Raw genomic sequence first — 60,948 nt, 5'->3', positions numbered from 1 at the left:
GAAATCACTTAGAAAATATGATGTAGAATAAATATCCAGAGATGCAGGCGTACCGCCTACAGTATGAAGCCGGTTGTATATTCAAAGTGTGTATTTGTCACTATGTAACATCCTCCATGTCTGTAGGCTTTAAGCTACTCTGTGGTGTTATCTCTACATCTGTAGTGTGTACTTGTGAAAGTGCCTTTGAAAAAATGTTTTAGAGGAACTTCAGACATGTTATTATAAGAAATGATGCCATTTTCCAAACCGCGAGGTGGCAGAATTAATAATAGAAACAGCTTACTCATTGTGACATTGCACTTTTCTGTACATAACTGTATATAAAGCATGTAACATCATAACGTTTAGAGTTCTTTCCTTCAAAGATTTCTTTTTAATAAAGGAGATAGTTTATCCAGTCAGAGGTGGATTTTTTTTCCATTGCATTGTTTTTTCACTTTGCTGGATTTTTTTCATGACTTTTTCTAATTCCACAAAAAAACAAACAAAAAAAAAAACTAATTTTCATTGTTTGACTGTGTGAACCGACGAGAGCTATTTTGTTTTTGAGTAAATTTCCAGTGTATCTGGTGAGGTTGTTTCATGTTTTATTCCATGTGGGGGTTTCCTGGAATGTGGCCTTGGTCGGACCGAGCTCCAGCCTCGGCGCTGCTCACAGGAGTCACAATGGCCGCCTGTTTGCTCCGGGCTGCTCCGTCCATCTTCAAGGCTAACTGGGGGGAAAAAGGAAAAAAAAAACCCAAACAGATAAAATAACAGTGATACCATTGTTTTACATTCCTTATCCCAGCAGTCCATGGGGCAACAGAGAATCCTGCAGATCAAACGCTCACCTCAGCAACGCCAACCTTTCTCTCCCACATGTGAACGCTCCTCTGCAGTCTCTTGTGTTTCTCCTTCACATGGAAATGCTCCATAACGTCAGGACCCTGTCCGTAGTCTGAGAGATGCCGCTGGAGGTGTCTGTTCAGGGATTCTGCTTTCAAACACTCCTGGGGAGGGAAAAACGGGAAAGTTTAACACAGTATTTGTTTGGTCATCTTGGGCATCTTCCACTCCGAACCTCCTCAGCGTGTCGGATCTCCTCCTCAATTTTGGCAGCCATCTGTCTTTTTCTGGTGATGGCCGTGTTCAGTCCTTCGCACTCAGAAGTCACACGCTGCAGTCGTTCCTGCTCACATGAAGCACAGATCGAGCCGAATCGGAACAGTGATCTGATTATGGTCTGTCTCCTGTACGCTGCGTTACCATGTGTGAGCTGAGGAGACGTTGAGCTTTCACACTTTTGACCCGAAGTTCATCCCAGTTGATGTGAAGCATTGGTTTACTGTAGTCCAGGAATATTTCCTGTATTTAACAGCATGTTTATATGATGCAGTTACTCACTGGCGATGAGGTTAAAATTCACAAATGTGCAACTAGTTCAGAAAGAATAGATCCAGAAAACAGAGGACAGAGGATTCCGGAGGCCCTCACTCTCACCATTTACCTCATCAACCTTTTCTGCCTCTTTCTTCTGTTGGAGCTGCTTCCGGAGCTTCTTCTCTTGGCCCTTCAGGGCCTGGTTTTTCAGGGCCGACATCCGCAGCTGCGCAACCTGTTTGTGAGACGAGCGGGAAACGATGACAGTGGTTCCAAATGGCATCGGGTCGACATGAGTCAATGTTGTATTCATGTGGTCCATTCACGTGTCTGGGTAATTGCGCTACAGTTCAGCTGACTCTGGTTCTGCATGTTTCTTCACGGTTAAAGGGAGTTTGTCCTTTTCCTGTGTTGCATCAGAACTACGTAAATAAAATTCAAAAGACCCAAGTTGATGTTGAGCAACTAGATCAGTGTTTAAGCCTGTATCTTGTCTTCACTTAACTGGAGAATCTCAGTCTTTTCCCGTCTGTGGTCCTTCTCAGGTCTGGGCGCGCTGCGGTCAAACTTGCTCTTCATCTCCCTGATCTCAGTCAGACACAGCTCTGCTTCCTCCAAAGAGGCCTGAACAGAAAACACACACTGTGTCAGAGAACGCAGCGTTTCAGAGAGATGTTCTTCTTACCTTGTGGCTGTCCTGAATGCTTCTATATCTCAGTCTGAGTTTCTCCTGCTCCTCCTGTGATTCTGTGACTTCCCTCTGAGCCACGAAGAGTTTCTGCTCCGGCGTCAGCAGCTGGAGCTGATCGGATACGTTGAACCGGGACCGGCGCCTCTTACCTGCTCCCTAAACACACCCAGAAAATACCAGGACAGTGACAAGAGTGTTTCTTTAGCTCTGCATGTGGCAAAGTTTTGAGTTACAGGCAGAAAAAGGAGCCATACAGTTCATTCGAAGGACTCAAGAAATTTCTGGAATCCAACAAAAGCACTTATGTCCAAAGGATTCCTATGGGCTCCATGAAGATTTGGCCAGAGGATAACCATGAGACAGATTGAGCTCGATGCACATAATGCAGTTCTGAACTTATAAAACAGTCCTATTGACATTTATGACCAAATTTTCACATTACACAAATAACAATTTCCCTCTTCAGTGTTTTTTTCTCTCAAAAAATGACAAAACTAAATTACTGCTAATTGCACCCATAGAAATGAGACGTCTCTCTTCAGCGGTGGTTCGAAACGGAATGCTTTGAGTCTGTGATCTTGAATCTGCAGTTCCATGAAAGGTACAGTATCAGACAGAACTTGCAGTATTTATTATTGGCGGGAGACTTAAGCAAAGTTATGTATACCAAGGAGAGTCGGTATGCAAACACTGACCCCGGCCTCCAGCTGGGAGCTCCCGGTTGTTCTCTGACCTTCTCCGCCAGTCTGAGCCAGCAGGTCCTGGGGATCCAGGTGGCTGATAAACCGCTCAAACAGGACATTTTCTGCCAGGAGGGCTTCATTAGAGAGTCTTGGGTGAAAAAAAAGAAAAAAAAGAATGAGATTAGCATGGAAAATCAGCCAAGACTCTCAGGGTGAGTGGGAGGAAGATGCTCTATAATCTGGATATTATATGAACTTCATATTCTGAAGTGGCATCAGATCACGCTGCACAGAAACACTGGAATGTTCCACTTACATGTTGTCCAAGAAGGAGAAGTTAACAGAGTTAACAAAAGCAGAGAAGCGCGTTAAAAGAAGAAGCAGAAAGAACATTTTTTTTTAAAATGTAGATTTACTTGAGTTCCTCGACCCGTTTGTGAAGGAGTCCTATTTGTTCCTGTGTGACCTCCTTTCCGTCTTCCAGCACCAGAGGCTCGTCCTCCATGGTTGCTAAGGTAAACAAAACACGGTTGCTATGGTGCGGTGGCGGGTGTTGCCTTCAGGTGCTTCATGTAAAACGCACAATCCGTAAACATCGCGAAATAAATAATGTGAAAAGTGAGTCAAGTATAATTTAAATAAATATTTACAGTCACCCCGGTTACAGCAACGACTTATCACTCAGTGTACCGGATCATTAATCCATGATAAACTCCATTACGACGAGGTTACTCACTCTCTGGTGATAATGTCACTCTTCTAAGAAGCACATGTGAGCCATACCAAAAGCTAAAACGAGGTTAAGAAATGATCTCAGCCTGGACACATATGACAACCTCTTAAAATGACTTTAAAGCTCAGGTTGAACAGTTAGTCTGACCCGTATCAAGGTCTAATCTGTTTTGATTTCACCTGTTGTGTTATTCTTATTAAAACACTAAAGAAAAAAATAATATATTTGGATGAATGTTATTCTACTCTTCATTTCTTTTACACGTTTGAAATGATTTTTTTTTTTTTAATTACAATTAATAAATGGGGTGTACTGGAAAGTATTTATACAAATCACATTTCCCTATTAATTTAAATTAGCTCTTTTGCTGTTTCATCTTTATGTTCTTCATGAAACTTCCATTTAATTAAATAGTTTTTGTATAAAATTAGCACCAGTTGTTTATATTTCATTATCCATTCAGAGTATAGTTTTTAGCACTGTTACTTAGTTGGCCTATATAACCCTGAACTTCTGTTTTATTATTTTACAGTAGAGGAAATAAAATCAACCTCCTTTTTAGAGATATTGAAAAAAATGGACATATACTGGATTCTTTTTAAACTCTGCAGAGCTTTGAATGTGATTAAGTCATTCTCATGCTGAGCAGTTCGCCTCTAGCCGAGCACATTTACTCTGAATTCCATATTTCTTTTATGGCCCATTTATGCTTCATTTCATTCAAATCATCGCCAGCATGACAATAATTTTTACTCTGCTTTTGCATCAAGACTATATTTGTATTTTGAGATCCTTTCAAAGACTTTCTCTTTCATGTCTTTCACTTTTCATATGATCACTTTCACATTTGTGGAAAAAAGAATAGTTGGGAAACAGGTTTATCAAACATGTGGCTCGCGGGCCACCGGAAGGATCAAGCTGTCCTGAAATGATTTTGCAAAATTTAACAGTTTAGAAGAAATCTTCTATATATTTTTTTTCAGTTTGTAGTTGTATTTTATCCAGACGCCTTTACCGATGATTGACTGTAGCCAGAAGACTGAGAAAAAGACCAGTTTGATGTAGTTTTCAGTCTGTGTGGCCTGTCATGTGTTTCTCTCTCTGCTTGCTGGATCTTTTTTTTTTCTTTTGTTTTTTTTTTAACTAAAATTGCAATCGTTTTTACAGTTTCTATAAAATCTCACTCAAAGAAATATTTCACTTTTTATTCATTACAAAGAAAAAAAAAAACCCCAGAAAGGAATACAAAACAGTGCCACACAATTTAAAAATAAATAATGTATTATATTCATCATTTTCAGACAGATAGTAAGAAACAAATCAACTGTCTGAATGGTGCTGCTATATAAATAAAAGTGTGTTTTTGTCCAGACTGCCACCTCCCCTGCCCTGCCCTGCCCTCCAGGCTGTGGGGGTGTTTTTCTGTTTTCAGCCAAGTTTCACTTTCATTTCTCTGTAAACGATCCTCGGGAACAGCTGCGGCAGTGCAGCTCTGATCTCTGCAGCTTCCTCCTCCAGGATGACTTCTGTCGTCTCGAAATTCATCACCAAGACCCTCTGCGACCACGAGGGCAGTTTGGACTTCCGGCGGCTGGAGGAGAAGGTCGCGAGGAGCTACACGGTGGCGGAGTCCGTCCTGCGCGCGGTTCTCTTCGACCAGAGTAAAATAGCCATCCGGCAAGGAGAGGAGAAACCCACCGGGGGTCACATCATCCCACCCGACAGCCTGGTCGTGGCGAAAAGCAGCGCGCGTCTCTGCCAGAAGAAGACCGGAGCGTGCGCGCGCTGCGATGGCTTACACCTGTGCAGGTACTATGTGTGCGGAGAGTGCACGTTCGGGTGAGTAAAGCAGATTTATTTCTTCCCCTTTAAACAAAATCCGTTCAGCGTCCTCAGAATTCACTGACTTTTATCCATCAACAAACTATAACCCAGATTAATAGAACCAACTGAAGAAATGTAAACATGAACTTCTACCAGATTAGTGTCTTGGTCAGGTTTCTGGGTTTCTTTAGTTTGGATTACATGCGCCCACCGTTACTGTCAATAAAATATTTAAAAAGACTGAAGATCGAGATAAAGGAAATGACTGTAGAAAAAAAACTTTAAACTTTAAATCCTCCTGTGTTGCCTTCTTGGGTTCAAGCCAGGTAATAACCCTTATTCCCATGAGAGCTGGATGAGGCTCAGGAAATATTTATTTGCGATTTTTCTGGCAGATATTTTGATTGGATTTGTAATATTTCTTCGAATCGAGCTTCAGTGCAGTATTCACCAAGCACAGTAACAGATTGAAAACATGATCTTACCATCAAATGCTCTTCATTCTTATGGACGCATGAAAACTGAAAAGTAAGACCTGCTCCCAACATGTATTATCCATAAGCATTCTTTAAAGGGATTGACCAATGGGAGTTATCACAGTCAAAGAACTAATAGAGTCATATCTTTTTTGAAAGCAGTTCAAAAAAAGTTTTAAAAGTTGAAGTTCAAAATGACTCCAAAAACCCCAATGGTAAATAAGTAAAAATAAAAACAAAACTGAACAATTCAAATGAAGGAAAACAGGATGTTGACTTGAGCTTATGTGAATAATCTTCCACTCCAGTAGGTCAACATCAGAAGAGTCAGCTGATCCGACCTCTGACCTTCTGAGAAATATGTCAGATTTAAAATAGGTGGATGTTCATTTATGGCTCAGCAAAAACCCAGCTATTGCACATCTATTCTGTAAACAACAGAACATTGATTGTGAAAGCCAGGAAATACCCTGCAGGAGGAAGTGGTGTGGATGGGTGGATGGGTGGAGGTTTGACCAGGAGAGGGCAGTCATTTGCATCTTTTCAAAACATATTTTAATGTGGCTTAACCTAGATATTGTGATCTGGTGGCGCTGCAGATCTCAACAGGTATAAGAACCTCAACTGTTGAGCTTAACAGGACCACACCGATGTCATTAATGTCCTGTACATCCTGGCTGTCAGCCACATGATTTTAAAATGTATCAGGTCTTGATAGAAATTTCTTGTGTCTTCCAGCCTCAGGTGTAAAAATCCCCACAGTTTGACTACTCCGAACAACGTGGAGGTTCTCAGGAGACACGATCTGCAAGACTTGACAGAGAAACAGCTGTTCCAGCTGCTGCTCCAGAATGATCCCTACCTGCTCCCCGAGGTGAGTTCAGGTCCCTGCAGCTGCATGCGGAAGTGGAATTTAGACTTGAAAATATGTTCTTCATCCGCCTCACTAGATATGCTCGCATTACAACAAGGGCAGCGGTCTGCAAGGCTCCTGTCGGTTCGCCGCCTCCTGCAGCAAGCTGCACATATGCCAGCACTACTACCAGGGCGACTGTCGGTTCGGTGATGGGTGCAAGAGAGCGCATCGCCTCGACGCTCAGGCCATGAAGCTTTTCCAGGGATATAGTCAGGAGAACATCAACAACCTCCACAAGATCTACAGAAATACGCTCATCATCTCAGGTGACCTGAAGAGGCCAGCTGCTGCTGTTCCTGGTAAATATGGAGCTTTGTTTTTTTATGTCATTTGAGTTGTTTTCTGTGTTTCCCTTCTCTGCTAAACGTCTGTTTTCTGCAGCCTTGCCAGAGGTGAGCATCCCAGCCCCGCCGCCGTCCCGCCAGCCTCCCCACACTAACCCGGTGACCCCCAGCAGAGCTGCTATTCCAGCCAACCCCCCGAGTGACGCTGAGAGAAATGAAATCTGCCTCTTCTTCATCCGGAGAAAGTGCTTGTACAAAGGTCTTGTTAGGAAAAAAAATCAATCCATTCAGCATCAAAGTCCAGAATATGTCCTCATCCTTCCATTTATTTATTTATTTATTTATTTATTTATTTATTTATTTATTTAGACAAGTGTGCTCGGGTCCACTGGCACCTGCCTTACAGGTGGCAGGTTTTAGATGTGGATGGCGTGACCTATAAGGACCTGGTGGACATGGAAAACATTGAGAGGGCATATTGTGACCCGGCTCGGGACACGAGCTGCATGGATCAACCCCCCACCAGCCTGGGACTCCTGAGATTTATGGGATTTCAAAGGTGCAAAAAAACAGAAAAGACATACGAGAGGAATCTCCCTCCTGTTGTACTGAAATGTGATTCAGTCTGAGAAATAATTTTAATCGCTCTTCACTTTCCTCTCAGCTCTGAACAGGCCGTTGACTTCATGACCATGACGTATAAAGGGATTCCAGTCCGTCGATTGTCCACCGCCTCCTCCGTCTCGAAGCCTCCTCACTTCATTCTCACCACGCAGTGGGTCTGGTACTGGAAGGACGACGGGGGGGCGTGGCTGGAGTTTGGGCAGGTGAGGCGTCATGATTGCGTCCTTGTTCCCAATGGTTCAGTTTTTCTTTTTCTTTTTGCACAATTTCTCAGCAAATACATATTTATATGAAAACTGTCAAAATCATTTGACTTTCTGACTGTTTAATCTTTTTTTTCTCTGCCTGCTGTGTTCAGGACGATGGCAGTGGAGCGGCGGCCGTCGCCTCTCAGACCCTGGAGAACGTGTACCTGGCGGACAGAGACACAGAGATCCCGTTCAGCGCCGGCAAACACCAGTACGTTCTGTACTTCAAAGACGCGGCGGGCAGCGGGCGGATGTATCAGCAGAACGTCAAACACAAAACCAAGAGAGAAGTCAGGAGGAGACCTCGCTTTCTGTCGACCCGTGACGTGGAAGCACAGCTGAAGAGGTTGGTTTTTTTGTTGTTACGGTTATAAATGTTGAATCCTTGCTTGTGACTCGTGTGGATTTACTGAGCTTCTTCTTTGCAGCACTTCATCACAGAGCTCGAGCTCCTCCATAGCCGAAATCGTACCGTCCACCTGGGATAAGACCGCCCTGCCAGAGCTGGGATACAGGGTATCGTCACTGCAGATATACACTTCTTCACTATAAACGCGTTTCATTGATGATTCGTGAATCGTTCTTGTCTTGAAGCTTGTGCAGCTCACCTCGTCGGCGAAGGAGTACTCCATGATTGAGATGCTGTTCAAGCGCACCATGCCTCAGAGTAAAATCAACAGCATGCACCGGATCCAGAATCCGTCTCTGTGGAAAGTGTTTCAGTGGTGAGTCACTGGCTGCAGCAGCCACAAAGCATGGACTCGAACCGGCTTTTCCTGAAGCCTGGTTTTGTTCTGCGTTTTCAGGCAGAAAGAGCAGATGAAGAAGAGAAACGGAGGACAGCTTGTAAACGAGAAGTACTTGTTCCACGGGACGGACGAGTCCCTGATTGAGCCCATCTGCGAGCAGAACTTCGACTGGAGGATGTGTGGCGTTCACGGCACGGCTTATGGCAAAGGTGAGCTGAGGCAGAAAACGCCAGCAGCAGTTTGTAAAACACATAGATGAAACGTATCTCCTCACACCTGGCTTGGTGAACGGCAGGTAGGCAGGTTTGCCAACTTTTCCCATGCTTTTTTTTTTTTTTTTGCCTAAAAACGCTGTTCATATTCCACTAATGGCTTCACATCACATTTTATGAGCGTTAAATTTGCCCTTGTAATTCTTATCAAATTAGTTATTTAAAGCAGCTCCCAAACTTTATATAAACTTTATTTTATTTTTTATTAAAAATAAATATCAGTTGTGATCATGGGGCTGCATGGTGGAGCAGTGGTCAGCACTCTCTCCTCAGATACTGGCCAGAGCCTTTCTGTATGGAGTTTGCATGTTCTCCCTTTGTGTGTGGGTCTTCTCTGGGTTCTCTGGTTAAAAACATGCATGTAAGGGATAATCAGTGCCCATAAATGGCCCCAAGGTGTGAATATGAGTGTGTGTGGTTGTTTGCAACATCAATACTTCCAAACCAGAGTTGGCGGCCCTGAGAAGTCGATTTTTTTTTTTTTTTATTAAATCGATTTAAATCAAGATGATGAATTGGTAGCACAGTAAATAAAGAAAAAACACCTGATTTTTCAGGGAGCTACTTTGCCAGAGACTCATCCTACTCGAACAGATTCGCCAAGGCGTCGGGCCTGAACAGGACCATGTTTGTCGCCTTGGTGCTGGTGGGGGCCTACACCAAGGGGAGCAGCAGCTACGTCCGGCCGCCGCCTAAAGGGGGCAGCAGAGATCTCTACGACAGCTGCGTGGACTCCGTCAGCGACCCCAGCATTTATGTCATCTTCGAAAAACAGCAGATTTATCCAGAATATCTCATCAAGTACTCCTAAAAGAATAAAACGTTCTCCTCAGTTCTCTTGTGAGTAGCTAGTGGACTAGTTGGTAGTTTGAGGAGTAATCAATGAAGAAAAATCCTTTCAGATTGCTCTTCATTTTGAATCAGAGCAGGGAGACCAGCATTGTTACAGCATTGAATCATCACTACAGATATATTCACATCTTAGAAGTTGACAGGTAGAGATCATTTTAATAAAATGTGTATTTTGATTCGGTGTTCAAATATTTTTCTAGAGATTTAGAGTGTGACAAACTGAACGACCCAGTGAGATGGAATCAGAATAAACTGTTGAATGTGAGGCATGAGAAGAGATCACATGTTCAGATATGGAACAAATGTGTCACAAAATAAAGCTATATCGACAAATATTCCAAATTGCAACTGAGTTACTGTATTTTATCCTTGATTGTGGTTTTTCCCGATTAGATGACGAGAGATTAGATCAGATGAATTAGATGAATATGAGCTTTTTTGAGTTTTTTTAACCCAAAAGTTAAAGTAGTGGAGGGAACGTCTCCAAAAAGGGAAACTGGCATTTTCTACTCTCATCTCAGAATTAGTCTTTCAATTTTGATACTGTGTTACAGGAAAAGGAGAATTTCATGTGAGAAACTATATTTGTCACAGATAAATGAACAGCAGACAGACTGCAGACCCAGAACAAAAAACTCCATATAAAGCTCCTTTCATTTTACCAGCTTTATTTCTCTCATGGAAATAATACAGAAGAATTTCAGTTGACGATTAATCCAACTCTTTGTTCAAAAATAGAATTAGTTTATATTTCATACAGAAATAAGAATTATTAATCAGTGAAGATACATTCAAGTCAGAGTTCCATTTTCTCAATCACTCAAAAGCAAAAACTGATTCAAATATGCAAAAATGGCCCTTTAAAAACCCTGGAGTTCTTTCATTGGGGTTATTCAATGTTTTTTAGACTCCAAAAGGTAACCACAAAAAAAAAAAAAAAAAAAGTCAGTGTCCAGAAAATGTACAAATTTCTCCAAAAACAAAAAAAATATAATCCCTTTGAGGACTTCATCTCTTCCTCTTAAGATAACAGTGTTAAAATTAAAGATAAAGATATCTAGTAACATTTCTCAGTCGATCCACCACGGAGATATAGGATCTGGTTAAACTGTAAATGAGAACAGATTCTGCTCCAGGTCTGCACTGGAAACCTGGAATGACTGTTAAACGTGTTTCCAGGGAATCATGTGATGCTGAAGGTGTGGAACACGATCGCGTTAAGTTGAATAGCCGCACTGAGTGACGGTGAAGGAATAACCTGCAGACAACTGGAATGCACTGCCTGCTGTTAGTTTTGGCCCACGGACCTTATGTTTGACACCCTGGTGGATAAAGCACCCTTGTTACATTTTCATTAAAATCTGAAGAGCACACTCCCCCACTGCCCTCAGATGCTCCTCCCTGATCAAAGCAGCAACTTTTTCCTCCGTGAAGGGAGTTAACTTGTGTCGAGGGTGTTAATAACCAAGGGAATATCTTATTTTCAATGAAGAAAAAAAAAATTAGAACACACTCTTCAAAGTCAACCACAGGCTCCGTTACAGGCTGCTGGATGGGTCAACATGTTTCCTGTCACCGTCTATCATGGTGAGCTTCCAGGTGGGGAGGTCAGTTGGTCCTCCGACACGTTTCTCTTTTCAATTTTCACAAATATCCCGTTTTTAGGTCCGAGAGTGCTTAATGACTTTAGTTCCAGGGGAACCTGAAAAAAAGGAAAAGATGTGCTCCTCAATTTTGATTTAGAATATAGACAGTGCATTCGTATGAATTACTTATGGTCATAACTGGCAACACAAAATTCACATTGTAGGACTTCTGTCAACTTTTATGTTGACATTCATTTTTAATTACAAATTAAAGAAATCAATCAAATTAAATGCACCTTAACAGTTTTAAACTGTTTGAATCTCAATATTATCTGCATTATTTACACGAAACCAATGAATACTAAAAGTTTCTACAGCATCTATTTAGTTCACTTCCAAATATTTGTGATTTATGACACATAAAACAAATTTCAAGTATTTTTTATTTCATTTTTGATAACTCTCAAATAATAAAACAGCATCTCAAAACATTACAATATCTAATATTAGACGAGTATTTTAAACTGTTTAGTTTACATTAAAATCAATTCCTCTCCAGGAGGAGGGAGGCACAGCTTTCTTCAGCAGTGGCAGGAAAACAAACCTCGGTCTCGGAGCAGGCGACGACGCTGAACTTGTGGAACAGATGCACCAGAGCAATTCGGATTTCCAGCTGTGCAAGTCTCATTCCCACACAGTTGCGAGGCCCGGCGCCAAAGGGCAAGTATACGAAAGGATGTCGGCTAGCTTTAGCCTCGGGTGTAAACCTGTGGAGAGAAAAAAAAAAGTTACGATTTTTGGAAGCATTAGAAACACTCATCGAATTAAATCCTGGGTAATATTTTCTGATCTGTCTCTGCGTACTCCTCGTGTCATCCTGTGTGTCCCATACGAACGGAATTAAAATACCTTTCGGGGATGAACTTCTCGGGCTCGAGCCAGTGCTCCGGGTCATGATGGAGGAAACCTGCAGGGATCTCCAGGGTCGCTCCTTTAGGGAGAAACTGGCCGTTCACGATGCAGTCCTGGTCAATGTCCCGTGCATATCTGGTTCAGACGGAAGCAAAGACGTTTACTGTGAAAATTTGTAAACACCTCTTATAATATTATAATTATATTGTATTGTATATTATATATTATATAACACCTATTTATAATATATAAAGAACTATAACTTTAAATCTATGTCTCAGTGAGAAGAAGCACTGAAATTCACATTTGTTGCTATACCATAGATTTTTTTATTAAATATTATTTACATCTTCAAAGCCATAAAACATGTAGTTGGAAGTCCCACATGAAAGCAGATCCTGTCAGGATTTTACTACAGAGGACATGTGCTTATCCTGTCCAGATTTCTGAGACCCTAATTAACCACAAATTCATGTTTTTGGACTGTGGAAAGAAACCTGAGAAGACGGAGAAACCCTCACATGCACAGGGAGAACAAATCCACACAAAAAGAGGGGGGGGCTAAATATTGGGAAAAGGCTGTTTCCCCCATGTATTTCCTTTATTTTATTATTGTTATTTTTGTATGATTATAATCATGGATCATATGCAGAATAAGGCTAATTTTAATGGATGATTTGCTCATCACTATTTCCGGCCTGCATGCAGTACTTGTCCTCACCATTGAAGCGTGGGGGCACTATGCCTTAAGCAGACGTGTTCACACCGATGCCCCCCCCCCAAATAATTGAGCCCCTCGGACAGCCACGGTACAGTTCGCACACTGACGTTAACCTTTCTGTTCTACTTCATAAGTGCTTAGCCCGCCTACGGGCTTCGCTATGGGGACCTCGTCCCTCGACCAATCACTGAGACAAAAAGGAAGCTTGACGCACCAATCCCCCACGCGTGATGGCGCAGCGCCACGCCCCACGCCGAGGGTATATAACCTCAGGGGGCCTTCTGCGAATCCTTCTTCTTCCTCAGTACTTACATGAGACTAGAAACTTTCTCCGGATCAAGACCTGCAGATCAAGATCGGATCAAGACATGGATTCACCGGCCCGCAACCAGTCGCCATCAGGCATCGGGCCTTTCACCTGCCGCTCTTGCAGCACTCCGCTCTGCGAGGGAGATCATCACGAGCGCTGCTTCCTCTGCCTCGGCCGGCAGCATCACCACCAGCGGTCCGCCTGTCTGGCCTGCCTCACGCTGCCGCCAGAAGAGCTTCACCGGCGAACCACCTTCGTGGGAAACACCTCTCCGGTTCCCGACCGTGAGGACGACGCCATGGACGTCACCGCCCCTGCCGCCTACGAGTGGGGCGACGCCGTTGGCAGCAGCGATTCGGTGTCACGGAGTTCCCGCCTCAACGACTCTGCCTCCACCGTTTCCTGTGCCAGCCGCCGTGAGCCCCCCCGCGAGCCTGTCGAGCACCTCGCGGGGCTCCTCACCTCCGCCACCGAGCGCATCGGCCTCGCGCTGCCACCGCAGCCTCCGGAGCCGGTTCAGCGCGATTTTGCAGTCGGGCTAGCAACCCAGTCATGGACTCGGTCCCGGACTGCGGTGCTATGTCCCGCCGTTCCTTCATTCCAGGACAATGTGCGGAAGGATTGGTGCACGCCGCTCACCGCCAGAGGTGCGGTGAAAGGCTACCGCAAATATTCCTGCGTGGACGGCAGGCCGCCAGTCTCCGGAGTGCCTGCAATAGAGGACTCCGTGAGACTGTGCCTTCTCTCCAAGTCCTCCGCCTGGCCAGGCGGAAAGCCCATGCTGCCGTCTTAGAGAGACAGCCGCATGGCGACCTTCTTGGGTCGTGGTTACGCCAGTGGCAATCAGATATTCGCCCTGGCTAACAACATGACCATCCGGCTGGGCTCTGTGGATAAGATCTGCCACGAGAGGTCCCAGCTCACTCCAGATGACATCGAGGAAATCCAGAATGCGGCCGAGGTTCATATGCGGATGTGCAGAGCCATCGCCGTCAACGGAGGCCACGTCATGGCAAGCCCACAGCTCGCCATGAGGCACCTGTGGCTTGGCCTGTCCTCACTCTCTGATTGTGACCAGCGGGGAGTCCTGGGCCTCCCCCTGTCCACCTTCTCTCTCTTCGGGCCTGACATACAGGCCATCATCAAGTGCTTGGAGGCAGCAGCTCGCCCCGCATCTCCAGCTTCGCCGTGCAGCGTTGCTGCAGAAACGGCGTCATGCGGACCAGCGACGCCCAGCCCCCTGGAGCTCCCTGGTGTCGGGCCAGACTCAACCGTCTTCCTGCTGACCCTCCCGGGATGACGACCAACCGAAATGGGCCCACGCTTCTGAGTCCCGGAGCACCCAGTCCGCTCGTCCAACTCCAGCTGTGAAATCTGTAAATTAAGGCCGTCGGGCACATTGCAACTATTTCAGTGCAGCTGTCTCTTCTTTCCCCCGTTGTTTACACGATCGAAAAGTGTTAAACTCGGCAGGGTCTCTCCACCTCTCGTCTCCCGCTCAGGATAAAGTGGCTGAGATCGGTAAGTTGAATGCACACTCACATACGGGATGCAGCAGCGTGTCTAGACCGCTGGCCTCCCCGTCGTGCGCGTCTCGGACACGGAGCGCTGCTGAGGTCCTTCCAGCACCCTGTAAACACTCCAGGCTGCCTTATCCGTCGGCTTTGGCTCAGGTGAGCATAGCGAAGCGTCTCGGCAGCGGAGCTTCGCCGTCTTGGGTCTCCGCCGTCGGGTGCCGGCGTTGTTCATCATGCTCCCAGCAGCGTTTCCCCTCCAGCCTTGCTGCGAGACGTCGGGGCAAAAGAGCCGTTCCGCTTATAGCCGCGAGGCGTCCCGTCATTCAGCGTTCCGGCCTCGGCTTCAGGATCACGGCCAGTGACCCAGAAGACTCCGGACTTACGGGTCCTCAATGCTCACATAGCCACCAGGAGGTTCCGCATGCTGACGATCAAACACCTCCGAGAGTGCATCCGGCCCGGGGACTGGATGACGTCGGTTGACCTGACGGATGCCTACTTCCATGTCCCCATTCTGAGGAGGCACAGGCCCTTCCTCAGGTTCGCCGTGGAAGGCAGGTGTTTTCAATACACCCGGCTCCCTTTCGGCTATTCTCTCGCTCCTCGCACATTCACCAAGTGTGTCGAAGCAGCGTTGGAGCCCCTCCGTCGTCGCGGCGTGAGGATCCTCACCTACATCGACGACTGGCTCATACTGGCGTCTTCCCAGCAGGAGGCTGTGCTGCACATGACTCAGGTCCTGCACCACATTAAGCTCCTGGGGTTCACGGTGAACCGACACAAGAGCGCGCTCACCCCGGCTCAGCACACAGTTTACCTGGGGTTGGAGCTGGACTCGCTCTCCATCAGTACGTTTACATACAGCCAATAACCCTTTTCAAACCCTTTTCAAACTCGAATGTTGGCAATAACCTAATAGCGTGTGGCCATGTAAACACCCACCAAAACCTGGAAAAGCTCATTTTCGAGATTTGTAAAACCCGATAAAGACCGCTGGGTTACTCCTTTTCAAACTCGAAAGTTCCACCTTGTAAACGATAACGAGTAAAGGGACATTGCTTTTGGTTCTGCGCATGCTCCCATCCACAATGAATCATGGTCTTTTGAGTCCTGCAATCAGTAGGCGCGAAACTCACGACACTTTTGTCCATGTGAGGCTTCCGTAACATACGATACGAACTGTTATTCTGAGCGCGCACACCGCACATGCTTCCTTCTGAAAGTCGAGGATTTGTATGGCCTGCAGAAAAATCACGTACAACAGAACAACCGTTCTGGCTGCGTTCTGTCGACAGAACGGAATCACCGCAACAGCGTCCGCCTCTGCAGTCCAGTGGAGGAGGTTGCCAAATCTGTCTATCGAACCCGTAAAAAAATCTGAAACTCGTAGAAAGCAGCCCAAACCTCCATCTCGGTTGAAAATGCACATTAAAACCATATTTGTATGATACAAAAACATGTCATAAACACAATCATTTAATCAACCCATCCAACGTGTTCAAAAAAGAAGCTTGCTTTGGCGGAATCCCCACCCAATCTGGCAACACAAAGCCGCTCTGGTCAGAGCTGTTTTGTTTTGAGAACAGCATGACGTGCGCCGTGGTTTGGAAAGGAATATCCCGATTGAATGTGCTGACTTGTAAACGGGGTAACTCTCTGTCTGTTAAAGCATGTAAACGGGGTTTTCCTAATGTTTCAGTAACCCAGATATTGACCTGAACTCAGATATTAGCTGCATGTAAACGCAGTCCATGACGGCGCGCCTCTCCGAGGAGAGATGAACCTCCCTGCTCTCGGCCCTGAGGTCTGTGATGACCACACCCCTAGTCAGGGTCCGATTGATCAAAAACCGTCCTGGGTTTGATGGCTGCTGCCCATCCGGTGGTTTGGTTGGGCCTCCTGCACATGCGCAGGCTGCAACGGTGGTTCGCACGCCGCCGCTATGTGGGGGCGCGGGACGGTCGCAGAAGGCTCCTGATCCCACCCCATGCACGCCAGGATCTCATCTATTGGATGGATCCGGCTCTCCTGATGCAAGGAGTCCCCCTGGGCTGAGTGTCGCATCACGTCGAGGTGTTCACGGATGTGTCTCTCGCAGGATGGGGAGGCACCCTAGACCACCACGCGGTGGGCAGTGCTTGCGATTCCACTCCCATTCACATCAATGTGCTGGAAATGACTGCAGTGCAGAAGGTTCTGCTCCATTTCCAAGCCAGGCTGAAGGACAGCCATGTGCTCGTCAGGTCGGACAACACCACGGTGGTCGCATACCTGAACAGGCAGGGGTGACTCGGTCACCCCTTCTTCACCGCAAAGCGGCGGAGATCCTCCTGTGGGCGGACCGGCACCTCGCGTCTCTCAGAGCGCGACATGTGCCCGGGGTTCTCAACGTCGGGGCGGACAGGATTTCCGGGGAGGTTCACTCCACAATGAGTGGGGCCTGTCCCCGTGGGTCGCAGCCCAGCTTTGGCGCCGGTTCGGACACCCAGTGGCAGACCTTTTCGCCAGTGAAGAGAACTCACAGTGCCCACTCTGGTTCTCGCTCAGGTTGTCAGACGGACCCCCTCTGGGGGTAGACGCCTTCGCACACAGGACCTGGCCTCCGGGCCTCCTGTACGCGTTCCCTCCGGCCCACCTCTTGACCCCGCTACTGCGCAGGGTGAGGGTACACAGTCTCCACGTGATCGTGGTGGCTCCGGACACCCCGAGTCCACAGTGGTTTCCGGACCTGGTTCAGTTGGCGGTCGGGGACCCGTGGCCGATTCCTGACGGGCCCAACGCGCTGCTGCAAGCAGGGGGCGCCCTTCGTTCCCACCCCTCCTGGGCGGGAGGCTCCTGGTTTGGAGGCTGAGCGGGTGAGGCTAGTGAAACTAGACCTGCTCTGGATGGTGGTGTCCACCATCCAGAATGCCAGGGCCCCCTCCACTGTCAAGGCCTACAGGTCTCGGTGGCAGCTCTTCACGTCGTGGTGCTCGGAGAGGGGCTTGGACCCGATCTCCTGCGCCATCGGTGGTGTTTTGGAGTTCCTCCAGACCCTGCTGGACGGCGGCCGCGCTGCATCCACTCTTGCGGTGTTTGCATCGGCTATCGCGGCGGGGTGTGTCGGCTTCGGCCACCCCCCAGACATGTGGTCTCCCCGTGGGACCTCCACATTGTGTTGGAGGGTCTTAAGGGACCCCGCTTTGAGCCTTTGGAGCAGGCGGAGGACTGCTTTCTCTCCTTTAAGGCCGCCATCTTATTAGTGCTGGCATCCACCAAGAGAGTTGTGGATCTCTGCGTCTTGTCAGTCCACCCATCCTACATGGTGTTCAGCGCAGATGGGGGACTCCTACATCTCTGGCCTAACCCGGCCTTTCATCCCAAGGTGATCACTTCAGACTTCCGGTCACGAGTGATCAGGGTCAGGACCCTCACCTCCATGCCTGGTTCGTCTGGGGACGACCTGCGGCTGGGGTTGTTGTGCCCGGTCAGGGCTCTGCATCTTTCTATCCAGCGTACAGCTGGCTTTCGCACCACGGACCAGCTGTTGGTGAGGTATGGAGCCCGGGGGCGTGGATCCCCGCTGACCTCTCAGCGTCTCGCCCACTGGGTGGGGGGCGCTATTGCAGCTGCCTACGAGGCACAGAATCTCTCGCCACCGGCGGTGACTCGTGCTCATTCCACATGGTGTGTGGCTGCCTCTGCGGCCCTGTGCAGGGGTGTCACGGTGGGTGACATCTGCCAGGCTGCCTCTTGGGCCTCTGCGTCCACCTTTGTGCGTTCGTATCTGTTGGATATGTGCAAAGACTCTGTGGCCAGGTCAGTTTTTGGCGCGAACAGGGGTTTGGTTGCTTAACCGTTTCGGTCCTCTGGCCAGTCTCCGTGTCCCTGGGGGGCCGCAGACCAGGGCTTTCCCGCCTGTTGCTCTGTTGTGCCGCGACCGGCATGTGTGTCGCTGTGGCGATGCTTGTTCACATAGTGGGCTGCGCTTGGTGCATGGATGCCCGCTTCGTTCTTCGGGAGTTCTACGATCGTTCTGGACGTACGGTTTGTCACTTCAGTCCTACGCACCAATCCTTTCAGCATGCCAGCTGGGAGTACATTCATCCCTACGGCCTTCGCCTTTGGTGAGTACCCCATAGCAAAGCCCGTAGGTGGGCTAAGCACTTATGAAGTAGAATTAGCAGTTACTGGACGTAACTCTAGTCATACGAATAAGTGCGAATAAGAAATAAGAATAAGAAACATTTTTTTTTAATTGTTATAAGGTGGAACTTGTGTCGTCGTCTTCTGCTCTTCTTCTCCTCCTGCGATGCACCGCTGACTGTGAACGTGAGGCGAGCGAGTGGCGCGCGTTCTTGTACCACGGTAGTGAGTGGCTCTGCTGTGAGAGAGCAGCTGCTTTCCAGGGCACAGCTCTGCTGCACACAGAAGGAATAAAACCTCGTCTTTGATTGGAATCACGTAACGCTATGTTTATGTCACAGTACCATTGGTAATTAATGTGAAATTATTTACAGGGGGGACCCAAAAGTCCCCGGACTGTGGTTGTTATAACTTTATATTTTTTTATTTTCACATTCAATCAACAGTCACCTTCAAAGTACTCTCCTTCGGCTTGAATACAGTGCTGCAGCCGGGATTTCCATTGCTCAAAGCAGTCGGCAAACTCGTGCGTAATGATCGCTTTAAGAGCGTTCTTCGATTTTTTTTCTGCACCTCTTCCTCATCATCAAATCTCCGCCCCTGCCTTTTTCATTCTTGGGAAGAGACAGAAGTCGCAAGATGCTAAATCGAGGGAATACGGAGGATGGGGCAGCAGGGCCATGCCGTTTTTCACCAGGAACTGTTTTACGCGCAGAGCCCTGTGCGCTTGCACATTGTCATGATGGAGCCACCAGTCCCCACTCTCCCACAGCGCCGGCCGCTTCAGCCTGACCGCCTCCCGGAGCCGCCGCAGCACTTCGAGGTAAAAGTCCTGGTTGACGGTTTGCCCCGGCGGTACAAACTAACTGTGGACCATCCCTTTGCCGTCAAAAAAGCAGATCAGCCTCGATTTTGCGGACATTTTCCTCTGCGCGGGAGGTGGAGGGTCGGCCAGCGCGAGGCGAGTCTTCGATGGACATCTGACCACTCTTAAAGCGCCCATAGACCTGTGTTCTCCCCAGAGCCTCATCTTTGTACGCGGTGTGGATCATGGTGAGTGTTTCTGTTGCCGTTTTTCCCAGTAGAAAACAAAATCGGGTTCCACCATTTTCGGATTTTTCGAAGAAGGGAGCGGGACTGTAATAACATAAACACTGCCTGTGAGCTGCCTGTGTGTCTTTGGGAGGTGAAAATTTTCACTGTTATGCTTAAAGCTCGTGTCCGGAGTTTTGAAAGAGAGAGTTTTTTTAAATCCAACATCTCGAGGTTCTGCCCTCCTGCTGCTTTCATGAGCGACCAAGCCACGCCCCTTTAATTGTGCACACGAATTATCTGTCGGGTGAAATTGAGTGCCTCTGAGTCCTACAGCATCCTACAAGTTTAGCTGTTTACGGTGGATGTTCAGCAGTCCATGGATATATCCGAGGTAAGAGGAGCGGCTGCTGCATAGCTAACTCACCTCTGCCTGGGCGAGTGTGCGTGCTCTCTGACTGCGTGCACACTTTGACAGCGCGACAAGGCGGAAGCTCAAAATCTATTGGCTGACGCTGACCGGCGCTTTTTTGGACAACATGGGGGTCTATGAGATGAAGGCGGGGCTCATAAATTAATTTTTATATTGCTTTATGCTAATACTATATTATAGTATGAAACCAGACTGACACATTTAAGCTCTGTTAAAAAATGATACATACGTTGGAAACGAACAGAAACTGTGGCTGGGGGCCCTGGGCCCTGGTGCCTGGGGGCTCTCCCCCTTCCGTGGTGGGGGATGGGGCGGGGTGGATGGAGGGGTAGATAGGGGGGTGGTGGGCTGTGGGGGTTAGGGGGTTTGGGAAGGTGCGTGTACGTGTATGTGTTGGGGAGAGTGGGGTAAGTAGTGCCAATTTTTACTTAAAGTGCCTTTTACACAAGGGGATTATAGGAATACCTGCAACTAAAATATGTTCATACAGTTTAGGATGTTGTGCATCCCTGGGAGCAGTCACTTTGGATCTTAAATAAACTGTGTGAGAAATATAGCTTTGGAAATAAAAAGTGGTTTTGTGGCACAACTTGCCCCAAGTGCGGGGTAAATTGTGCCATTAGTCAGAATACACTGGGGCAAATTGTGCCACTGATAACTGAAGTAAAAAAGATAATTTTAATATCAAAAATTTAGTGTTTTGTAATGTTTTTTGTATTTTTCATATGGACCAACTGTGTCTGAAATAAAGTTTATATAAAAATGATAATGCTAGATAAAAACAAGACAAATTAAATACAAAAGTACTTGTTTAATGCTTATTTAAAGTTTTTAACATAATCAAAGGCCAATTTGCTTCAACAAGGCCTAGTGCCACATCAACACATGCTAAGAACAGAATAAAAAATCAAAAATGAGCACCTGACTGCATCTGCATCTGAATATCTTCACAGATTCGACCTACTGGACATTCCACTTGTCAATGCTGCAGTGGAATATGAACTTGCGCTCCCTTCTGGCTCTATCACCACGCTTTTATGGTGTGGGAAATTTTTTAAGCACATCACCTCGAGGGATGACTCCTTCATCATTCTCTCTAAATGTGAAGATGGACTTTCCATCAACAGGCCTCATAACTTTGCTTCAGAAACTTTGAAAAGTTGGAGCCCTGTCTGTCTTCCTTTTGTATCTGCGTGACATGATGGATTCTGATCTGAAATTAAGAATGACACATAGTTTTAGTGATCAAATGGAAGACTAAGATGTGCAATAACAGTAAATTAAAAAAAAGTAATATATAGTAAATAATCATAAGTTAGGTTAAGTTGTGCCAGTGGCACAACTTACCCCAGGTCCTTTGGCACAAATTACCCCAGGCCCACCTTTTTGAAAAAAATGCATCCCCCAGCTGTTCTGAGCTAGCATCATGTGAACTGTATAGACTCATGATGTAGTTTACTAAAGCAATAAAACATGTGTGAAATGTTTTCAAAGTTTTCTATAATTGTTCAAACACAGCAATCAAAAAACCTTAACCATAGAAATTTTACTTTGGAGGGCAAAAAAATGTTTTTTGAACTTAAATGTGCTTACCTCTCAAGCCATGTGTCTCCCTTTTTTGCAAGATGAGCGGAATGGATGCCTCTTCAAAAATATGTGGTCACATGACCAAAAACTACTATGGTTTTCTAAATAATAGGGGTGGCACTACTTGCCCCTTGGCACAAATTACCCCGCTCTCCCTATTTGTGCGTGGGTGTGTATGTGTGAGTATGTATGTATGTTTTTGTATGTGTGGGTATTTATGTATGTGTATGTGAGTGTGTGGGTGTGTATCTGGATATGTATGTGTATGTGTGTGACTATGTATGTGTAAGTGTTTATGGGTGTGTGGGTATGTATCTGTGAGCGTGTATGTATGTGTGTGTGGGTGTGTATCTGTAAGTATGTATGTATGTCTGTACGTGTGGGTGTATATGTGTGGGCGATTGGAGCTATGTATGAGAAAGTGCGGTGTCCTGTGGGGGGGGGGGGGGGGGGGGGGGGGGGGGGGCCGGGTGGGTCTGGGGGCAGTGGGCCCTGGGTCTGGGTCCTTCTGCTGCCCCCTGTCTGTCCTCACCTTCACTCCTCCTGATGCATGATGGGTGTGTGCTTCTTGGGTCGGTGGCTCTCTGGCCATGGTCGCTGTCCGCCCTGGTCCGGGGGGGGGGGGGGGGCGCTCCTGGCCCTGTCCTTCATCGGGGGGCTCCTGGGTGACGGGGGTGCTGCGGCATCCCCAGACCCCTCTCTCCCCCCGCTCTCATGCACACACACGTAGGGCTTTGGGAGGCGGGCTTACCAAGTTGGGTGTGGTGGAGGGGGCCATCTAAGTGGCCCCAATCACTGCACGCTTCGGTGGCTCGCCTCTCAGTCTTAATTGCACTTAGTCATCTAACACGACCAAATACATACAAACACACACGTAGGGGGGTTTTGGCGCGCTGTGTCGGGGGTGGGGCTGTTCAGGTGGATGAGACTGCTCGTTTGGCCTCACTCGCGGCACGGTGTGGTTACTGCCCCTCAAATTTTAATCGCAAACAACATATACTCCATCAACACTCACGAGACGGGGGGGGGAAGAGAGGGCAATGGGGTCTTCTGCGCCCCCGTTTCCGGATTCCTTCTGGTGGTGGGTGGGGCGGGGGGAGGCTGTTGTTTTCCCCACAGGCCTGGGGTTTGTAGCGGCTGTGGTTTGGGGGGCTGCTGGCTCTGGGGGGTGCATATCTGTCTGCGGCGGTGGGGTGGGGGGGGTGGGGGCGGCAGTTGTGGGTGGCGGGGGGTCCTGGATGTGGGGTTCGGTGTTCCCTTGCCTTCTGGGGGTGTCTCCCACAGGTTATGACAGTTGGATGACGCGGGAATGTGAGTGTGTGTGGGTTAGGGTTGACTGTGTGTGTGTGTGTGTGTGTGTGTGTGTGTTTGTGTTTGTGTGTGCGCGCACATGCTTGTTAGTGTGTGCGTGAGAGTGTGTGAGTGTGTTGGAATGTGAGTGTGTGTGTGCGTTTGGTTTAGGGATGAGTGGTTGTGTGTGTGCGTGTGTGCGTGTGTGCATGTGTGTGTGTCAGTATGAGTTTGTTTGTTTTATTGAGATCCCCATTAGCTACTGTTAAAACAGTTGCTATTCTTCCTGGGGTCTAAACTTCATCAGAAATATTTCTGCACCAACACTTAGCAACGCGTCAACAACAGGATGTACAGACAACATTCATACAGACAATACAATAACATAACTATCAACAAAGACAACATTAACAAAAACAAAACAATATCAAAACAGACGAAATAGCTCACCATTAAACAAGTGAGTGGGTACGAGTGTTGGGTTGGGGCGGGGGGGGAGTGAGGCGGGAGAGGACAGGGGGTGGGAGGGGTGGGCCGGGTGGTGGACGGGGGGGTGGGTTCCGGGTGGGGGTCGTGGGGGGGGGGGGGGTCCGCGGGGCCCGGGCCCCGGGGCTGCCGGGGTCCCCGGCCGGGGCTTTCCTCTGCCCCGTTTCTGGACCGGAGCGTGGGCGTCTGCCTGGTGGGGCGGCTTGGATCCGGGCTCTGTGATGACCGCCGGCTGTCTGGGCTCTGAGGGCCTCTCTGGCCTGCTTCTGGCCTTCTCAGAGGTCAGAGGTCATATATGCATGATCACTATCACCATCACTGTCACCATCATATTCACATGATCACGTTGATCTTTAATCACTCTTCACATACTCGGTTACCTTGTCTTCTTGTGGTGGTTAGACTAATGGTGATCTGTAGTAGACCTCTCTTGATGCACGCCCCTAGTTTACTACTAGTTACGACTAGCTATATTCAAAAAAGCAAAAAAAAAAAGGGTTTGTGGTGTCCTTGCATTTCCTTCCTCCCCTACATCTCCTTTTATTTTTGTGGCCTGGTCTGTTCACTAATATGGTTCGAAAAAAAAAAAAAAAATCTATGTATGGTTCTCTAATTTTCTGTGTTGGTTGTCGGCTCTGTTTTGGTGTTGTCTAGATTGGGGATTTGGGATTGTTCTTGGTTGCGTATGGTGCGTCGACAACACTGTTTTGTATTGTGACTTTGTACATAGGTTGTGCCCCCCCCCCCCGTTCTCCCTCTCTTTATCTTTCTCTCTTTCTGTCCCTGCTCTCTGAGCGTTTCCGTCCCGGTCCTGTCCGGCAGCCATGCCGGATGCCAGCTTTAAATAAAGGCAGCAGCAGGAGGAGACTCAGTCTCGTCCTGCTGCTAACATTAAAATCTGTTCGGATAGTAAAAGGCTACAATCATACAATATTTCGCGCCCCAGCTGCCGAACAGGACAAGGGAAAAAAAAAAAAAAAAAAATGGAAACGAACAGAAACTCCAGACATGAGCTTTAAGGCTATGCTATAGCGACATATAACGGCCGAAAGTCTGAAATCTTTCTTGTTTTTTTTTTTATAACCACAGTCCGGGGACTTTTGGGTCACCCCTCGTATTTATTTATTTTCAAGGCATTATTTTTCACTGGCCCGCATTCTACTGGCCCGGACGGTTTTAAAAGCGCTCCCGGGCCACCGGGCCATTTATAATGTCGAGCCCTGACAATAACAACATGCACTTGACCCACATCCAACTGTGAACAAGTCAATGTTTAACTAGCTGTTGAAGTTGTGTCATGAACTGTGTTTGCAAATATAGATCCAGCATTTGGGTCTTTACTCTGTCCTTTGATGATTGTTCAATTTATGGCTACATATATTTGTATATAGGTGAAGGTGACAGGTGAAGATGGAGACATTCACCTTCAAGACAAACAAATCCAGGTATGCACAAAACATGCTCAGTCCATTTACACAGGTTACACACACATTGTGTATGCAAAAATCACAGTGGAAATACAAAAAACACAAATAACTACACACACACAGTGATTAACCAGAAGAAATGGGTTCAAATTCCATGATTTTGCATGTTATCCTCACGGGGTTAGTTTGTGACTGATAACCCTGAAGTGATAATGTGTGTGTGAGAGGTTGTTGGCCTCTCTGTGTTTGATGGACTTGCTGAGCATCCAGAGTGACCTTAATTTACCTGAACACAGGAGGGTAGAGGCGTAATGCTTCACTTACAACCATGTCCAAATACTTCAGCTCCTGGACATTTGAGTAATCTGGCGAGCTCTAAAACAGGAAGCACAATAAAAACATGTCATCTAATGTCAAAAACAAAGCCATCAGAATGTAACCCACTCACATGTCTTGTGAAGAAATCATCCACCTCCTGCTGTACTTTTCTTTGGCATTCGGGATGTATGGCCAGGAGGTAGCAGGTGAACGCTAATGTGTTGCTGCTGGTTTCATAGCCCGCCACAAGGAAGACGAAACCTTGACCGATAATCTCGTCCTCGGTTATCATCTTCTTCTGCGAACGCCTGGCGGGTGGCTCCTGTGAGTGAGGCTGGCCGGCCTCCTGATCGCAGGGTGTGTGCGTCTGCTGGTTCCTCTGATCACTCTCAGCGTGGTTGGCTGTGTCAAAGTGCTCCACAGACACACTCTCTTTGCTGGTTCGAGCATCTAACATCAACTGAAGGAAGTCTCGACGCCTCTATGGGGGAAAAAAAAGTGTCAGATGTCTTCACGAGAGAAAAACCTATTCCACGTGGAACAATTTCTCATAAATAATCAGAGGCAGAAAACTCACCAGACTCCATTTAAAGGACCTATATCATGCAAAATCTATTTTTTTTTAAGGTTTTTAGCATGCCACAAAGTTGAGTTCCCTTTCAAACTACCCCCAAAATGTTATTTGCCTTCATCCACGTATGTCTGAGTATATGGCAAGCCGTTTTAACATTTAATGCCTAGATTGCACTATCCGGAACTAAGACTGCTGATATCCACAACTCCATTCTGACTAGGCGTAATGAATTTTGGGTATCCGGAATTTTCATTAAAGATATCTATAATGTAGTTTTGACTATCCGAAAGGACTGATAGAGATATCTAAATCTCAGTTTCGCCTAGTCGAAACTGAGATTTAGATATCGCTAATGACGTCACTGAAACGTCATGAAACGCATCACATATCCTACATGACAATTACTATGGCAAGCCGTTTTAACATTTAATGCCCAGACTGGATATTCGCGAAAGATATCTGTAATTCAGTTCTTCCTAGTCGAAAAGAACGATAGAGATATCAGCAACTCTATTTCTCCTATCCGAAATTATCATTTCAGATATCCACAAATACATTCTTCCTAGGAGAAATGACGTCACTTTTGCCATTCATGTGTATGGGTTACGTCATTTCGCCTATCCATAACTCAGTTGTAGATATCCGCAATATGAGTTACGGATATCTGCAATTGAATTACGGATAGGCGAAATTCCAATTCCAGTTATCTCCAACCCCTCCTCAGTTACAGATATCTACATGTTTCTTTATGGATATCCATAACTCAGTTTTGACTAGGCGGAATTCGTTGTAGATATCTTAAATTAAAGTAACGCCTAGTCAAAATAATGTTGTAGATATCTCAAATGGGAATTACGGATAAGCAAAACTTGATTGTAGATATCTAAAATTATGTTAGAGATATCTTTAATTAATTTTGATAGAGATATCTAAAACATGGAGATATCTGTAACTACAATTCTGCCTAGGCGAAATGTAATTAAAGATATCTTGAATGACAGTTTTGACTAGACGAAATGACGTTGCAGATATCCATAATGTCGTACAATTACTCCTCCCACTTTCAGGCGGGAAGAGGTGAAATGCTGATTTTTTATATCTCCGATTACGGATATAAACTTCAACCATCGTCTGAAAGCAACAATCAAGCAAGAGCAAGAGTCTGAAGGGTCTGCGCTTGGTGAGTTTCTAACAGGAAAAGACATTTTCGCGTGTCTTTGTGTGTAGAGAAGCTAAAGCTAAAGAGCTAAAGCTAACCCTTAGAGAAGCTAATGCATGACGTATTGAAGCGCTGATTGGTTGAAGTACGCTGTCAGTCAAAGTCCACAGGGGGAGAGGCGGGATCTTCAGTGAAACAGAGCGTTTTCTCTTCCGTGTTTCAGAATTAACCTCCGAAAATCTTTTATTTAACACAAAATGACTTTTCCTTAGCGCCAAAAATAAAGTATTACCATGTTAATGCCAACAATAGGGTTTGGGCGAGCTAAAAAAGCATGATACAGGTCCTTTAAGGCTGCTGAACACAGGAGATGGTTCCCTGAAGGAGAGACTGACCTGCTCAGGAGGCTGTTCCTCCCTCTGCCGGATGATCCTCTGAATGCTGTTAATGAAGAACTGATTCATTTCATCTCCCTTTTTGTTGGGCAAGAATCTTGCGAACGGAGCGAAGATGGAAGGAAATGCAGCTGGAGACACAAGCAGACAAATCTGATGATGTAGTTTAAACCTGAAAGACCCGTTTCAGACAAAGGCAGAACACACCCATGAAACACTGATGCAGTTGTGTTAAAAAATGAAAAATGGAACATTTCCCACGAAGATATCGTTGACGAAGATAACCAGGTTTTAATGAATGCGTTGTGAAAATCTCAAATGCAAGAAAATACTTTTAACGCACCGAAAAGCAAGAGGACGGGTCTGAAGAAAAACAAGTTGAAGAACATCTGTGCGTGGTGAACGAATGGGTCATCCGGATTGTTCTGTGAGTCCACCTGAGTGGCGAACGCCACGCTGGCGATGACATCCATAGTGAAGCAACCGAAACACCTGGGAAGAGAAATATCACGAAAAACTGAAACCAAGATCCCACAAACAGATGAAGCTCAAACTCTGCTCACTGAGAGAGGGATTACTTGTGGATATCAAAGGCCTCTCCTGATTCAGCGCGGGCATTCAAGTTCCTCATCAAGGCATCGGCAGCTGTGTTGATAAGAGGAACCATCTGCAACCAAACACAAACGGAAGATTTCCACAAACAAGAAGGCAGACACAGCACTGTGCCAACCATGAGAGAGACTTTGGAGCATGTTGTTTTTACTTGATATGGTTACAAAGCTTTATATAAAGGAGATATAAACTTTGCAAAAATTTTATTTCATCGACGAGTTTGCTAATTCCAAATATCTGCTGCTGAAGGCATGAACCCACATGCCGACTTACCTGATAAGTGATTCGCAGTGTTGTGCTAGTTACTGAAAAATAGTAACTCATTAGTTATTAGTTACTTCATGAAAAAGTAACTCAGTTAGTAACTCAGTTACTTAAACCAAAAAGTAATGAGTTACTGAAAAAGTAACTTTTTCAGTTACTTTTAAACATTTTTCCAGTGCTCTCAATAAATAAAGGTTGACTGATTGAACTCCTCTGTAGCCCTTATTTCAGTCTGTACTGATTTTATATTACAAACTGTTGATGAAACCGAACATTTCAGTTCATTTGCATCCACATCACTGAATCTAACTAGTAACTAACCATGGAATATTATCCATTGTGTACCAACACAAACACCAAAGTATTTTTTAAATGTCTATTTATTTTATTCAACATCAGCCTGCAAAAAATTTAAGTGGCTTAAAGCAAATATAGATATTGTGATATAATCTATTATTCAGAATCAAATTGGACAAATTAACGCGCTTTCACTCAGCACCTAAGAGCTTCTGTTAAAGACAATGAATGAAATATGAAATGCATACTGATGCATAACACCACATGCATATCAATACAAAAATAGCCAATTCTATCACAGGGAAAACAAAAAAAATCCCCTTTGCAATATGTAAACAATAATATCTGCAAAATTCACATAAAAAAACAATGTGCAATGTGCTGTACAAACGCACAATGAAGATAAATGTGCATGTTTCAGAATAAAAAAAAAAATTTCCAAATATAACAGAAATAGTAACTATTTGTCATTTGTGTACCTCATTCTGGCAGCACTGTGCAGTTACGCTCAAAGATGTCTCCCAGCTGGATGATGCCTCAGTCATGTGTAACATATCATTCTAAAGCTCGCCAGATGTAGAACGTCAACAAACTTTATTTAAACTCCCAAAATTAACGACAGGCCCACAAGATTGTGACAAGGGGCAGCACATACAGTCTGGTGCATGACGCTCTTTCACTACTCCAGAGGATTATGACTTTAGTTTTGGTCAGAGGAGAGCTCGGATATATGGAAAATGACCACAAAACGGCAAGGAAATAAAATATGCTGTGTTTGGTGTGAATAGTTTTGAGATTTGTTGAAGAAGTGTGTGAGAAACATGCGATCTCAGGTGCTGGCTGTGAAAAGTAAAGATCGGTTTTGGGTTTGTTTTGCCGCTGACGGGAGCTGGTCGGCTCAGAGAATATTCTGCCTGGTATCATCTTAAAGTAAAAAATGATTTTCTAGTTTCATATGGTATCCAATATGGTGGACGGATCTTGCGTTCTGTTGCATTTTGTGTCTGGAGGTGCGGGTGAGGGGGGCGTGTCGAATCGTTGCATCTGGATTTTAAATTTGTCATACAACAAACACTCGGTTGTCAAAGTGCAGCTGGAGCGTTCAGTTAGTGAGATTAAGGCTTATTGTTTGAGATACAATTGAAAGAAAACATCCACACAGCACTTTAGTCACTTTTTACACATGGTGAAGTCGCGCACAGCTGTCGGTCCATCGGGCCGAACGGGTTAAATAAATGAATTAAATTAAATCATAGTCATGATGCGTGAAATAATGCGAATATCTCCACGATTGGAAACTATTCTTCTCTGCCGTCTTGTTGCCCATCAGACCAGAGTGGTCGAGAGGCACTGGCCGGAGCACCGATGCAGGAGAGAGAGAGCGCCGAATGTTTTTTCAATTCAATAAAACTTTATCGATCACTGGAATGTTACAGGAACGGTGCGCCATTGCAATGAAAACGCTGTATGAGACCTCGCCAAAAGGAACGGAGTAATGCAACGTTTGGTAACGGAAACAGAGTTACTGAATAAAAAAAAAAAAAAACGCCTTACGTTACTCGTAACTAGGGATGGGACGAGATCGAAATGCCGCGAGATCTCGCGAGATCGAATGCCGCGAGATTGAATACGTTTATAAAAAGGCAAAAACTCTTTATTAACTGGAATATTGACAGAATAATACATTACATGGCGCACAGCCATATAAACACGTGTAAAACCCTGAATATGCTCTTATTCATATTTAAAAACCCGGCCGAAAGGGACATGAAATACTGTTCTGCACATGTTCTATCCTCAAGGAATCTTGGTCTTTTGAGTACACAAACTACTTGTCATACAGTTTAATTGATACGACGTAAAGAAAATGTGCGGAAACGATCGTTCAGTTCTTCTCTTTTATTGAAAAAACGGTGCATCGCATCAATGAACATTTTACCACGTCTTGCCGGCTCACACCCTTTTTCTAACAACATGCAGAGAGAGCCTGCAGCGGCTGCCTCGCCCTTCTTCCTCTGTGGTGTCTGTGTAAAATAAGGTTGAACATGCAAACAGCACACCCAGTGGCATGAAGTGCAAATGCAGTCATGGCGTCGTTTGTGCGCTGCGGTTTGAATGGGAATAGGCGAACTTGGCGACCGCCTAGGGCGCAGTGTACAGCGGTGGGCGCCGTGGTCGTACAAGGGGCGCCCCGACCCGACAGTCCGTGCCGCTCCGACACTGCACATGAGTACCGCGCCGCTTCCCTCAGCTCAGCACCGTTATGTAACGCCGTTACTAATAACGCGTTACTAATAACGCGTTACTACCCAACACTGGACATGCATGCATGATCGAAATACAAGAGTGAAGTGTTTGTGTGGTTTTAGATGCAGCCACTTTTTTTGTACGCTTACATCTTGGTAACAGCTATGTTTACAATATTGTAAAAAAAATTATAACCTCACCTCTTTCATCTTAGCTGAGCTGAAGGTCGGGGTGAGGATGCTGCGCACTCTCTTCCAACGTTCGTTCTTCAACAGGAGTAGACAGTCAGCCATGGGCTTGGTTGGAAACCGCGCAGTCTGCAAAGAAAGCCAGGAACACACATCATCTGTATCAAGACCAGCACACGCTGCGCGCCACGGGCTTCGGCCGTCTTCTCACCATTCTGTTTGGGAAGCTGCTGAAGTCCCGGACCATGATTTGTCTGAGCATGTCAGGGTCTGCAACCACCACCACCGGTCTCTGGGCTAAATAATACCTGGATACACCATGTGTGTCACATGAGTGGATGACTGAACTGACGACGACTTTCAAATGCTGGAGTGGTTTCCTCTTACCCACAGACTCTGCCGTGTGTCTTTATCAGCTCATTGAGAGGTTTGTAAAAACCCTGAAAAACCAAACAACATCACTTCTCAAACAATGAAGATTAAAGTAATATTGGGGTTGTACTGAAACAACTCAAGTAGTACAAGTAGCATGGTACAGCAGAGTATCTTACGTTTCGAAACATGAATAAGTTCCCATAGAAAGGTATTGGCTTCGGATGGTTGATGCCACATCGAGACAGGATTGAAAAGGGGTACACAGAATACCTAAGAAGAAAGGAAACAACACTGGATGTTAATCTCTTTCGTTCAAGTGTGTATTTTGCCACAAAGCAGACTATAACTGGCTTTTTCCTGGTACAGCAATACATATATAGACGAACTGATTTTTACTCACCAGTAAAGGAGTCCGAGAAAAATGAGGACGAGGCTCAGAGTCACAGAAAATACACTGACCTCAGGACTGAGGAAACTTAAAACCTCCATGATGAAGAAGCAGCCTCAGATCTCAGCAACAATCTTGGGATGAGGGTTGCTGGAGCTGAAAACAGTGAAGTTAAATAAAAATGTTGTACTTTATAATGTCTTTGTAATCAATACAGATTTCACACAAACATCTGCAGCTGTCTTGATGTCTATTTCTGACAGTTCTGGTTTTAACAAGCTGCATTCAACTTGAACACCGGCTGCAAAGGATAACTAAGACACGGCAGCAGTTTTAATGGTTAACGAAGATGCACGTGTAACATCCAAGCTGAGGATCGATCTTTTTCTTCAGTCAAACTGCAGTTTCGGAGTGTTGGGAGGTCATATGATGCTCGACAGGTTCGCAGATGCCATCCACTCGTTCAAGCGGCAAGGTCGTGAAAGGCTTTCATTCTTTATAAGCTGCAGTCTCTCCGAAACTGAAAGACTTCACTGTGTTAAGGAGAAAATCAAGAAAATCGGAGCTGCACTGACCTTCCACCAGCACACATGTCCTCCGCTTCTGTAATGCTGATCGCTGTAAATATTGACAGACTTCCTTCTGTTGACTGAGAGAAGCGACTCTGTCTGAGCCGTGGAGTCTGCTGCCACCACCTGTCCAGGAGTGGCTGCCTTGGGACCACCTTACAAAACAGTCATTCGTTTTTGTTTTTTTTTTTGTTTTTTAAATTAGCATTTTTATTTTCTGGGTGAATTTAAAATTCTCTCTTTATTCTATCCCTTCTCAGGGGCTTGTGACTCACCCTGTACAGCACCAGCTGTGTTGTAAGGACCGTCATCAACGTTTTCTCCTGAGCATCATCCTGTGGCTTCTTGAAAAATGTCTTCATCCGGTTTTGTGCTCAGTTGTGCAGCAAACCCTTTCTGCTTCTCCATGGCCTCATTTTTGGGAAGCTGGACTTGTGTTCTTTTTCTTCAAGGGTCTTTACTTCTAAAACAATCAAATCAAATCAATCTTTATTCATAACGCGCTTTTCATATCACAAAAAACACTACATAGTGCGTTACAATATTACAATATTAAAACCAAAAATAAATATATATTAAGATAAAAACAGAGCCACACCTTCACCAAAATCGCAAGCATGTGTAGTGGTATGCGCGCACCCGCCTCCAGCCAGAGTCCTGCATGGGTCCAATTTTCAAGACCCGCCCCAGCCCGACCCGGGGACGGACAAAGTCGCAACCGAACCGCAAACCCGTGCATCAGCCCGATTAGTACCGCGACCCGATCCCACCCGTTGAAACACGACCCGCAGCCCGACCCGTAACTCGTATTTAAAGTCATCATTTTGGGTCATATTGTCTGAATACTGAACAGCATATCGCCACAGTTCAGGTGCCAGTGAGTAAACGCACCTGAATGAAGCAGCTCTTCCAATAAAAGCCTGACTTCAGTCATGAATCATCAGCCCTGCGTGTTCTTCTCCCATAAAACTGTAAAAACACTCATTTGTTACGTTTAACGCTTTTAAACTTTGAATCTCTCAAAGGGAACTTTATGTGTGTAATAGACTTACTTTCTGTCCAGACTTGAGCGGCGTTCAGCAGTTACGAGCCGTGACATGTTTTAGAATCCATCGAGGAGAAAAGTATTCCATCAGGGAAACACTTCAGGAACATTACAAAGTGATAGTTTTACGTTTAATCCATTTATTTCTCAAATATCTAAATAGCTATTAACTGTTTTGGAAGTGGCGCTTTGACGGTGGCAGACCGTTTGATGCTCTCATCCAATCACAAATTGTGTTATTAGATGGTGAAACGTGTTTAAACAGCTGAGCCAATGACCGTCACAAAATAGTGGAAGCGACCCTCAGAGAGTAAATAGGTGCGTTCGACGTGAGAAAGCCAGAGGCAGACTTTTAAGACTTTTGAGAACTTTATAAATGTGCAGAGTCCTACGTTTTGCTACAGGAGGCGTTCTTTTCCCGGAAGCAGCGGGAGGGGGAAACTTTGTTAGAGTACTCGCTGGCTTTGAAATCTCTCATGGAAAGGATGAAGCAGCGTGCTCCCATTAATATTCCAAATTCTGAAATTCTTTTGCGAGATCAATTTGTAGAGCAGGTTCTAGATGGCGCGCTTCGCTGTGAACTTAAACAGTTTGTGAGGCGTTCTCCTGCAGCGACATTGTTGGATGTCAAAGGGTAAGGTGGGAGCGTGAGGGGCTGCCGGCGGGTGTGCGTCGCCGCAGCAATTCTGTCCCTTAAGCCTTGGGTATTCAATACACGGTGAGGGGTGGCCACCAGCAGTTGGATAGCCTGCCATCTTCAGAAGTAGGTGAGATGAGGAAGTTGTTGCAGCGTCAACAGCAACAGTTGGACAAACTGACACAGAGCACCACTGAGTTACAAGCTGCTCATTCGCGCCGCCGCTCTTCTTATTCTCATGGGCGCTCACGCCAGGGGCCCATCATTTGTAATCGCTGTCAACAGCCTGGACACATTGCAAGAAATTGTGATGGACTGCGTGTTCCTTTATGGTCCCATTCAGCAGCGCGCAGTGACGTACAGCCTCTGCAGCAGTCGGAAAACTAATGCCCACCGCGTTGCCGAGCCACAACTCGGGTGGGGTATCAATGGGCTCACATAATAGTAGTATGAGGGTTGACGATGTTCCAAAGCTGATCTCCACATGTCCACATATTGATGTAGGTATGGGTGGCACCCCTGTACCTTGTCTAGTGGACACTGGGTCGATGGTTTCCACAATAACGGAAAGTTTCTTTTGCAAGACCTTCGAACCCTGGGGAAATGAACGCCTGTCACTGACTGGAGCTCAAGGCTGCCAATGGGCTGTCGATCCCTTATATTGGTTATCTTGAACTGGATATTTTACTTTGTGGGAAGACGATGCCTCATTGTGGTGTTTTAGTGGTGAAAGATCCACCTGGGCGTATGTCTCCTCAGGTCCCTGGTGTGTTGGGAATGAATATCATTAGCAAGTGTTATAACGAGTTGTTTGGTCAGTATGGGTCAACTTTGTTTAGAGAAGCTTCAGAGTCTCTTCCCACCCCCTTGGTTGATGCTTTGCAAAAATGTCACATTGCCACTGTTAAACCGACCCCTGCTCATCCAGGGAAGGTTAGGGTCCGGGGAAAGAAACCTTGCAGCATACCAGGTGGAGAAATAAAAATAGTGACTGCAACTTGTTCTAATTACTTTTCAGAAGGAACTATGTTGTTTGAGCCACCGGAATCCAGCTTACCTGCGGGCCTCTTGGCCTCACCAGCCCTGGTCCGTGTTATTCGGGGAACGGCTTACATTCCTGTGGTAAATGTAGGAGTTGATAAAGTGCTTCTTCGTCCGTGCACTGTTATTGGCACTTTAGACAACATGAGGGTTGTCAGCCTGCCGACAGGTGTGGCAGAAATTTCGTCCATCACCGCTCAAACGGCGGAGCAGACTGGTTTTTCAGTTCTTGAACAGATTAACTCACTTGACTTGTCTCACTTACCTTCAGCAGAGAGCAATGTAGCTCGTACGGAATCATGTGTCTGTTTTTTCTGTTAATGATCAAGACCTCGGTTGTACAAACCTTATATTGCATGACATCCCGCTCCTGGACCAAATTCCTGTTCAGCAACGTCATCGCCGTATTCCACCATCCGAATATGAAGTTGTAAAGGAACACATCCACCAGTTGCTTCAGTCGAAAGTCATCAGAGAGCGTTCGAGTCCCTACGCCTCGCCAATAGTGCTCGTTCGTAAAAAGGACGGCAGCTTATGGCTCTGCGTAGATTATCGTCAGCTCAATTCTAAGACGAAGAGAGATGCGTTCCCGCTTCCGCGGATAGAGGAAACCCTTGACTCTCTTTCTGGTGCTTGTTGGTTTTCTACACTGGACCTTGCAAGTGGGTACAATCAGGTTCCCGTTACAGAGGAAGACAAGCCAAAAACCGCGTTCTGTACTCCTTTCGGCCTATTCGAGTGGAATCGAATGCCCTTTGGTCTCTGTAACGCGCCCAGTACTTTTCAGAGGTTAATGCAGCGCATATTTGGAAGTCAGCAGGGCCAGTCGTTACTTCTATATCTGGATGACATTGTAGTCTTCTCTTCCAGTATCGATCAGCATCTGGAGAGGCTGGCTGGAGTGCTGACGAGGCTGCAGGCAGAAGGTTTGAAGGTCAAACTTTTAAAGTGTCGCTTCTTTAAGCATGAAGTCAGCTATTTGGGTCATGTAATTTCAGATAAGGGCGTTGACCCTGCGAAGATTCAAGCAGTTGTAGAGTGGCCTGTTCCCACTACCATTTCAGAGCTTCGCTCATTCATTGGCTTTTCGAGTTATTACCGCCGGTTGGTGGAAGGGTTTGCAAAGCTTGCTGCACCGCTGCATCGGAAAGTGGCTGAGCTATCAGGCAAATCTCAGAAGAGGAGTGGGCCATGTGATATTAAAGGTTGGGACCAAGAGTGTCAGAACAGTTTTGACATGCTTAAGACCAAATTTACAAGCGCGCCGGTGCTGGCGTATGAGCTGGCTTGGGAGCTGTGCTCTCTTAGGAGCAGGACGGGATAGTGCGCCCTGTGGCCTACGCAAGTAGGGGGGCTCCGGAAAAATGAACGGAACATGTCAAACTATTAGGGATGGGAAGATCGAATGCCGCGAGATTGAGTACATTTATATAAAGGCAGAAACTCTTTATTAACTGGAATATTGACGGAATAATACATAACATGGCGCACAGCCATATAAACACGTGCAAAGCCCTGAATATGCTCATATTCACATTTAAAAAACCGGTCGAAAGGGACATGAAATACTGTTCTGTGCATGTTCTATCCGCAAGGAATCTTGGTCTTTTGAGTACACAAACTACTTGTGATACAGTTTAATTGATACGACGTAAAGAAAATGTGCGGAAATGATCGTTCAGTTCTTCTCTTTTATTGAAAAAACGGTGCATCGCATCAATGAACATTTTACCACGTCTTGCCGGCTCACACCCTTTTTCTAACAACATGCAGAGAGAGCCTGCAGCGGCTGTGGCGCCCTTCTTCCTCTGTGGTGTCTGTGTAAAATAAGGTTGAACATGCAAACAGCACACCTAGTGGCATGAAGTGCAAATGCAGTCATGGCGTCGTTTGTGCGCCGCGGTTTGAATGGGAATAGGCGAACTAGGCGGCCGCCTAGGGTGCAGTGTATAGCGGAGGGCGCCGTGGCCGTACAAGGGGCACCCCGACCCGACACTCCGTGCTCCGACGCTGCATGTGAGTACCGCGCCGCTCCCCACAGCTCAGCACATATTAGAATATCATGAAAAAGTATACTAGTAGGCTATTTAACTAATCACTTGAAAACACCTGCAAAAAACTCGAAACACCTGCAAGTGTTTCCTGAGCCTTGAAAAACACTCAGCTTGGTTCAGTAAACTAAATCACAAGTATGGGGAAGACTGCTGATCTGACTGCTGTCCAGAGGACCATCATTGACACCCTCCATCAGGAGGGTAAGACACAAAAAGAAATTTCTCAAAGAGCAGGCTGTTCACAGAGTGCAGTTTCAAAGCACATTCACAAAAAGTCTGTTGGAAGGGAGAAATGTGGCAGGAAACGCTGCACAACCAAGAGAGATGACCGCAGGCTTAACAGCATTGTGAAGAAGAGCCGCTTCCAGAATTTGGGGGAGCTTCAAAGACAGTGGACTGAAGCTGGAGTCCAGGTATCAAAAGCCACTGTTCACAGACGTGTCCGGGAAATGGGCTACAATAGCCGTATTCCCATGGTCAAGCCACTTCTGAACTCAAGACAACGGAAAAAACGTCTGACTTGGGCTGTGGAAAAGAAGCACTGGACAGTTGAAGAGTGGTCCAAAGTCCTCTTTTCAGACGAAAGCAAGTTTTGTATTTCATTTGGAAGTCAAGGCGCCAGAGTCTGGAGAAAGGCTGGAGAGGAGCAAAATCCAAGTTGCTTGAAATCCAGTGTGAAGTTCCCACAGTCAGCGATGGTTTGGGGAGCCATGTCAGCTGCTGGTGTTGGTCCACTGTGTCTCATCAAGTCCAGAGTAAATGCAGCTGTGTACCAAGAGATTTCAGAGCACTACATGCTTCCTTCTGCTGAAAAGCTCTATGGAGATGATGATTTCATTTTCCAGCATGATCTGGCACCTGCCCACAGTGCCAAAACCACCAGTAACTGGTGTACTGACCATGGCATTACTGTCCTCGATTGACCTGCCAATTCCCCTGACCTGAACCCCATTGAGAATTTGTGGGGTATTGTCAAGAAGAAGCTGAAAGACACCAGACCCAACAATGCAAATGAGCTAAAGGCCGCTATTGAAGCATCCTGGGCATCCATAACACCTCAGCAATGCCACAGGCGGATTGCCTCCATGCCACGCCGCATTGATGCAGTAATTCGTGCAAAAGGATTCCCAACCAAGTACTGAGTGCATTAATGGACATTTTCAAATGTTTGATTTTGTTTTGCTGTTATAATTTTGTTTTTTTACTTGGTCTGAGGAAATATTCTAATATTTTGAGATAGGATTTTTGAGTTTTCTTAAACTGTAAGCCATAATCAGCAATATTAAAATAATTAAAGGCTTGAAATATGTCAGTTGATTTGTAATGAATCCAGAATGTATGACATTTTTGTTTTTTTAATTGCATTTCCGAAAATAAAGAACTTTATCACAATATTCAAATTTTCTGAGACAGTCCTGTATTGCTTGGTATGATGTGATAGGATTACATCCAGTGCTGGCTTCCATCGACAAAAATGTGACAAAGTAGCTGAAGCTTGGAAACTTGTCTTGCTCCAGTTGATATTCAGTGGCCTTGCGATTCCACCTGGTGCACAGCCAATCCAGAAGCTTGGCACTGAGCTTATGATTTTCGATTTCATCATTGAGTATAGTTAGACTGTCATTTCTTGTCATCGCCGACTCACAACTACGCAAGAAGTCCACAAATTTCCTCAATTCACCACTCTCCTTTGAGGCGATCATAGGCCAGGAATGTAGTTTGTCACGGAAAGCCTTGGCAATTATGAAAGGTTTACCGTATCTTTGGTCGAGCAGGTTCCATGCTGCTTGATATGCATCATCAAAATCAGCCATGAAGTAGCCCTCTATAGCTTCTTTAGCTCTGCCTCCAACATATTTCTGAAGAAAGAAGAGTTTCTCCGTCGTTGGGATGTTCTTCCTCTCAATCCGTGTCTGAAAGGATGACTTCCAGTGTCTGAATTTAAGTGGATCACCAGTAAAGATTGCGGGCTCTGGGATGGGAAGCCTGTTAGCTGATATGGCCTCAGCCAAAACCTTCACAAGCCCTCCTGTGTCTTCTCGTGTAGCGTTACTTGGAGTTGTCTCTGGAGCTTCATATGGAGATTGGGTTTGATGATACACAGGAGTGTCATACATGGCTACTTGCTTCACTTTAGGCGATTCTGAGTGCTGTGGTTTGAATCCTTGGTCTGGATTGAACTCTACTTAATCATAGACTTGAAGCCTTGCTTTAGCTGCATTTAGTCGTTTCAACTCCTCTAAGCGCTCTAGTTCTCTTTTTAAATCCTCTACAGACTTCTGTCTTGCCACATTCTCTTCTTGCTGTTTCTTTAAGAGTGCAGCTTCTTCTAACTTACGTTCGACATCCTTTTGACGACGTTCTGCTTCTTCCTTTTCAGCTCGCAGACGACGGTTTAATGCTTCTGCTTCTTGGACTGCGACTATCAACCTATTCTCCGTTTCAAGTGCAAGTAGCTTCTCTTGATGTTGGTCTTGCTCAGATATTATTTGCAATACAGCTCGTGTAGCAGCGGCTTCTTTTCTTTTGGCTTCTGATTGAGTTGTGCGAACACTATCGCCCCCAGTGATTGACTTTGAACTACTGCAGACTGCAGTTGCAAATATAGATGGTGCATCAGGCCAAAGTAAATCTTCATCATTTCCTTCTATTTGAGATTGAGTATTCTTCACTACTTGGTGAGTGATGGATATGCAGTTGTCCATCTTGCAGCGCCTCTCCTGAGGTGGGCCATCTAGCTTTCGATAGTCGTCATAAACTGTATTCAGTTCAGAAAGCACCATTTGAATACTGCTGATGTGTTCTTGGAGAGTATCATTAGGATCCTGTCTGATCACTGGTTTTTTAGCCACCTCAGTTAAAGCCTTCCAGCAATCATAACTGCTTTCAAAGCGACGTAGAAGCCCTTTTAGTTTGTCCAACTGGAGTTCTTTTCCTTTCTCTGTAAGCATACGCTCTCTTTCACTTCTGCGTGGTAGATCTTTCGGCTGCTCAGTGAAATGCTTTGTCTGATCCATGAGATCCGTTTCTGATACATGTTGTTCTGTGTCACCTATCTGCTCAGTTTGATTTCCTTGTGACATTTTTAACCACTTCAGTTATCATGAACTTGACTAGAAAGTAGTGGAGTGCTATTACTACCACATAAATAGCTTACTTGGCTTCACTTTCCTTTTAGATCTTGAAAAAAATATCTTAAATCCAAAATAAAGCACCATTTATGCTTATTCTCACAGTTGGATAGCTTGTTATCAACAATAACCTTCAAATAACTTGAATAATAAACAAACAATAAGGGGGGTGTACCGGCCCTTTAAACTACTAAATACATAAACTGAAATGTTGACACATTTATCTTAGTCTTCAAAATAATGAAACAGATTATCTTCTTTCAAGCAATATTACTATAAATGCATAATAAAATCAACAAACATCAACAATTCCCCTTGTGTCTGTTCTTGTGTAAAACAATAATGTACGCTACACACAGTTCCTTGTTGTTATCCGCTCCCTTATGTCCCTTTCAGAACACAAACTTAAGTGTCTGCCTTATGGACTGTAATGAACGAAAAACGGGTGAACTGATGTGTCCCGGCTTATCTGAATTCCCTTCTTGAGCTGTCGCAGGTCCCCCTTCGTTGAGCACGTGCGAACAGAATGCCAGTCAGACTTCCACTTCTTCATCCCACGCAGCTGAGGTCGACGTCATCCCAGGCAGTTGAGTTTGACTTTATCCAAGGCATTGAGTTTGACTATTTCTCCCTCCGGTTACAATGATCACGCCATAGTTTTCCACACAGCTGATGTTTATTATTCGTCACCGTCAAACTATAAAAAACACAATCAAAAGATAAAATATTTAAAAGAACAATCACAGAAAATTACAATAACAATAAAATAATAAGTGCAAACAAATCTGCTAACAGCAAAACGCACCTCAATGGCTGCACACAACGCCGGAGGAAAAAAGGCCCATTCTTCATGGAAAGTTAAACACACTTGTTGCAATGACTGCACACAAAATAGGACGAAAAGAGGGTCCAATCTTCATTAAAAGTTCACTTAAATTAACACTTCAACCGGCTTTTCTCTCAGCTCCAAAAGAAAAAGGCAAACACACAAGGGGGCTGAAAAAACAGCAGCACCGGTGCAACCCCAAAGCCTGTCCCAGCGGAACAAAAAAAGCACAATTAGAATTGCCCATCATACAATACGATCACATTTTAGAAAATCTTAATCCACCAAAAATAAACATAAATAACTAAATATACATGAAAATTATCAATTAAATCATTTGTAACAATCAGGCTTGACCAACAAAATTACAACAAATTTAAATGACAAATTATAATTTGGCAGTTAAACAGAGAGTCAACTGATCCGACCTCTGACCTTCTGAGAAATATGTCAGACATTAAACTTGGTGGATTGTTCATTTACGGTTCAGCAAAAACCCAGCTATTGCACATCTATTCTGTAAACAACAGAACATTGATCCTGAAAGCCAGGAACTACCCTGCAGGAGGAAGTGGTGTGGATGGGTGGAGGTTTGACCAGGAGAGGGCAGTCATTTGCATCTTTTCAAAATGTATTTTAATGTGGCTTAACCCAGATATTGTGATCTGGTGGCGCTGCAGATCTCAACAGGTATAAGAACTTCAACTGTAGTGCTTAGAAAGAGCTGGGAACAGAGACTGTTTAACCAAACAGGACCACACCGATGTCATTAATGTCCTGTACATCCTGGCTGTCAGCCACATGATTTTAAAAATTTATCAGGTCTTGATAGAAATTTCTTGTGTCTTCCAGCCTCAGGTGTAAAAATCCCCACAGTTTGACTACTCCGAACAACGCAAAGGTTCTCAGGAGACACGATCTGCAAGACTTGACAGAGAAACAGCTGTTCCAGCTGCTGCTTCAGAATGATCCCTACCTGCTCCCCGAGGTGAGTTCAGGTCCCTGCAGCTGCATGCAGAAGTGAAATTTAGACTTGAAAATGTGTTTTTCATCCTCCTCACTAGATATGCTCGCATTACAACAAGGGCAGCGGTCTGCAAGGCTCCTGTCGGTTCAACTCCTCCAGCACGAAGCTGCACATGTGCCAGCACTACTACCAGTGCGACTGTCAGTTCGGTTCCGCGTGCAAGAGAGCGCATCGCCTCGACGCTCAGGCCATGAAGCTTTTCCAGGGATATAGTCAGGAGAACATCAACAACCTCCACAAGAACTACAGAAATAAGCTCATCATCTCAGGTGACCTGAAGAGGCCAGCTGCTGCTGTTCCTGGTAAATATGGAACTTTGTTTTTTTATGTCATTTGAGTTGTTTTCTGTGTTTCCCTTCTCTGCTAAACGTCTGTTTTCTGCAGCCTTGCCAGAGGTGAGCATCCCAGCCCCGCCGCCATCCCGTCAGACTCCCCACACTAACCCGGTGACCCCCAGCAGAGCTGCTATTCCAGCCAACCCCCCGAGTGACGCTGAGAGAAATGAAATCTGCCTCTTCTTCATCCGGAGAAAGTGCTTGTACAAAGGTATTGTTAGGAAAAAAAAATCAATCCATTCAGCATCAAAGTCCAGAATATGTCCTCATCCTTCCATTTATTTATTTATTTATTTATTTATTTTGTTTAGACAAGTGTGCTCGGGTCCACTGGCACCTGCCTTACAGGTGGCAGGTTTTAGATGTGGATGGCGTGACCTATAAGGACCTGGTGGACATGGAAAACATTGAGAGGGCATATTGTGACCCGGCTCGGGGCACGAGCTGCATGGATCAACCCTCCGCCAGCCTGGGACTCCTGAGATTTATGGGATTTCAAAGGTGCACAAAGACAGAAAAGACATACGAGAGGAATCTCCCTGAAGGGATTCCAGTCCGTCGATTGTCCACTACCTCCTCCGTCTCGAAGCCTCCTCACTTCATTCTCACCACGCAGTGGGTCTGGTACTGGAAGGACGACGGGGGGGCGTGGCTGGAGTTTGGGCAGGTGAGGCGTCATGATTGCGTCCTTGTTCCCAATGGTTCAGTTTTTCTTTTTCTTTTGTACAATTTCTCAGCAAATACATATTTATATGAAAACTGTCAAAATCTTTTGACTTTCAATTTAACTGTTTTTTTCTCTGCCTGCTGCGTTCAGGACGATGGCGGTGGAGCGGCAGCCGTCGCCTCTCAGACCCTGGAGAACGTGTACCTGGTGGACAGAGACACAGAGGTCCCGTTCAGCGCCGGCAAACACCAGTACGTTCTGTACTTCAAAGACGCGGCGGGCAGCGGGCGGATGTATCAGCAGAACGTCAAACACAAAACCAAGAGAGAAGTTAGGAGGAGACCTCGCTTTCTGTCGACCCGTGACGTGGAAGCACAGCTGAAGAGGTTGGTTTTTTTGTTGTTACAGTTATAAATGTTGAATCCTTGCTTGTGACTCGTGTGAGCTTCTTCTTTGCAGCACTTCATCACAGAGCTCGAGCTCCTCCATAGCCGAAATCTTACCGTCCACCTGGGATAAGACCGCCCTGCCAGAGCTGGGATACAGGGTATCGTCACTGCAGATATACACTTCTTCACTATAAACGCGTTTCATTGATGATTTGTGAATCGTTCTTGTCTTGAAGCTTGTGCAGCTCACCTCGTCGGCGAAGGAGTACTCCATGATTGAGATGCTGTTCAAGCGCACCATGCCTCAGAGTAAAATCAACAGCATGCACCGGATCCAGAATCCGTCTCTGTGGAAAGTGTTTCAGTGGTGAGTCACTGCTGCTTGATAAACAGATAATTTTAATAATAAAAATGAGCTTGTAGCATATCGTCCACCTCACAACGATGGGATGCAGCGCCCTTTGTATGTTACTGACATTTTGTTAAAGAGTTATTGAGACTGAAAGTCCATATCTGTCAATATGCTGCCAACTTTACTGGACTGTTCAGTATATGAATGATATAACTAATTCGTGGGAACGAATTAGTAATTCGTGGCCACAATTAAAATTTTTTTTTTACCATGTCATGTCCGGGGCTCCGTATTTTTTAGACTCCAAAAGGTGTAAAAAAAGTAACCACAAAAAAATAAAATAAAATTTAAAAAAAATCAGTGTTCAGAAAATGTACAAATTTCTCCAAAAACAAAAAAATATAATCCCTTTGAGGACTTCATCTCTTCCTCTTAAGATAGCAGTGTTAAAATTAAAGATAAAGATATCTAGTAACATTTCTCAGTAGATCCACCACAGAGATATAGGATCTGGTTAAACTGTAAATGAGAACAGATTCTGCTCCAGGTCTACACTGGAAACCTGGAATGACTGTTAAACGTGTTTCCAGGGAATCACGTGATGCTGAAGGTGTGGAACACGATCGCGTTAAGTTGAATAGCCGCACTGAGTGACGGTGAAGGAATAACCTGCAGACAACTGGAATGCACTGCCTGCTGTTAGTTTTGGCCCACGGACTTTATGTTTGACACCCTGGTGGATAAAGCACCCTTGTTACATTTTCATTAAAATCTGAAGAGCACACTCCCCCACTGCCCTCAGATGCTCCTCCCTGATCAAAGCAGCAACATTTTCCTCGTGAAGGTAGTTACCTTGTGTCGAGGGTGTTAATAACTGTAAAGGAGGGGGGTGGATCTTCATTGGGTGGCAGCACTACGGACAGACTCCGGTCAGAGAATCTTCAATCAGCTTTATTGACATGCAGCAGGGAACTGGAACAGGTCATTGGTGTGTATATTTAAATGAACGTGTGTGTGTGTGTGTTCTTGTATTTCTATCCTTGTCGGGGCCAAATGTCCCCACAAGGATAGCAAAACGTGGAACGACGTGCTTTGAGGGGACCTTTTTCCGGTCCTCAGTAGGAGAAACAGTGTTTTCTTGACCATGTTGTTGTTACTGAAAAAAGTAAAAGTGCAAAAACATTTCTTTAGGGTTAGGCTTTGTTGTGGTGTAGGGTTAGGGTTAGGTTAGGGTTAGGGTTAGGGTTAGGTATAGGGATGAAAACCACTCAAAGTGCCTCTTTTTGGGTTTGAGATTGAATGACTTTTTCTAGGAACAACTGACATGAATGGTTGAGACATCTATGGATAGGTCTGGACGAGATCTATCCATACATATGTGAACCATGTTGTTGTGATGTAAGGGGGAGGAGTTATTCCAAAAAAAGGCACTTTGAAGTGAGTCTTTTGTTAATAACTAGGGTTAGGGTTAGGGTTAGGGTTAGGGTTAGGGTTAGGGTTAGGGTTAGGGGACACCGTCGATTTGATAGGAATCTGGAATTCCAGAACGGAAGAATCCGGATCCGGAATTTGCAATTCTGGAATCTGGAATCTGGAATCTGGAATCCAGAACTGAAAATTCCGTTTCCGGTTTTTTCAATTCCGGAATCTCAATTCCGGATTTTGACCACTATGTTTTGAGCGCTAGAGAGCCATCAAAAGTTAGAAAACCATTTTAAAATTCAGTTTTCAAGTGGCTAACCCATGTTTTTCACCAAAATGACTCTAAATAAATCAGAGAACCCGGCCATGTGGGATTTTCACCCGAAATGCCAAAAATGTTGGGACGAGCCCCAAAACACACAAAACAGACAGTCACACCCCCACAAATGCGTGGGTGGGGGTCCCGCCGGTCCCCGAGGGGTCCAAAATTTCACGTTGGAAATTGACCCGACCGACCCTGAGGACAAAGAAAGCTCATCAGCCCGGATCAACGCTAGAGAGCGGGGGCCGGTTGGTGAAGTCAAACATTTCTAGAGGTCCTGGAGAGATGACACCCCACCACACCTGTCAGGGACCTCCCCAGCTGTCAGTGGAAGCCAATCCCAGTCCTCTAGCTACTTCCTGGGCGGAGTTATCATTGCTTGACCGCATCTGGAATCCCATTCCAATCTGGAATCTGGAATCTGGAATCTGGAATCCCAACCTGGAATCTGGAATCTGGAATCTGGAATCTGGAATCCCAACCTGGAATCTGGAATCTGGAATCTGGAATCCCAACCTGGAATGTGGAATCTGGAATCTGGAATCTGGAATCCCAATCTGGAATGTGGAATCCCCTTCCAGATTGCGTCTTTGAAGCTCAAAGTGTTTGGATCAGCCCAAAAACACCCAAAACAGACAGTCACCGCCCCGAGAGACACGTGTGCGGGGTCGTTGCCAGTCCCCGAGGGGTCCCAAATTTCATGGTGGAAATTGACCCGACTGACCCTCAGGACACCCAAGGCTCATCCCCACCGATCCAACCACATAGACTATGGGCTGATTCATGAGGTCAAATTTTTATCCAGGGGGTAGAGAGATGACACCCCACCACACCTGTCAGGGACCTCCCCAGCTGTCAGTAGAAGCCAATCCCAGTCCTCTAGCTACTTCCTGGGCAGAGTTAGAGCAGATTCCAGATTTGGTCATTGGTTGACCTAATCTGGAATCCCCTTCCAGAATGTGACATCGATTTTTAAAAAGTGCAGGTAGACACTTGAAACTACAACCATTGCACTGCTGAGGCCCTAAGCTTTCATTTGATGCCAATCTCAGCCCTCTAGCTCCTTCCTGAGAGGAGTTATCATTGCTTGACCGAATCTGGAATCCCCTTCCAGATTGCGTTTTTGACCCTTAAGATTGCAGGTAGACACGTGAAACCACCACCATTGCACTGCTGAGGCCCTCAGCTATCATCTGAAGTCCAGCCCAGTCCTCTAGCTCCTGCCTGGGCGGAGTTATCATTGCTTGACCGAATCTGGAATCTGGAATCTGGAATCTGGAATCTGGAATCCCAATCTGGAATCTGGAATCCACTTCCAGATTGGGTCTTTGAAGCTCAAAGTGTTTGGATCAGCCCAAAAACACCCAAAACAGACAGTCACCGCCCCGAGAGACACGTGTGCGGGGTCGTTGCCAGTCCCCGAGGGGTCCCAAATTTCATGGTGGAAATTGACAAAACTGACCCTCTGGACACCCAAGGCTCATCCCCACCGATCAACCACATAGACTATGGGCTGATTCATGAGGTCAAATTTTTATTCATGGTGTAGAGAGATGACATCACAACACACCTGTCAGGGACCCTCCAGCTGTCATCTGATGTCACTCCCAGCCCTCCAGCTCTTTCCTGGGCCGAGTTAGAGCAGATTCCAGAAGCGGTCATTGGTTGACCAAATCTGGAATCCCCTTCCAGAATAAGTCCTTGACCCTTAAATGTGGAGTTAAACACTTGAAACCACCACCATTGCACTGCTGAGGCTCTCAGCTATCATCTGAAGTCAATCCCAGCCCTCTAGCTCCTTCCCGGGCAAAGTTATAGCTGATTCCAGATTTGGTCATTGGTTGACGAAATCTGGAATTGCCTTCCAGAATGTGACATCGTTTTTTAAAAAGTTGCATTTAGACACTTGAAACCACCACCATTGCATTGCTGAGGTCCTAAGCTTTAATTTGACACCAATCTTACCACTGTAGCTCCTTCCTGAGCTGAGTTATAGCTGATTCCAGAAGCGGTCATTGGTTGACCGAATCTGGAATCCTTAGCCATGTTAGCTCCACATGCTAGGATGAGCCCAAAAACACCCAAAACAGACAGTCAGCAGCCCAAGAAATACGTGTATGGGGGTGTTGCCGGTCCCCGAGAGGTCCGAAATTTCACGGTGGAAATTGACCGAACCGACCCTCAGGACCCCCAAGGCTCATCGCGTATCAACACATATCCAACTCCCATAACCCTAACCCTAATGTTGATGGAATTAGGGTTAGATTACCGTTGACCGCTAGGGTTACGAGGTTCCCAGAGGGCTGAAAATGCTCCTCATCAGCCTCCCAATCCATCCATATAGACTATGCGCTGATTCGTGAGGTCAAATTTTTACGCTAGGGTTAGAGATATGAAACCTCAACAGACCTGTCAGGGACCCCCCGGGGAGACGCATATCAAATTTGCATAACCCTAACCCTAATCGTTTGCGAACTAGGGCTCGATGACCTTTGACCCCTAGGGTCAAGTTGGTCCCAGAGGGCTGAAAATCCACACAGCGGCTCTCCCAGCACCCCCGATGAACCTCCCCGAGTTTGGTGCCAATCGGGCAAAGCGTTAATTTTCACCCCCTATGACAGACTACAGATCCTCTAGGGTTACTATGCCATCAGCCTCCCAATCCTCTCTGAAATGAGATTTCGCTGAAAAAAGTGAAAAAAACATGATTTGAAGGAGATCCAAAGGTCCGATCGGGATGCCATCGCACACAACTGTCGGGGACCCCACTGGAAGTCAACTGTTCAAGCCACACCCTCCTAGCCCCTCCCCTTCCTGAGTTATTCAATTAAACGCGCTCCTGAGGTTAAAGGTCATTGGGCGGGGCTAGGAGGGCAGCAGAGGGATGAGGTCCTACATACAGGTCAGGGACCCCCCTGGGGGTCAGCTGTTAAAGCCACACCCTCCTAGCCCCTCCCCTTCCAGAGTTATTCAACTCCAAAGTCGTTAGCGGCGGCTAATGCTAAATGCAACAACCACGCGGCTTCCTTATGCGCTGGAGGGATCCCCTTCCACACACCTGTCAGGGACCCCCCCGGGAGTCATGCCTCCAACCCCCATCCTCCTAACCCTAATCGTTTAAGAGTTATTCAAGCTGGAAGTTAGGGTTAGCAGCTAACGGCTAATTTCAGCTCCCGCCCACTTTGTGCAGTAATTCTATGCGGTGGGCGGGGCTGCCCCATATCGATGGGTGCCTAAGGTCACCACACACCTTGTGTGCGAGTTTGAGCCGGCTAGCTGTCATCGTTTGGGAGCTATTAATGTAAATAGCGAAATTAGCTCCTATTTTAGCCACAAAACGTTAGCATTTGCCTATTTCACATACTTCTACATGTCCCGGAGGGCTGAAAATTTTACCACAGGTGTGGGATGGGACCCCGAGGACACCCTGAAAGTCTCAGCCCCCTAGCTATCACCGTTGATTTTTAAAAAATAAAAACGTGAAACGGCGAAATACAGAAACGTGCTTTTTTCGGGTATTTCCGTTTCAGCTACAACCACCACTGTCGGCACACATCAGCGGGGTGTAGAGACGGTCATTTTGATGCCACTTTGAGCTCGTTTGCTCAAGTATTTCAAAAATGGCGCACAAAATATGTTCGGTTAAGGCGTTTTTGAAAACGAGTGCCTTCAGCTCTCCTGAAAGACTTCCGGGTGGCCTAGAGGGCTGAGATCGCACACCGTGGATGTGCTGCCAGCCCCGATGCATGACAGCGAATTTCAGCTCCCTGGCTCAAGGCCTTATGGGAAAGGTCACCCCGTTGACCTTTGACCGATAGGGTCAGGAGGGTCGCACAGGGCTGAAACTTCTCACACTGGATACCCTGGCTCCCCCGATGAACATACGTGAGCCTCGTGTCGATCGGTCAACGTTTAAATTTTGACCCCTGGGAGAGCTTGCAAATCCCCCAGACTCAGTGGGGCATCAGCCTCCCAATCCAACCATGTAGATTATACGCTGATTCATGAGGTCAAATTTTTCTGCTAGGGTTAGAGAAATGACACCACAACACACCTGTCAGGCACCCCCCAGGGAGACACATATCAATTTTTCATCACCGTAACCCTAATAGTCAGCAAACTAGGGTTAGATTACCTCTACCCCCTCGGGCTAGGAGGGTCATTATCCCAGCCCCCCTCCACACAAAGCTTAAAAAATAAGTACAAGTTCCAAACGCGAAAAATTCATAGCACTGAGTGGCCGAGTGGTCTAATGCTATGGCTTGCAACCAGTAGGTTGTGGGATCAAACCCCACGGGGGACATGCTTATTGTGGTGCATCTTGAGCAGTGGAGACTTAGTGTTACTGAGGCAAAGTGTTTTATTAAACTAACTTAGCCTAACCTTTCAGATTCCAGAATCTGACATTGGATGACTAAATCTGGAATCCCCTTCCAGAATGTGACATCGTTTTTTAAAAAGTGCAGGTACACACCTGAAAGGAACACCATTACACTCTTAAGGCCCTAAGCTGTCATTGGAAGCCAATAAAAACTCTGACTGGAGTTAGGGTCAAGGCTTAGGGCTTAGGGTTGCAAATAGGGTTGACCAAAGACCCCTTACCATTTAAGTTAGACACTTGAAACCACTACCATTGTACTGCCAAGGCCCTAAGCTTTCATTTGATGCCAATCCCACACTTCTAGGGCCTTCCTGGACAAAGTTAGAGATTGTCACCAGAATGAAGCAAGCTGGCATTGCATTCCAGAAAGAGACATTGAAACCCAAAGTGTTTGGATCAGCCCAAAAACACCCAAAAACACCCAAAACCGACAGCCACCTTTCATAACCCTAGCCCTAATTGTTTGGAAACTAGGGTTAAATGACCTCTGACCCCAAGGGTTAGGAGGGTCATTATCCCAGCCCCCCTCCACACAAAGCTTAAAAAATAAGTACAAGTTCCAAACGCGAAAAATTCATGGCACTGAGTGGCTGAGTGGTCTTATGCTATGGCTTTCAACCCAACTTTTGTGGGATCAAATCCCACAGGGAACATGCTTATTGTGGTGAACGTCAAAGTTTTTCTTTAGGGGTCAGAGAGATGTCATCACAACATACCTGCTTTTTTGAGTATAGGGTTACAGTTAGGGTGTAGGGTTACCGAGTTAGGGTTACACATAGGGTTGACCATATAACCCTTAACATTGAAGTTAGACACTTGAAACTACCACCATTACACTCACAGGACGCTCAGCTTTCATTTGAAGCCAGTCCCACGCCTCTTGCTCCTTCCTGAGAGGAGTTATAGCAGATTCCAGAATGTGTCATTTGATGTCTAAATCTGGAATCCCCTTCCAGAAAATGACATCGATTTTTAAAAAGTGCAGGTAGACACTTGAAAGTACAACCATTGCACTGCTCAGGTCCTAAGCTTTCATTTGATGCTAATCCCAGCCCTCTAGCTCCTTCCTGAGAGGAGTTATAGCAGATTCCAGAATCGGTCATTTGATGTCTAAATCTGGAATCCCCTTCCAGAAAATGACATCGATTTTTAAGAAGTGACTTGAGACTTGACACTGCAACCATTGCACTGCTGAGGTCCTAGGGTTAGGGTTAGGGTTAGGGTTAGGGTTAGGGTTAGGGTTAGGGTTAGGGTTAGGGTTAGGGTTAGGGTTAGGTTAGGGTTAGGGTTAGGGTTAGGGTTAGGGTTAGGGTTAGGGTTAGGGTTAGGGTTAGGGTTAGGGTTAGGGTTAGGTTTGGGTTAGGGTTAGGGTTAGGTTAGGGTTAGGGTTAGGGTTAGGGTTAGGGTTAGGGTTAGGGTTAGGTTAGGGTTAGGTTAGGGTTAGGTTAGGGTTAGGTAATAGGGGTAAATGGGGTCCTGAGTCATTGACTCAAGCTCCAATAACTTTGTAACCCTAAGTGTGAGAGACTTGAGACTTGAGCCATGCGTAGAGGGTGACGAGCCGGTCCGGGTGGTAGGGTTAGGGTTAGGGTTTCTTGAAGTTTTGGTCAAAAGTTGGTCAATGTGACATTCTGGACCTAGGGTTGTGTCAGGGCTAGGGTTGTGAGTGCGTGGTGTGAAAATCAGGACTGTGGGCCTTTGTTTGGCTGAGTTACAGAGTCATGTTCCCGGAGCCCCATAGGAGTCAATGTAAGTGTTAGGGTTTCCAGTAGGTAATAGGGATCATTAAGAACCCAGTTAATAACTGCTCGTGTAATAACTTTGTAACCCTAAGTGTGAGAGACTTGAGACTTGAGCCATGCGTAGAGGGTGACGAGCCGGTCCGGGTGGTAGGGTTAGGGTTAGGTAATAGGGATCATTAAGAACCCAGTTAATAACTGCTCGTGTAATAACTTTGTAACCCTAAGTGTGAGAGACTTGAGACTTGAGCCATGCGTAGAGGGTGACGAGCCGGTCCGGGTGGTAGGGTTAGGGTTAGGGTTTCTTGAAGTTTTGGTCAAAAGTTGGTCAATGTGACATTCTGGAAGTAGGGTTGTGTCAAGGCTAGGGTTGTGAGTGCGTGGTGTGAAAATCAGGACTGTGGGCCTTTGTTTGGCTGAGTTACAGAGTCATGTTCCCGGAGCCCCATAGGAGTCAATGTAAGTGTTAGGGTTTCCAGTAGGTAATAGGGGTAAATGGGGTCCTGAGTCATTGACTCAAGCTCCAATAACTTTGTAACCCTAAGTGTGAGAGACTTGAGACTTGAGCCATGCGTAGAGGGTGACGAGCCGGTCCGGGTGGTAGGGTTAGGGTTAGGGTTTCTTGAAGTTTTGGTCAAAAGTTGGTCAATGTGACATTCTGGACCTAGGGTTGTGTCAGGGCTAGGGTTGTGAGTGCGTGGTGTGAAAATCAGGACTGTGGGCCTTTGTTTGGCTGAGTTACAGAGTCATGTTCCCGGAGCCCCATAGGAGTCAATGTAAGTGTTAGGGTTTCCAGTAGGTTAGGGTTAGGTTAGGGTTAGGTATAGGGATAAAAACCACTCAAAGTGCCTCTTTTTTGCTTTGAGATTGAATGACTTTTTATAGGAACAACTGACATGAATGGTTGAGACATCTATGGATAGGTCTGGACGAGATCTATCCATACATGTGTGAACCATGTTGTTGTGATGTAAGGGGGAGGAGTTATTCCCAAAAAAGGCACTTTGAAGTGAGTCTTTTGTTAATAACTTTGTAACCCTAAGTGTGAGAGACTTGAGACTTGAGCCATGCGTAGAGGGTGACGAGCCGGTCCGGGTGGTAGGTATAGGGATAAAAACCACTCAAAGTGCCTCTTTTTTGCTTTGAGATTGAATGACTTTTTATAGGAACAACTGACATGAATGGTTGAGACATCTATGGATAGGTCTGGACGAGATCTATCCATACATGTGTGAACCATGTTGTTGTGATGTAAGGGGGAGGAGTTATTCCCAAAAAAGGCACTTTGAAGTGAGTCTTTTGTTAATAACTTTGTAACCCTAAGTGTGAGAGACTTGAGACTTGAGCCATGCGTAGAGGGTGACGAGCCGGTCCGGGTGGTAGGGTTAGGGTTAGGGTTTCTTGAAGTTTTGGTCAAAAGTTGGTCAATGTGACATTCTGGAAGTAGGGTTGTGTCAAGGCTAGGGTTGTGAGTGCGTGGTGTGGTTAGGGTTAGGGTTAGGTTAGGGTTAGGGTTAGGTTAGGTAATAGGGGTAAATGGGGTCCTGAGTCATTGACTCAAGCTCCAATAACTTTGTAACCCTAAGTGCTTGAGACTTGAGACTTGAGCCATGCGTAGAGGGTGACGAGCCGGTCCGGGTGGTAGGGGTAGGGTTAGGGTTTCTGGAAGTTTGGGTCAAAAGTTGGTCAAAGTGACATTGTGGACCTAGGGTTGTGTCAGGGCTAGGGTTGTGAGTGCGTGGTGTGAAAATCAGGACTGTGGGCCTTTGTTTGGCTGAGTTACAGAGTCATGTTCCCGGAGCCCCATAGGAGTCAATGTAAGTGTTAGGGTTTCCAGTAGGTAATAGGTATAGGGATAAAAACCACTCAAAGTGCCTCTTTTTTGCTTTGAGATTGAATGACTTTTTATAGGAACAACTGACATGAATGGTTGAGACATCTATGGATAGGTCTGGACGAGATCTATCCATACATGTGTGAACCATGTTGGTGTGATGTAAGGGGGAGGAGTTATTCCCAAAAAAAGCACTTTGAAGTGAGTCTTTTGTTAATAACTTTGTAACCCTAAGTGTGAGAGACTTGAGACTTGAGCCATGCGTAGAGGGTGACGAGCCGGTCCGGGTGGTAGGGTTAGGGTTAGGGTTTCTTGAAGTTTTGGTCAAAAGTTGGTCAATGTGACATTCTGGACCTAGGGTTGTGTCAGGGTTAGGGTTAGGGTTAGGGTTAGGGTTAGGGTTAGGGGACACCGTCGATTTGATAGGAATCTGGAATTCCAGAATGGAAGAATCCGGATCCGGAATTTGCACTTCTGGATTCCGGATTCCAGATTCCAGATTCCAGAACTGAAAATTCCGTATCCGGATTTTTCAATTCCGGAATCCCAATTCCGGATTTTCACCACTATGTTTTGAGCGCTAGAGAGCCATCAAAAGTTAGAAAACCATTTTAAAATTCAGTTTTCAAGTGGCTAACCCATGTTTTTCACCAAAATGACTCTAAATAAATCAGAGAACCCGGCCATGTGGGATTTTCACCCGAAATGCCAAAAATGTTGGGACGAGCCCCAAAACACACAAAACAGACAGTCACACCCCCACAAACGCGTGGGTGGGGGTCCCGCCGGTCCCCGAGGGGTCAAAAATTTCACGGTGGAAATTGACCCGACCGACCCTGAGGACAAAGAAAGCTCATCAGCCCGGATCAACGCTAGAGAGCGGGGGCCGATTGGTGAAGTCAAACATTTCTAGAGGTCCTGGAGAGATGACACCCCACCACACCTGTCAGGGACCTCCCCAGCTGTCAGTGGAAGCCAATCCCAGTCCTCTAGCTACTTCCTGGGCGGAGTTATCATTGCTTGACCGCATCTGGAATCCCATTCCAATCTGGAATCTGGAATCTGGAATCTGGAATCCCAACCTGGAATCTGGAATCTGGAATCTGGAATCCCAACCTGGAATCTGGAATCTGGAATCTGGAATCCCAACCTGGAATCTGGAATCTGGAATCTGGAATCTGGAATCCCAATCTGGAATGTGGAATCCCCTTCCAGATTGCGTCTTTGAAGCTCAAAGTGTTTGGATCAGCCCAAAAACACCCAAAACAGACAGTCACCGCCCCGAGAGACACGTGTGCGGGGTCGTTGCCAGTCCCCGAGGGGTCCCAAATTTCATGGTGGAAATTGACCCGACTGACCCTCAGGACACCCAAGGCTCATCCCCACCGATCCAACCACATAGACTATGGGCTGATTCATGAGGTCAAATTTTTATCCAGGGGGTAGAGAGATGACACCCCACCACACCTGTCAGGGACCTCCCCAGCTGTCAGTAGAAGCCAATCCCAGTCCTCTAGCTACTTCCTGGGCAGAGTTAGAGCAGATTCCAGATTTGGTCATTGGTTGACCTAATCTGGAATCCCCTTCCAGAATGTGACATCGATTTTTAAAAAGTGCAGGTAGACACTTGAAACTACAACCATTGCACTGCTGAGGCCCTAAGCTTTCATTTGATGCCAATCTCAGCCCTCTAGCTCCTTCCTGAGAGGAGTTATCATTGCTTGACCGAATCTGGAATCCCCTTCCAGATTGCGTTTTTGACCCTTAAGATTGCAGGTAGACACGTGAAACCACCACCATTGCACTGCTGAGGCCCTCAGCTGTCATCTGAAGTCCAGCCCAGTCCTCTAGCTCCTTCCTGGGCGGAGTTATCATTGCTTGACCGAATCTGGAATCTGGAATCTGGAATCTGGAATCTGGAATCCCAATCTGGAATCTGGAATCCACTTCCAGATTGGGTCTTTGAAGCTCAAAGTGTTTGGATCAGCCCAAAAACACCCAATACAGACAGTCACCGCCCCGAGAGACACGTGTGCGGGGTCGTTGCCAGTCCCCGAGGGGTCCCAAATTTCATGGTGGAAATTGACCAAACCGACACTCAGGACACCCAAGGCTCATCCCCACCGATCCAACCACATAGACTATGGGCTGATTCATGAGGTCAAATTTTTATCCAGGGGGTAGAGAGATGACACCCCACCACACCTGTCAGGGACCTCCCCAGCTGTCAGTAGAAGCCAATCCCAGTCCTCCAGCTACTTCCTGGGCAGAGTTAGAGCAGATTCCAGATTCGGTCATTGGTTGACCAAATCTGGAATCCCCTTCCAGAATAAGTCCTTGACCCTTAAATGTGGAGTTAAACACTTGAAACCACCACCATTGCACTGCTGAGGCTCTCAGCTATCATCTGAAGTCAATCCCAGCCCTCTAGCTCCTTCCCGGGCAAAGTTATAGCTGATTCCAGATTTGGTCATTGGTTGACGAAATCTGGAATTGCCTTCCAGAATGTGACATCGTTTTTTAAAAAGTTGCATTTAGACACTTGAAACCACCACCATTGCATTGCTGAGGTCCTAAGCTTTAATTTGACACCAATCTTACCACTGTAGCTCCTTCCTGAGCTGAGTTATAGCTGATTCCAGAAGCGGTCATTGGTTGACCGAATCTGGAATCCTTAGCCATGTTAGCTCCACATGCTAGGATGAGCCCAAAAACACCCAAAACAGACAGTCAGCAGCCCAAGAAATACGTGTATGGGGTTGTTGCCGGTCCCCGAGAGGTCCGAAATTTCACGGTGGAAATTGACCGAACCGACCCTCAGGACACCCAAGGCTCATCGCGTATCAACACATATCCAACTCCCATAACCCTAACCCTAATGTTGATGGAATTAGGGTTAGATTATCGTTGACCGCTAGGGTTACGAGGTTCCCAGAGGGCTGAAAATGCTCCTCATCAGCCCCCCAATCCATCCATATAGACTATGCGCTGATTCGTGAGGTCAAATTTTTACGCTAGGGTTAGAGATATGAAACCTCAACAGACCTGTCAGGGACCCCCCGGGGAGACGCATATCAAATTTGCATAACCCTAACCCTAATCGTTTGCGAACTAGGGCTCGATGACCTTTGACCCCTAGGGTCAAGTTGGTCCCAGAGGGCTGAAACTTCACACAGCGGAAGGCCTGGCCCCCCCGATCAACCTCCCCGAGTTTGGTACCAATCGGTCAATTCGTTAATTTTCACCCCCTATGACAGACTACAGATCCTCTAGAGTTACTATGCCATCAGCCTCCCAATCCTCTCTGAAATGAGATTTCGCTGAAAAAAGTGAAAAAACATGATTTGAAGGAGATCCAAAGGTCCGATCGGGATGCCATCGCACACAACTGTCGGGGACCCCACTGGAAGTCAACTGTTCAAGCCACACCCTCCTAGCCCCTCCCCTTCCTGAGTTATTCAATTAAACGCGCTCCTGAGGTAAAAGGTCATTGGGCGGGGCTAGGAGGGCAGCAGAGGGATGAGGTCCTACATACAGGTCAGGGACCCCCCTGGGGGTCAGCTGTTAAAGCCACACCCTCCTAGCCCCTCCCCTTCCAGAGTTATTCAACTTCGAAGTCGTTAGCGGCGGCTAATGCTAAACGCGTTAACCACGCGGCTTGTGCACGCGCTGGAGGGATATCCTTTTACACACCCATCAGGGACTCTCCCGGGAGTCATGCATCCAAATCCCATCCTCCTAACCCTAATCGTTTAGGAGTTATTAAAGCTCAAAGTTAGGGTTAGCAGCTAACGGCTAATTTAAGCTCCTTCTCAATTTGCGCAGTAATTCTACGCGGTGGGCGGGGCTGCCCCATATCAAAGGGTGCCTAAGGTCACCACGCACCCTGTGTGCGAGTTTGAGCCGGCTAGCTATCACCGTTTGGGAGCTATTAACGAAAATAGCTAAATTAGCTCGTTTTTTAGCCGCAAAACGTTAGCATTTGCCTATTTAACATACTTCTACATGTCCCGGGAGGCTGAAAATTTTACCACAGGTGCAGAAGGGGACCCCGAGGCAACCCTGAGAGTCTCAGCCCTCCAGCTATTACCGTTGATTTTTAAAAAATAAAAACGTGAAAACGCGAAATGCAGAAAGTAGCTTTTTTCGGGTATTTCCGTTTCAGCTACAACCACCGCAGCCGGCACACATCAGCGGGGTCTAGAGACGGTCATTTTGATGCCACTTTGACCTCGTTTGCTCCAGTATTTCAAAAATGGCGCACAAAATATGTTCGGTTAAGGCGTTTTTGAAAACGAGTGCGTTCAGCTCTCCAGAAAGACTTCCGGGTGGCCTAGAGGGCTGAAATCGCACAGATTGGATGTGCTGCCAGCCCCGATGCATGACCCCGAATTTGAGCTCCCTGGCTCAAGGCCTTATGGGAAAGGTCACCCCGTTGACCTTTGACCGATAGGGTCAGGAGGGTCGCACAGGGCTGAAACTTCTCACAATGGATACCCTGGCTCCCCCGATGCAGGTTCCCGAGTTTCGTGCCGATCGGTCAAAGCGTTGAGGGATTGTGCTATGATTCAGGCTTCATTTCGGGCCTTCTGCAGGGCAAGTGAAAACGGATGGATTTTTTTGGAAAAAAGTCTTCTAGAGAGCTGAAACTTCACAGGGTGGATGCCCTGGAAGCCCCGATGCAGGATCTAGCGTTTTTTTGTCTCTAGCTCAATGCGTTTTTTTCACCCTCTGAGTTTCACCCTTAGAGTGATGAGGGGATCCCTGACCTCACATGAGGTATGTGTGCGGGGGTCCTGCCGGTCTCCGAGGGTCCCAAATTTCATGGTGGAAATTGACCGAACCGACCCTCAGGACACCCAAGGCTCATCCCCACGGATCCAACCATATAGATTATGTGCTGATTCATGAGGTCAAATTTTTCTGCTAGGGTTACAGAAATGACACCACAACACACCTGTCAGGCACCCCCCAGTGAGACACATATCCAACTTTCATAACCCTAGCCCTAATGGTCTGCGATCTAGGGTTAGATGACCTTTGACCCCTAGGGTCAAGATGGTCCCAGAGGGCTGAAAATCCACACAGCGGCTCTCCCAGCACCCCCGATGAAGCTCCCCGAGTTTCGTGCCAATCGGGCAAAGCGTTAATTTTCACCCCCTATGACAGACTACAGATCCTCTGGGGTTACTATGCCATCAGCCTCCCAATCCTCTCTGAAATGAGATTTCGCTGAAAAAAGTGAAAAAACATGATTTGAAGGAGATCCAAAGGTCCGATCGGGATGCCATCGCACACAAGTGTCGGGGACCCCACTGGAAGTCAACTGTTCAAGCCACACCCTCCTAGCCCCTCCCCTTCCAGAGTTATTCAATTAAACGCGCTCCTGAGGTAAAAGGTCATTGGGCGGGGCTAGGAGGGCAGCAGAGGGATGAGGTCCTACATACAGGTCAGGGACCCCCCAGGGAGTCAGCTGTTAAAGCCACACCCTCCTAGCCCCTCCCCTTCCAGAGTTATTCAACTCCAAAGTCGTTAGCGGCGGCTAATGCTAAATGCAACAACCACGCGGCTTCCTTATGCGCTGGAGGGATCCCCTTCCACACATCCATCAGGGACCCCCCCAGGAGTCATGCCTCCAACCCCCATCCTCCTAACCCTAATCGTTTAAGAGTTATTCAAGCTGGAAGTTAGGGTTAGCAGCTAACGGCTAATTTCAGCTCCCGCCCACTTTGTGCAGTAATTCTACGCGGTGGGCGGGGCTGCCCCATATCGGTGGGTGCCTAAGGTGACCACACACCTTGTGTGCGAGTTTGAGCCGGCTAGCTATCATCGTTTGGGAGCTATTAATGTAAATAGCGAAATTAGCTCCTATTTTAGCCACAAAACGTTAGCATTTGCCTATTTCACATACTTCTACATGTCCCGGAGGGCTGAAAATTTTACCACAGGTGTGGGATGGGACCCCGAGGAAATCCTGAAAGTCTCAGCCCCCTAGCTATCACCGTTGATTTTTAAAAAATAAAAACGTGAAATGGCGAAATACAGAAACGTGCTTATTTCGGGTATTTCCGTTTCAGCTACAACCACCACTGTCGGCACACATCAGCGGGGTGTAGAGACGGTCATTTTGATGCCACTTTGAGCTCGTTTGCTCGAGTATTTCAAAAATGGCGCACAAAATATTTTCGGTTAAGGCGTTTTTGAAAACGAGTGCCTTCAGCTCTCCTGAAAGACTTCCGGGTGGCCTAGAGGGCTGAGATCGCACACCGTGGATGTGCTGCCAGCCCCGATGCATGACAGCGAATTTCAGCTCCCTGGCTCAAGGCCTTATGGGAAAGGTCACCCCGTTGACCTTTGACCGATAGGGTCAGGAGGGTCGCACAGGGCTGAAACTTCTCACAGTGGATGTCCTGGCACCCCCGATGAACATACGTGAGCCTCGTGTCGATCGGTCAACGTTTAAATTTTGACCCCTGGGAGAGCTTGCAAATCCCCCAGACTCAGTGGGGCATCAGCCTCCCAATCCAACCATGTAGATTATACGCTGATTCATGAGGTCAAATTTTTCTGCTAGGGTTAGAGAAATGACACCACAACACACCTGTCAGGCACCCCCCAGGGAGACACATATCAATTTTTCATCACCGTAACCCTAATAGTCAGCAAACTAGGGTTAGATTACCTCTAACCCCTCGGGCTAGGAGGGTCATTATCCCAGCCCCCCTCCACACAAAGCTTAAAAAATAAGTACAAGTTCCAAACGCGAAAAATTCATAGCACTGAGTGGCCGAGTGGTCTAATGCTATGGCTTGCAACCAGTAGGTTGTGGGATCAAACCCCACGGGGGACATGCTTATTGTGGTGCATCTTGAGCAGTGGAGACTTAGTGTTACTGAGGCAAAGTGTTTTATTAAACTAACTTAGCCTAACCTTTCAGATTCCAGAATCTGACATTGGATGACTAAATCTGGAATCCCCTTCCAGAATGTGACATCGTTTTTTAAAAAGTGCAGGTACACACCTGAAAGGAACACCATTACACTCTTAAGGCCCTAAGCTGTCATTGGAAGCCAATAAAAACCCTGACTGGAGTTAGGGTCAAGGCTTAGGGCTTAGGGTTGCAAATAGGGTTGACCAAAGACCCCTTACCATTTAAGTTAGACACTTGAAACCACTACCATTGTACTGCCAAGGCCCTAAGCTTTCATTTGATGCCA

General features: G+C 46.4%; 4 protein-coding genes across 4 annotated transcripts; 2 read left to right on the top strand and 2 right to left on the bottom strand.

Moving 5' to 3' along the window:
- Positions 1-590: 590 nt before the first annotated feature.
- LOC115384441 (coiled-coil domain-containing protein 113-like) lies at positions 591-1,648 on the bottom strand. The gene is made up of 5 exons (XM_030086716.1): positions 1,493-1,648; positions 1,252-1,350; positions 1,067-1,174; positions 837-995; positions 591-716 (listed from the first exon to the last, which is right to left on the bottom strand). The coding sequence occupies exons 1-5, from the start codon at positions 1,646-1,648 to the stop codon at positions 591-593; spliced, it is 648 nt and encodes a 215-aa protein (XP_029942576.1).
- Positions 1,649-4,926: 3,278 nt separating this feature from the next.
- Positions 4,927-10,078, top strand: LOC115384443 (protein mono-ADP-ribosyltransferase PARP12-like). The gene is made up of 11 exons (XM_030086718.1): positions 4,927-5,311; positions 6,511-6,646; positions 6,723-6,987; positions 7,070-7,231; positions 7,342-7,531; positions 7,637-7,799; positions 7,955-8,190; positions 8,273-8,360; positions 8,439-8,569; positions 8,651-8,802; positions 9,423-10,078. The coding sequence occupies exons 1-11, from the start codon at positions 4,992-4,994 to the stop codon at positions 9,674-9,676; spliced, it is 2,097 nt and encodes a 698-aa protein (XP_029942578.1). The 5' UTR covers positions 4,927-4,991; the 3' UTR covers positions 9,677-10,078.
- Positions 10,079-11,299: 1,221 nt separating this feature from the next.
- Positions 11,300-32,098, bottom strand: LOC115384440 (thromboxane-A synthase-like). The gene is made up of 13 exons (XM_030086715.1): positions 31,973-32,098; positions 31,749-31,842; positions 31,585-31,637; positions 31,409-31,505; positions 31,210-31,326; positions 28,168-28,256; positions 27,933-28,081; positions 27,590-27,720; positions 25,592-25,942; positions 25,430-25,518; positions 12,213-12,350; positions 11,908-12,070; positions 11,300-11,419 (listed from the first exon to the last, which is right to left on the bottom strand). The coding sequence occupies exons 1-13, from the start codon at positions 32,059-32,061 to the stop codon at positions 11,300-11,302; spliced, it is 1,680 nt and encodes a 559-aa protein (XP_029942575.1). The 5' UTR covers positions 32,062-32,098.
- A 1,092-nt stretch (positions 32,099-33,190) lies between these two features.
- On the top strand, positions 33,191-44,128 carry LOC115384439 (protein mono-ADP-ribosyltransferase PARP12-like). Its single transcript, XM_030086714.1, has 8 exons — positions 33,191-33,279; positions 42,116-42,251; positions 42,328-42,592; positions 42,675-42,836; positions 42,937-43,308; positions 43,465-43,678; positions 43,752-43,839; positions 43,918-44,128. The coding sequence occupies exons 1-8, from the start codon at positions 33,191-33,193 to the stop codon at positions 44,050-44,052; spliced, it is 1,461 nt and encodes a 486-aa protein (XP_029942574.1). The 3' UTR covers positions 44,053-44,128.
- The last annotated feature ends 16,820 nt before the right edge of the window (positions 44,129-60,948 follow it).

This window comes from Salarias fasciatus, unplaced genomic scaffold (genome assembly GCF_902148845.1).
Source record: "Salarias fasciatus unplaced genomic scaffold, fSalaFa1.1, whole genome shotgun sequence".
NCBI classification, from domain to species: Eukaryota; Metazoa; Chordata; class Actinopteri; order Blenniiformes; family Blenniidae; genus Salarias; species Salarias fasciatus.
The sequence above is the reverse complement of the archived record's forward strand: the minus strand, read 5'-3'. Positions and strand labels throughout refer to the sequence as shown.

Excerpts from the sequence above, each read along its gene's own strand:
- LOC115384440 (XM_030086715.1), bottom strand. The coding sequence starts at position 32,061 with ATGGAGGTTTTAAGTTTCCTCAGTCCTGAGGTCAGTGTATTTTCTGTG. Across the intron at positions 31,327-31,408 it reads GCAGCTTCCCAAACAGAATG|ACTGCGCGGTTTCCAACCAA; the intron begins GTGAGAAGACGG and ends CTTTCTTTGCAG. Across the intron at positions 11,420-11,907 it reads TCGCCTGCTCCGAGACCGAG|GTTCCCCTGGAACTAAAGTC; the intron begins GTTTGTTTTCCT and ends CCTTTTTTTCAG.
- LOC115384443 (XM_030086718.1), top strand. The coding sequence starts at position 4,992 with ATGACTTCTGTCGTCTCGAAATTCATCACCAAGACCCTCTGCGACCAC. Across the intron at positions 7,532-7,636 it reads AGATTTATGGGATTTCAAAG|CTCTGAACAGGCCGTTGACT; the intron begins GTGCAAAAAAAC and ends CTTTCCTCTCAG. Across the intron at positions 8,191-8,272 it reads GTGGAAGCACAGCTGAAGAG|CACTTCATCACAGAGCTCGA; the intron begins GTTGGTTTTTTT and ends TCTTCTTTGCAG.
- LOC115384439 (XM_030086714.1), top strand. The coding sequence starts at position 33,191 with ATGGGTCCAATTTTCAAGACCCGCCCCAGCCCGACCCGGGGACGGACA. Across the intron at positions 42,252-42,327 it reads ATCCCTACCTGCTCCCCGAG|ATATGCTCGCATTACAACAA; the intron begins GTGAGTTCAGGT and ends CCTCCTCACTAG. Across the intron at positions 43,679-43,751 it reads GTGGAAGCACAGCTGAAGAG|CACTTCATCACAGAGCTCGA; the intron begins GTTGGTTTTTTT and ends TCTTCTTTGCAG.
- LOC115384441 (XM_030086716.1), bottom strand. The coding sequence starts at position 1,648 with ATGCCATTTGGAACCACTGTCATCGTTTCCCGCTCGTCTCACAAACAG. Across the intron at positions 1,351-1,492 it reads AGGCAGAAAAGGTTGATGAG|GAAATATTCCTGGACTACAG; the intron begins GTAAATGGTGAG and ends TGTTAAATACAG. Across the intron at positions 717-836 it reads GAAAGGTTGGCGTTGCTGAG|TTAGCCTTGAAGATGGACGG; the intron begins GTGAGCGTTTGA and ends TTTTCCCCCCAG.